At 41.4% G+C, this 72,089-nt stretch overlaps 1 protein-coding gene across 1 annotated transcript; it reads right to left on the bottom strand.

The window, feature by feature from the left end:
- Nucleotides 1-17,648: 17,648 nt before the first annotated feature.
- Nucleotides 17,649-20,855, bottom strand: CUNH3orf80 (chromosome unknown C3orf80 homolog). The gene has a single exon (XM_017851076.1). It carries the CDS (start codon nt 20,185-20,187, stop codon nt 19,444-19,446), a length of 744 nt encoding a protein of 247 aa, XP_017706565.1. The 5' UTR covers nt 20,188-20,855; the 3' UTR covers nt 17,649-19,443.
- Between the last annotated feature and the right edge of the window lie 51,234 nt (nt 20,856-72,089).

Raw genomic sequence — 72,089 nt, forward strand, 5'->3', positions numbered from 1 at the left:
ATTGTATTCCCATTATCTCAAGTAGCAGAACATGTTCCAGATAAATGCTAAACCGTCACAGCTGTAGATCATGCGCCTGCCCTTTTGACCCCTATAGTGGCCATACTAGTTTACATTCCCACCAGCAGTGTAAAAATGTTCCCTTTTCACCACCTGTTTCTTTGTTGGATTACCAATAAATAGCGTGGGATCCCAGAGCTTGGGGCTTTTGCAGCCTCCACAATTGTAGTGGCCCCCTGGTCCTACTTTCCTTCTCAAACTGTCTTTTCCTCAATCCTTTGACTCCACCAGACTTCATCGCCCCCATGACCTGGTGTTGGGTCTGATCACCCCAACACATCTTGAGTTAATTTTTGTATAAGGTGAGAGATGATGATCCAGTTTCCTTCTTCTACATGTGGCTTGCTGGTTATCCCAGCACGATTTGTTGAATAGGGTGTCCATTCCCCACTTTAGGTTTTCGTTTGCTTTGTCGAAGATCAGTTGGCTGTATTTGGCTTTATTTCTGGGTTCTCTATTCTGTTTCATTGGTCTATGTGTCTATTTTCATATCAGTACCATGCTGTTTTGGTGACTATGACCTTATGGTGTAGTTTAAAGTCAAGTAATGTGATGACTCCAGATTTATTCTTTTTGCTTAGTCTTGCTTGGCTATGTGGGGTCCTTTTTTGTTCCATATGAACTTTATGATTGTTTTTTCTAGTTCTGTGAAGAATGATGGTGGTATTTTGATGGGAATTGCATTGAATTTGTAGATTGCTTTTGGCAGTATGGCCATTTTCACAATATTGATTCTACCCATCCATGAACATGGAAAGTATTTCCATTTGTTTGTGTCATCTATGATTTCTTTTAGCAGTGTTTTGTAGTTTTCTTGTAAAAGTCTTTCACCTCTTTGGTTAGGTATATCCCTAAGTATTTTATTTTATTTTTTTGCAGCAGTTGTAAATGGGGTTGTGTTCTTGATTTGATTCTCAGCTTCGTCACTGTTGGTGCATAGCAGTGCTACTGATTTGTGCACATTAATTTTGTATCCTGAAACTTTACTGAATTCATTTATCATATCTAGGAGCTTTTCAGATGAGTCTTTAGGGTTTTCTAGCTATATAATCATAACATCAACAAACAGCAACACTTTGACTTCCTCTTTACTGATTTGGATGCCCCTATTTCTTACTCTTGTCTGATTGCTTACTCTTGTCCAGGCTGGAGTACAGTGGCTTGATCTTGGCTCACTGCAACCTCTGCCTCCTGGGTTCAAGTGATTCTCCTCTCTCAGCCTCCCAAGTAGCTAGGATTACAGGCACATGCCACCACGCCTAGCTAATTTTTGTACTTTTAATAGAGAGAGGGTTTCACCATATTGGCCAGGCTTGTCTTGAACGCCTGACCTCAAGTGATCCACCCACCTCAGCCTCCTAAAGTGCTGAGATTACAGGCGTGGGCCACCGTGCCGGGTCCCAATTCTTCTTTGAATGTCTGATATAATTCAGTTGTGAATCCGTCTGGTCCTGGACTTTTTTTTTGTTGGCAATTTTAAAATTACCATTTCAATCTCACTGCTTGTTATTGGTCTGTTTAGAGTTTCTGTTTCTTCCTGGTTTAATCTAGGAGGCTTGTTTATTTCCAGGAATTTATCCATCTCCTCTAGGTTTTCTAGTTTATGCGCATAAAGGTGTTCATAGTAGCCTTGAATGATCTTTTGTATTTCTGTTGTAATGATTGTAATGTCTCCCTTTTCATTTCTAATTGAGCTTACTTGGATCATCTCTTTTTTCTAGGTTAATCTTTTTTTCTTGGTCTATCGATTTCATTTATCTTTTCAAAGAGCCAGCTTTTTGTTTCATTTGTCTTCTGTATTTTTGTTTGTTTTAATTTCATTTAGCTTCCGCTCTGATCTTTGTTATTTTCTTTTCTTCTGCTGGATTCAGGTTTGGTTTGCTCTTGTTTAGTTCCTTGAGGTGTGACCTTAGATTGTCTATTTGTGTGCTTTTATATTTTTTGATGTAGCCATTTAAGGCTATAAACTTTTCTCTTAGCACCACTTTTGCTGTATCCCAGAGATTTTGATAGGTTGTGTCACTATTATTGTTCAGTTCAAATAATTTTTAATTTCCATCTTGATTTTACTGTTGACCCAATGATCATTCAAGAGCAGGTTATTTAATTTCCATGTATTTGCATGGTTTTGAAGATTCCTTTTGGAGTTGATTTCTAATTTTTTTTCACTGTGATCTGAGAGAGTACTTGATATACTTTCAATTTTCTTAAATTTGTTGAGACTTGTTTTGTTGTCTATCGTATGGTCTATCTTGGAGAAGGTTCCATGTGTTGATGAATAGAATGTATATTCTGCAGTTGTTGGGTAGAATGTTCTGTAAATATCTGCTAAGCCCATTTTTTCTAGGGTATAATTTAAGTTCATTGTTTCTTTGCTGACTTTCTGTCTTGATGACCTATCTAGTGCTGTCAGTGGAGTATTGAATCCCCCCATTATTATTGTGTTGCTGTCTGTCTCATTTCTTAGGTCTAGTAGTAATTGTTTTATAGATTTGGGAGCTCCAGTGTTAGGTGCATGTATATTTAGGATTGTGATATTTTCCTGTTGAACAAGTCCTTTTTATCATTATATAATGACCCTCTTTGTCTTTTTTAACTGCTGTTGCTTTAAAGTTTGTTTTGTCTGACATAAAAAAAAGCTACTCCTGCTCACTTTTGTGTCCATTCACACGGAACATCTTTCTCCATCCCTTTACCTTAAGTTTATGTGAGTCTTTATGTTAGGTGAGTCTCTTGAAGACAGGAGATACTTGGTTGATGAATTCTTTTCCATTCTGCCGTTCTGTATCTTTTAAGTGGAGCATTTAGGTCATTTACTTTCAATGTTATTATTGAGATGTAAGGTACTGTTCTGTTCATCATGCTATTTGTTGCCAAAATACTTTTTTTCTTTTACATTGTGTTGTTTTAAAGGTCCTGTCAGACTTATGTTTTAAGGAGGTTCTATTTTGGTGTGTCTTGAGGAATTTGTTTCAAGACTTAGAGCTGCTTTTAGTAGTTCTGGTAATATTGGCTTGGTAATGGCATATTCTCTCAGCATTTGTTTGTTTGAAAAAGACTGTATCTTTACTTCATTTATAAAGCTTAGTTTCACCAGATACAAAACTCTTGGTTGATAATCATTTTGTCTAAGGAGCCTAAAGATAGAACCCCAATCCCTTCGAGCTTGTAGGGTTTCTGCTGAGAAATCTGCTGTTAATCTGATAGGTTTTCCTGTATAGGTTACCTGGTGCTTTTGCCTCCACAGCTTTTAAAATTATTTACTTCATCTTGACTTTAGATAACCTGATGACTGTGTGACTAGGTGATGATCTTTTTGTGATGAGTGTTCCCAGGTGTTCTTTCAACTTCTTGTATTTGGATGTGTAGTTCTCTAGCAAGGTCAAGGAAATTTTCCTCAATTATTCCCTCAAATATGTTTTCCAAACTTTTAGATTTCTCTTCTTCCTCAGGAACACCAATTATTCTTAGATTTGGTCATTTAACATAATCCCAAATTTCTTGGAGGCTTTGTTTGTTAAATTCTTTTTTCTTTGTCTCTGTTGAATTGGGTTAATTTGAAAGCCTTGTCTTCAAGCTCTGAAGTTCTTTCTTCTACTTGTTCGATTCTATTACTGAGACTTTCTATTGAATTTTGCATTTTTCTAAATGTCTCCTTCATTTCCAGAAGTTGTGATTGTTTTTTATTAATGCTCATTAGATATGAATTCTAAATTTCTTTTCAAAGAATCAATATGTCAGTATGTTCACTTCTTTGCCTTCTACTTTTAAACTTAACTTCCTCATAAAGCAACCTTTTTTGATTACCTGCTCCACCCTGACTCATTCCAATTGCCTGCTACCTGCTGTGCCCTAACTCATTCTCCACCCTGCATGACCAATTTTTCCAGCCAGACCACTCACCCCATCACTCTCTTTAAATTAGCCAGTTGGAATTAGTTTAGCCTGTGTGGTCTAACCCTAACCAATAGGGGAACGACACAGCAGCAGGGGCCACATGCATTAGGGATAAGAACCCTTTCCTCTCCCTTGTCCAAGTATGCGCTCATCATTGCTCCATCCGTAAGGGTGCACCCTTCTATAGAAGTACCTTGCCTTGCTGAGAATTAAAAAGAAAATTTTATATTCAAGTGCTATTTCTTTTGAGGCACAGAAACTTTATTTATAACACTCTCTATTCCTCTGGAGATTTTTTCATCCATATCCTATGATATTTAAACAATTTCTTTGAGTTTATATTCACCTTTTTCTGGTACTTCCTTGAGTAGCTTAATAATTGACCTTTTGAATTCTTATTCTGGCAATTCAGAGATTTCTTCTCAGTTTAGATCCATTGCTGGTGAGCTAGTGTGATCTTTTGGGGGTGTTAAAGAACCTTGTTCTGTCATATTACCAGAATTGTTTTTCTGGTTCCTTCTCATTTGGGTAGACTCTGTCTGAGGGAAGATCTGGGGCTCAAGGGCTGCTGTTCAGATTCTTTCATCCCACAGGGTGCTCCCTGGATGTGAGTACTCAGAGAAGAGGCTTCCTGAGAGCCAAGCTAGATTGAGATACAACAATCTAGCTGCCCAGTGGAGCTACCAGGCTCTGGTATGGTACTGGGGAGTCTCTGCAAAGAGTCCTGTGATGTGATCCATATTCAGGTCTCTCAGCCTTGTATACCAGCACCTGCTCCAGTGGAGGTAGCAGGAGAGTGAAGTGGACTCTGTGAGGGTCCTTTGTTGTGTTGTTGCTTATTGGTTGGTCTCTAGCTAGGAGGTGGTGCTTTCAGCTGCAGTATTATAGGGAGGATACAAGCTTGTCCTAAGGTCACCTGGATAAGTTTCTCAGGCAGTGGGTGGGGCTGTAGGGCTACCAAGAGATTATGTCCTTTGTCTTCAGCTACCAGGGCAGGTAGAGAAAGTCCATCAGGTGGGGATAGGGATAGGCTTGTCTGAGCTCAGACTCTCCTTGGGCAGGGCTTGCTGTGGCTGCTGCGGGGGATGGAGGTGTGGTTCTCAGGCTAATGGAGTTAGTTCCCAGGGGGATTATGGCTGCCTCTGCTGTGTCATGCAGGTCACCAGGGAAGTGGGGGAAAGTCAGCAGTTACAGGCCTCACCCAGCTCCCATGCAGCCTGAAAGGCCGGTCTCACTCATACCCCTCTAATAGCACTGAGTTTATTTCCAGACAGGAGGTGAGCAGAGCTGAGGACTCGCCCCAGGCCCCAGGCTACCCAACTGGGAAAACGAGCGGGCTTTCAGGTTTTGCACCTCTCTGCCCGCTGCAACTTCCGTGCTTTGTCTGCTCTCGTGGTTCACCCTCTTTGCCAGATTCTGTCCAGGAAACTTCACATTCAGTCGAAACTGTTACAAAGTTCAGTTGGAAGTTTCCTTCTCCCTGTGGTCTTTCCCCAATTCCACTGGCAGCCCTCCAGTGGACCCCTGTGAGACAAAGTCAGAAATGGATTTCCCAGGGGCTGAAAGTGCTCACAGGCACTCTCCTGCTGCTTCCTCTACTCCCGTATTTCCCTCAGCTCTCTAAGTTCACCTTAACTCCAGGTAAGATCAACTTCTTCTCCAGTGATCTGTGCCTTCAGGTTCCCAAGTAGGAATGTGTGTTTGGGGGTAGATGACCCCCTTTTCACACTTTTGGACACTCACAATGTTTTGGCTGTCTCTCAGAGCCTGCAGCAGCAATCCACTTCCTTCAAAGGGTCTGTGTATTCCCTTGGCTTTCCTGGTATGTTCCTGCAGTAGCTCTTGGAGCAAAAGTTCACGATGTGAGTTTCCACATGTTGCTCTGTCTGTCCAAGTGGGAGCTGCAAGTTAGTCCTGGCTTCTATTCTCCATTTTCTTTCTAATTCCAACTTTCGTAATTTTAAAAAACAGTAAAATGACTTTTAAAAGCTTAAATGAGATAAATAGCATTTATGGAAAGTAATCTGAAAGTTGTACAGTTACCTATATCGTTTTATAGATAATTCTAGAATAAGGCCTCTAGAATAAAACCTGTTTTGAGATTGGCTCAAAGCATCCAGTGTTAGAGTTTCTGTACTACATTATTTAGACATCTTGAGAAATTGCTTCCCTTGAGGCAAATGTCAATGCTATGCCATTGTTTATACTGAAGATCTCATTTTTGGAAGCCCTGTGAAACATATTTAGTGTTGAGATGGCCACATATGTTATTCTTGACCTTACAGTGCCTTCTTTGTGAGAACCCACAGGAACAGCTTCTCCCAGATCTCAAGTAGTAGGAGGATTGTGCTTCTCTGAAGTATCTGGTCTGTATTTTACTTACTAAATGTCATGAATCCTTTAACTAGTCTGCTGCTGCTTTCATTGTATTTCCTACTTTAAAGCTCAGAACTGAGATATAGTCTTATTTTTTCAACTGCTTTCCCCTTTGCCCTGTTTTTACATCTACTCTTGGGGGGTCTTGTTTTAAGTGTTTTTTTTTTTTTTTTTTTTTGTAAATACCCTTAAAACTGCTTCATTGTAAGTTACAGAATGGCTGGACGAATAAATAGGTAGACAGATGAGATAATTGATGTGTTTGTAATTTGACTTTTTTTAAACTTTTAAGTTCTATCTTCTGGTACCCTATAAAATAAGATTAAGTCTACTTCTACAAGTTAACACTTTAAATATTTAAAGATAATTATTCCCCTTGTTTGTCTCTTCTTCAGGTTAAAAATCAGAAATGTTTATATCAAGGCTGGGTGCGGTTGCTCATGTCTGTAATCCCAGCACTTTGGGAGGCCATGGCGGGCGGATCACTTGAGGTCAGGAGTTTGAAACCAGCCTGGCCAACATGACAAAATCCCATCTCTACTAAAATTATAAAAATTAGCTGGGTATGATGATGGCAGGCGCCTGCTAATTCCCAGTTACTCAGGCAGCTGGCAGGCAGGAGGATCACTTGCAAACCTGGGAGGCAAGAGGTTGCAGTGAGCCCAGATCACACCGCGCTCGCACTCCAGCCTGGGCCCGACACGAGCCGAACTCTGCCTCAAAGAGTAAAAAAAAAAAAAAAAAAAATAAAAAAAAGGCCTTTATATCAGACTCCAGTTCCATGTCTGACAAGGGTTTCAATGTCCATTGTGCCAATTCATTTACCCTCATTACCGAACTTGCCCTCCTCTATCTGCCTTAACCTTATTCTCCCAGCTCTGTTCCTATAGCCTTGATGTCCATTCTCCATCTAGTGAATCTAGAGACCAGAGATTTGCTTAGGCAGACAGACTGCGTACTCCACAGCCCGACTCTAAACCACTATGTAGATGAAGTTCTTGTTTGTTTATTTTATTTTTATTTTTTTGACAGAGTCTCCTTCTGTTGCCCAGGCTGGAGTGCAGGAGCATGACCATAGCTCACTGCTGCCTCGAGCTCCTGGGCTCAGGTGATCCTCCCACCTCATCCTCCTGAATAGTTAGGACCACAGGTGTGTATCATCACACTCAGCTAATTTTTTAATTTTTCATAGAGATGGGGTCTCACTTTGTTGCCCAGGCTGGTCTTGAACTCCTAGGCTTAAGCAGTCCTTGCCTTGCCCTTCCAAAGTGCTGGGATTACAGGCATGAACCACCACACTCAGCCTATATGAAGTCTTAACATTCATATTCTACCACAAAAATATAAACAGAACCTTAATTTAAGAATGTGCTATTTTTGTCCTTACTCTGATATTAGCTACCACTGGGTATTTAGTGATATTATGTTAGGCTCTATGGTTCTCATTTTTATGCTGAACATACAAATCCCCTGATGTTTCTTTTTTTAAATATTGGAAAAGATTTACCAGCTATTTTAAAGAAATGATTTTCAATTTTTAAAGTTAACTGAGCCAGACTGGGAAGGAGGCACACTTGGTACTAATGGCCCATTCGCCAAATGAAATGGAAAAATGAAACAGACAGACAAAAAAACCAAATCAGTATCTGAGTAGTTTTTTGTCAAATATTTCAGATTGTATCCATTTTACCCACTAAACATTTCTATATGCCTACAAATAATTTTGAGTCGTTATTATGGATCCCCAGCACAGCTCCTAAGGTGTTTTTAATAGTGGTTTCTTTAAACAGCAAATGACAGCCACCATGCCTGTAATCTCAGCACTTTAGGAGGCTGCGGTAGGCAGATTGCTTGAGCTCAGGAGTTTGAGACTTCAGCCTGGGCAACATGGTGAAACCCTGTCTCTACAAAAAATACAAAAATTAGCTGGATGTGGTGGCACATGTCTATAGTCCCAGCTACTTGGGAGGCTGAGGTGGGAGGATCACTTGAGCCCTGGGGTTGGGGGGCGGGGGTCGAGGCTGCAGTGAGCCTTGATTGTGCTACTCCACTCCAGCCTAGGTAAAAGAGTGAGACCCTCAGAAAGAAAGAAAAAAAAAAGATATTCTGCAAGGTTAAATTAATTGTGTGTTGAGACATTGAGTGGTTGAGAACAGCAGCTCTGGAGTAAAACAGGCTGGATCAGCTTCCTGGATCTTCTACCTGTCAGCCGTGTGACTTCGGGCACATTACTCAATCCCCTGGGGCCCTACTTTTCTTATCTGTAAAATGGGGTTAATAATCCTCACTTCCTCCTGCTGTGAATTTTAAGTGAAATAATACACGTAAAATGCCTAGCACAGTGCCTGGCATACGTCAGCATTCAGTTAATTATAGTTATTTTTGTTATAGTCATCATGATAGAAATGAAAAGTGTCACCCTCACAGCAAATGTTAAGCTTATATCTAAAGTTGGGTGAATGCCTATATTTTATTTATCGGAAGAAAGGCTAACATGTAAATGCTACCAAATGTTAAATCAGAGCAAGCTAGAATTAATGATATTTAACTTATCAAAGTGAATTGCCAGAGTTCAAACTCAGTAACTATACATTTCAGGAATTCATTAATGAAATTACTAATTATAACTGATTACAGATGTTTACTAAAATAGGTAGCCATAAAAATCTTAGGAGTACTGCAAAGCATAATTGGGAACCTGTAGAAACTCTAACATTCCTCAAGAGACTGATGAAAACAGCTGAAGAAAAGGCAAACGCTGTGGAAGACCTGGCAGGTATCAGAGAGCACCCACAATCACTAGAAGAACCAGAGGAACAAATAAGTGGTGAAACACCCATAGAAATCTTATGAGCACTCCAAAGCACGAAACAGAACCAGCGGAAACTCTTTAAGAATTCTCATGAAAATGCCAGGACCCTTAAAATAAAACCAAAACCCACAGAAGACTGGCAGCTATCAGAGAGCTCCGGTAAACAACAAAAGAACTAGAGAAACAAATAAATGTTGATGATGTCAACAGAAAGTTTAGGAACACTTCAAAGCACAAACCCAGGAGACTGCTGGGGATGACTGGGGAAAATGCAATCAGGAAGAAAACCCGACAGGCATCAAAGGGCTTATGAAAATGCCAAAGCAGACAGTACAGTTAGAGAGTGAAAGCAACAAGAACCCCAGATCTGCCAAGTGGAAATGGTGAAACCTCACAGGGAGCAAGAGATTGTTTAGGATATCTAAAGAAAAGCCAGAAGTGGCGGAACACCCAACAGAAACCAAGGACCTTGGGAAAACTCCACAGCCAATTGCCGACCCAGAGGACAATCAACAAGAAACTTGGGACAGTGTCCAGGGCTCAGTGCAAATCGGCTGGACTTCCTACAACAATCAAGAAATTTCTGAGAACTTCTGTAAAAAAGATTGAACCCGTAGAAGACCTGACAGGCACCAATAGACCAAAACTCCTAAAGAAATAAAGGCCGGTGCAGTTGTTGACGTCTGTAATCCCAGCACTTTGGGAGGCCAAGGTTGGAGGATCACTTGAGTACAGGAGTTTGAGACTAGCCTGAGCAACATAGCAAGACACACACACAGACACACACACACACACACAAACACAAATAATAAAAATAAATAAATAAATAAATAAATAGTTTCAAATAGCTAGAAGGAGGATACTGAATGTCCCCAACACAAAGAAATGATAAATGTTTGAGATGATGGATCTGCTGATTACCCTGGTCTGGTCACTATACATTATAGGTATCAGAACATCACTATGTATCTCACAAATATGTACAATTACTATATGTCAACTAAAACATGTAAAAAAAGGAAAAGATGAAAACAGTCACTTGAACTTAGCATGTTTTCAAGAAACATTTGTAAAAGGAATAAAAGTAAAATAAAGCCCAGTTGGATTCTGTTTCCACTAGAAAAAAAAAAAGGAGGAAACAAGGAGAATATTTTTTCTTTCTTTCTTGAGAGAGAGCCTCCCTCTGTCGCCCAGGCTAGAGTGCACTGGTGTCGGTTCACTGTAACCTCTGCTTTCTGGGTTCGAGGGATTCTCGTGCCTCATCATCCTGAGTACCTGGGATTACAGGCATGCATCATTACACTGGCTAATTTTTGTATTTTTAGTAGAGATGGGGGTTTCACCATGTTGCCCAGGCTGGTCTCGAACTCCTGGCCTCAAGGCCAGGTCTCGAACCACCTGCCTTGGCCTCCAAAAGTGCTGGTAACACAGATGTGAGACACTGCGCCTGACCAAGATTTGACAAGTGTCAAGAACCTCATGACAACTCTTTTGTGGAGATGTGAATCGGCAGAAAATTTTACAGGCATCAAGATACTTTTGAAAATTTCTAAGGTATATCTAGTAGAAGATCTGGCAGACATTCCAATGCTTATAGAAACTTAGAAATTCCAAATTCTAAAAACTTGCTTATAGGAAACCCTTAGTACACATTCAACTATATTAGACAGAACTAGAAAAACAGTTGGCTAAAACACCTATAATAAAAAATACGAAAAATACTACTCAATGGCCGGGTGCAGTGGCTCATGCCTGTAAGCCTACCACTTTGGGAGACTGAGGTAGGAGGATCACTTGAGGTCAGGAGTTTGAGACCAGACTGGCCAACATGGAGAAACCCCATCTCTACTAAAAATACAAAAATTTGCCGGGCATGGTGGCATGTACCTGTAATCCTGGCTCCTTGTGTGGCTGAGGCAGGAGAATTGCTTGAACCTGGGAGGTAGAAGTTGCAGTGAGCCGAGATCACACCACTGCACTCCAGCTTGTGAGACTCTGTCTGGAAAAAAAAAAAATACTACTCAAGAAAGCCAAGCACTAGAAAAAAATATACACAACATACAGAGATTTTATGTTCTATTCTTATGTTCTATTTAGAGTTCAAATTTGATTGTACAAGTGTTCAATCAAAAGAAAATGTGGAAGACCATACAAAGACTATAGCCCTTTTTTAAGGTTAGTCAACTGACCATGAAGCCCTCCTCAAAGCGTTAACAAGAATTCTGGACAGATATACAGCTACAATTAAGCACTAATCAGGCTGCACTTTGGCCCACTTCCTTGTAATCAAAAGTCAGGGTGGCACTAGATACTAATTATTTGCATCCCCATTCTTCCCATAAATAGGATTTCTGACCTTTGAATGATAAAACTCTTGTTTAAGAATTGCTTCAACAGATCCTGAATTCCAAAAGTACAGCTGAGACAACCAGTTTGAAGACCACCACAGAGGAACCAAATAAGCATGAGAATACTGATGCTGTCCCATGACCACATCTTTGTACTCTGACCAATCCATGAGCTCAACACTTTGGCCCATGCCAAAACCAAAATCCTCAGGGAGACAGATTTGAGGTTTTCTCTCATCTCCTCTTCTATTTGGTGGCCCTATGATTAAACCTCTTTCTCTGCTGCAACCAGATGTCTCTGCATGTTAACTTCCTTGTGCATCAGGCAATGAACCTATTATAATTACAATCATACAGAACTTTTTAAAACACCAAAAGAAAACACTGACCCAAGCAAGAGTTATCAGTAACTTATTGAAACCATCAAGAAAAAAGAACAGTGCAGTTGAAGACTTATTGGAATGAAAACACTTATGACAGAACCCAAACGAAAACATCGTTTGGAATTATATAATGGATTTGAAGAAATGTTTGATCCAGTGAACAAAAATAAGAATCGACCAGGAGATCTGTCAAGAAAACTTCTTTTGTAATCCTGGTTAATATGAATCTAAAACGAATGCTTCTGAAACTGGAGACATGGTCAAAGAACATGCAAGATTGAGTTGTCAAAGAACCAGATCTACCCTAAAAAATAAAGATTTTCAAGAATCTAAAACCTTTGCCTAGCCAAACAGATATGTGCAAAGAGAAATTAATATAAAGGAATATAATCTTTTTTTTTTTTTGAGGTGGAGTCTTGCTCTGTCACACAGGTTGGAAGGCAATGGCGCAATCTCCACTCACTGCAACCTTCACCTCCTAACTTCAGGTGATACACCTGCCTCAACCTCCCAAAGTGCTTCGATTACAGGTGTGAGCCACCATGCCTGGCCATAAGCTTAATTTTCAAAAAAGTTGAGTCAGGGAATGTCCCCGTGTCCTAGACCCAAATACAGAACTGATATAAACTGCAAGAGTCTCAGTTGCTTACATCAACAGAAAAGATTCAAATAAATAAAGTTTAAAAGAATATTGTGAAGATGCCTGGCATGGTGGCTCACACCTGTAATCCCAGCACCTTGGGAGGCCATGGCAGATCACTTGAGGTCAGGAGTTCAAGACCAGCCTGGCCAGCATGGTGAAACCCCATCTCTATTAAAAATACAAATATTAGCCAGGTGTGGTGGTATATGCTTGTAGTCCCAGCTACTCAGGAGGCTGAGGCAGGAGAATCACTTGAACCCAGAAGGCGGAGGTTGCAGTGAGCCGAGATAGCGCCACTGCACTCCAGCCTGGGCAACAGAGCAAGACTGTTTCAAAAAACAAAAAAAGAATATTGGGAAGTGTTTCCAAGAGAAAAACTCAGAAGATGGAGCTATGAAACAAAAGACAGTGAGTGTAACATAGCGAGGGGTTAGGGGGCGGTGCGGAGGGGTTAATGGGATGGGAGAAGGTAAAACTGGTATAAATCTTCAGGCATCTGATGGTTTGGCTAGTTTAACAGGGATTATACATGTGGAAAAGAATGATAAACCAATGAAGAATTCGCAAACAAAAATTTAAATCTACAAATGGAAAAAAGCTATTTGTAAGACCTAGAAAATAATCAAAATTAATTTTATCCTGTGGTATCTTTGGTCAATACAGAGGAAAAACTTCACACAAACCAAAATGAAACAGGAGTAACCTGGAAGGTTCTAATCCTCTGTCTGATGAAACTAAGATAGGCAACAAAGAGGCAGAAAATAAAACTATTTCTCATTCTTCAGATAAGGTCCTAATGCAATGGGGATTAGATGCATTATAACTTCAAGATCATATTTGCAAGCAGGAATAAAATAAATGTAAAGGTAGAGATATTTTCTAGTCTACCTAGTAAAACAGAGATACCATATGCAGAGGAAGTTTAAGAGGAGCCCATGAAAAAAATCCGTAAGAATGTTATAAAAGGTAGAGCAATCAATTGTAAATCGAGTTACCTTTGAGGTCCAGAGACTCAAGTGAGGTCTTTCCTACACAGACAGAGGTTAAGATCTTTTAACTAGTACAACAAATAGAATGTCTGCGAGCAAGGATAGGAAGAAAACAGGTGATCATTACTCACAAAAAGTGACACACACACAGGATACCACAAGGATGCCTGTGAGAAAAAAATCCAGTAGAAAGATGTAGTAGTCTATGAAGAAAGAATATGCTTGAGGTTTGGAAGCCAAAATAAGATCCCTGTCATTACTAAAATGCAAGGGTCTAATTATTTGTCCTAATATAGCAGAGAACACATCTTTGGGGAAAGATGGGGAGAAAAGTGCTGATAAGCCCTCTAGGAAAATCCAGGTGAGAAAGCAGAAGATAAAGAGGTAGTAGTGCATCTGGATCTATTACATTTGAGATTTAGAACAATCCTAGCTGGACACATGAAAAGATTTGATTGTCCGGCATCACACAGAAAGGCTCCACAGAGAATAACAAATAAAAAAAGTTTACAGTCTTTCAGTAGATAAAGAGGAAAAACCACACCTGCGTCAACATGGAAAAGCTACAGAAGTCAGATGCAAAGAGAAAACAAAGGAAGCACTTTGGAAAATACCATTTTACTAAAAGAAGAAATTGTGCAAAAGGTGAAGCCATAACCAGAGAGAGAAGAAAGCACAGCAGAATAACACGGAGTTCTAAGAGATGTGTTTCTGAGGAAACATCTACTGAAAATCTAAAGCAGGATAAGAACAATCACACAAAAAGGAAATAAGAACAGCAAGATATCAGACAAGACACTCAGCTAAGAAGCTGAAGAGGAGATAAAAATAATACTGTCTGGTTTGGTGACAAACATAAGTATCTCCACCATCGTGTAATTTTTGCCATAAAATTAATAAAAGTGGGCTGGGTGTGGTGGCTTATGCCTGCAATCCCAGCATTTTCAAAGGCCGAGGCGGGAGGATTTCTTGAGCCCACGAATTTGAGACCAGCCTGGGCAGCATAGTGAGACCTTGTCTCAACGAAAAAAGTTAAAAATTAGCCAGGCATGGTTGTGCACTCCTGTACCCAGTTACCAGGAGGCTGAGAAGAGAGGATCACTTGAGCCTGGGAGGTTGAGGCTGCAGTGAGCTGTGATCACACCACTGCACTCCAGTGTGGGTGACAGAACAAGATATTGTCTCAAAAAAATAAATAAATTTAAAAAGTGAGTTATGTAAATAAAAATGAATAAATAATAAAATTAGGTTCTACATGTAATTAAGTATGACAAAAGTATTGGTTTTACTTGATATTTGGTTATTTTTACAGGCAAAATTTTACAAAGGAATACTGTAACTTTTCTGGTATTACCCATGTGGAAGAAAGAATGGCTTAATTGTTTGCCATTAGCTGTTGCTGATTCATTTCTTGGTTGACAAAATACCTTTCCTTAGTCTACCAGTTATTAGCCTTTCATCAATGCATGAAAAGAGAATGAAAAAGTAAATCATAAACTACTGAGGTCAGATATGAACTTGCCAAATATTCTATTATTGATCAGTTTAGGAAACTTACACTTTTGAAGAGATGGTTAATACTTGTTGCTCAAAGTAAAACTCAACATACATCATTATTTCTCTCAAGCTGAAAACCCAAATTAATTACAATTCATAAAATTTTTAATAAAAGTCAGATCAGAATATTGTATAAATCTAGACATCATATTCATGTTTATATGAGTTTCAGCTTTGAATTGTTTCCTTTATTAATTCCACTTGAGAGAAACTGTATACAAAAAGTACAACATTAAGGTACTTAGCATATTGCCTTTCAAATTGTTAACTGAGTCCATTTCCTTAATATTCCCTCTGGCCTTTACAATTGAATCTTGTTGTCCTTATAGAGTACATTTCATGCCCTTTGACATAACTGCCAATGCCATTTTCCATGGTTGAAGCACACTCACGTTTGCAGAATGTGGCAATTAATGACCTCTTAAAACTATCATTCTATCTCAAGAAGACATTTTCCCCTTGGTTATGATATTGAACACCCATAACAAATTGCTTCTAAGCAACTGATGATTACACACACACACACACACACACACACACACACACACACTACCGTCATCCCTAGGTATCCAAAGAGATTGGTTTTAGGACCCCCTGCAAAGGTCAAAATCAACTCCCTGATATAAAATCATGTAGTATTTGCATATAACCTATGTGTATCCTCCCATATACTTTTCATCTCCTCTAGATGACTTATAACACTTAATACAATATAAATGTTATATAGTTGTTATAATGTATTGTTTAATTTGCATTTTAAAAGCTGTATTTCTTAAAATATTTTCAAAAAATTAAAAAAAAATATTTTCTACCTGCAGTTGGTTGCATCTGCAGATGCAGAACCCACAGATACAGGAGAGCCAACTGTATATATACAATATACATATTTACATATCTAACACCTAAATTTAGAAAATCAATCATTTTTTTTTTGCATTCCAGATGGATTACAATATGCAGGACCATTATTCCCCTACTCAAGAGAAGTCAGTGAAAATAAAATGTGCTTAAAATGTTTTAGTATTCGAATTACTTTGTAACTGAAAACCAGGAGCAAATGTTCACTTAGTACTGGAAAACACTGCACGCCCAGGTGGGTTAAGATATATATGCCACAGGCTGGGCATGGTGGCTCACTTCTATAATCCCAGAACTTTGGGAGAACAAGGCAGGCAGATCACTTGAGCCCAGGAGAATGAGACTAACCTGGGCAACATGGCAAAACCCCATCTCTACAAAAAAATACAAAAATTAGCTGGGTGTGGTGGTGTGCACCTATAGTCCCAGCCACGCAGGAGGCTGAGGCAAGAGGATCCCTTGAGCCCAGAAGGTCAAGGCTGCAGTGAGTGATGATCATGCCACTGCACTTCAGCCTGGGCAACAAAGTGAGCTCTTCTCTCAAAAAAAAAAAAAAAAAAAAAGAAGATATAATACCATAAAATTAGTGTTCCATATTAACTCCATTAATATTTCATGCCATAAGTTAATAGTATATTATTCTACATATAGTTAAAGAACACAATGGTCTATCCTCCACTTTTACTACGGAATATTAAAAAGAAGTAAAATCATTTATTTGTGAGTTTGTTTTTTAGGTAACAGGATAACCAGTTTCTATATTAATAAACACATGCAATTATATATAATAGGTTCTGTCTATATAATAAATAATTTCCAAGTGAAATCTATAAAACTTAACACCCAGATACTGCCCTGCTTTAAAAATGTTTCTATCCAGGCAATCCAGCGTTATGAACACACAGGTTCTGTGTGTGTTAATATGGTCTGTTATATGTGTATGTATTACCATGAGACATGTTCATTTATCATTAATAAAATACTATTTTAAAGACTTTTTTCCACAAAATTATGCCTGAACAAAATTGTCCTTGGTAAATCAATGGATTGCAAGAAAAAAAAATCCCACAGTACAGTCAAACTCATTTCTATTGAACTGAGGGATGTGAATAAAAGCTTTTGGGTTGGGCAGGTAAAAAACAAGTGAAAACTTGTCATTTTAAAATTCAGTAGAACCTCATTGTGTGATTGGTATCAAGTGTAATTACCACTTTATAGACATTCTAGATTTTAGGGAGAGAAATGTTCCATAGTTGATAAAAGAGAAATATACTTGATCCATATTGTAAGTATTTTTCATAGGATTTTGTTGAATTTCTTTAAGATGTTATGGTAACAACATATAGACTGCTTCATATACTGGCACAGGTATTATTTGGATATTTAGGTTGATGTTGCAGATACAGGTAACATTTGTGAAATGTGTAAAACAGTGTAACTTCAAAGAATAAGTTATTTTTAAAAATACGGCAACTTTCCAGTTTGAATGGTAAGTAATATTGATAGCCACTTATAACAAAAATATATGGTATTTGAGTAATATTAATATGTGATTATCTATATAATGTAATTAAATTTTGTACCATTCTCAGCTGATATAGCCTCAACTCCTGATACTTTTGTCAATTCGCAGCTCAAATTGCTTTAAATGACAAATAGACATATTTCATATTTTGATACACTACCATATAGCCATGCATCTGATAAAATTTGCACAGAGAAAAGATACACTTCAAATGATTTTTCTTTAGTCACAAGGTCATTAGTTTTTAGAAGTTTAAAGTAAATCATCCTCTTTTATTACAATCCAGACATTTAAAATTTCTCAGAACAGACTTTTCAACCAGCCTTTAGAAGTTTAATCAAATAATTTTCTTCTAATACAAGTCAGATATTTTAAGATTTTTCAGGAGTGGCAGACTTCTTCAATCAGAAGAACAATGTTCTAAAAACATGTATGAGATCCATGTGTGTAATCATTCTTGATATAACAACATTCACCTTTTCCCAAGCAGAGAAACCTTTTGTATTTCCTTCTCCTTTCAGGAGAATGACAAACTGTATTAACACTATTATAAACAATGTGTATATAGTACATAGACAATATGCATATGTACATTACACACAATGTATTAAAATACGTTATATTATCTTTTACTTTTAAAGGGCATGTCACAGAACAGGAAACTGATACAATGACACTTGTTTCTTAAAAGAAGCTGACTGAATCCTTCTGTAGCACATTACCACACAATTAATGGCTTTAAACAAAGTTACAAGTCACAAGTTCTTATGTTTTGGATCATGTTGTGGAACGTATTCCAAATGAAAAATGGAGGAGAAAGTGCACAACATCATATGCTTCATGGTATGGCATATACATGTCAATTAGTTTTACATATAATTATGTGATGAATGATACAATTAAGAGCTATACTACATAATGCATACAGTTATTATTATAAAAAGTTATATATTATGCCACAGTACTAAAAATAAAATATATTCTTCTCAAATAGTGAAAATAAGATATCCTTCATGTTTTTTAGGTCACATATGCTTCCTCGTTTGACCATACCTCTGTTTTTCTTTTTTAATGAAATAATTTCATGAATTATTAAACAATAATGACAGAGTATGGGCAATTTCCTGACCATTAATGGCCTACAAAAAGTGATAAGATGATTACCTTGTCATGAATTTGCTGAAATACCCTCCTGTTGCATTCAATGCATGGTAAAAATATCAGAATAAAAGACAAATAAATATACCTTCTCAGTTATTGAACAATCAAAAGTCCAGCCGAATGGATACACATGGTTGTTGTGCCCTGAGTAGGTACAGTAACTAACCTTGTATCACAGGTGTCCCCCATAGCCCACTCCCCGCACTCCACCTAATTGTAAAACACTAGTTGTGACTATTTGCTCGATCAGAAAGACACTGAGGGATTTTTGGGGGGTTTGCCGCACGGGAGCGATTCCATTATACCCAAGTGGCGCTCTCCCACACCCACGTGCAGCAGTCCCCGGTCGCGGCTGGTCCTCAACGGCTCCTCGCCCTCTGCCCGCCCTGGGAGACCGTGACCTGTCCAGGTGGCAGGTAGGGAAAGGAGAGGAACTGCACTCATTTCTCCTCAGCTCTAAAGAAGACCGCCCTTCTCTCGACGCACCAAAGGGCTCACGTGTTCTCTTTGACTCGGGAAGCAGGCACTTACGAGTGAACCACAATACGAGGCAAGGCAGAGGGCGGGGACGTCCTTCGAAGGTGCGCTCGAGGGTCGCCTGCTGCAGCCGCACCCGCCACACGTGCCCCACGTTTCTTTGAACTGAATGAAACGCAGAGAAACATAAGATCCCGGGAGAACGCGAGGGAGACGAGTGACCCCAACCCGGTTGCGGGGTGCCAGGCAGTTAGGCCAGGGTGCCAGATAAGGTCTGAGGCAGTTGGCGGCGGCACCCCGGCCGTTGCGTGCCACCCGTAGCCCCCAGCCCTGCACCAGCCGCCGATCCCCGAGCGCTCAGATAAGGGGGAAGCGGCCCTCGCCGCCGTCGGGCTCCGCGGCGATCCCGCCTCGCGGGCGGCCGAGCACTGACACTGGCAGCACTACCTCCCCGGGGCTGAGCTGCTGCAGCCGCATGGACTCCTCGTAGGTGGGCAGATACTTGACCTCCTCGTAGCTGGGCAGCTGCAGGAAGACCGGCGACACTACACGCAGCTCGTGCTCTGAGGCGCAGGAGGGGTCCGAGCGCCGGCCGCCTCCCCGGCCCCGGCCGCCGCCGCCACTGTCCAGCAGTGAGTCCTGCGAGCCGGCTGCCGCCTCGTCGCGTAGCAGAGCGGGCGAGTCGTCGTCGTCGTCGGGCGGCACCGCGCCCCTCAGCGATCCGGCCCCCCCGGGAGGCCCGGGCCGCTGTCCCGGGCGCGCCTGGCCGCGCGGGTACCTGCGTGGACTGGGGCAGATGATGCGCTGCAGGAAATAGCCGATGGCGAAGAGCACCAGCAGGATGAGCAGCCCGGAGAGCTTGCGGACGAACCAGCCCACGTTGTCCAGGAAGGCGTGCAGCGGTAGCTTGCAGCAGCGTACCGCCGTGGCGTTGGTCGCGTCGCAGCAGCGCTCCCGCTCGCCGCACGCCAGCTCCGCGCAGCCCCCGCCGCCCCGCGAGGGCGCCACCAGCGCCAGCGCCAGCAGTAGCAGCAGCGGCAGCAGAGGCGGCGGTGCTGGAGCCACCGACAGGCCCTCGGCCGTGACCCCAGGTCCCCACATGGCCCGCACAGACCTCTGCTAACGTCCGGGACGGGAGGCTGGGGAGTCCGTCCGCCCGCGCGTCCGTCGGCCCCTCCCCGGCGCTCCGCTCGGGTCCCGCGCGCGCCGCCTCCCGCGCCTCAGCTACCTGCGGCCGGAGCAGTCTTCACTTGGCCACGCTTGGGCGGGAGGAGGAGCCCGCGGCGCGCCTAGGCTGCGGGAGGCGGCTGCTACTCGCGGCTGCTGCCGGAGCTTCTGACCTTAACCTCGCGCGCCCAACCGCCTGGGCCGGGTGCAAGGCGTCCAGAGCCTCCCTAAATGGCAGAGGCAGCCCGCGCGGGGCTGCCGTGGGCATCTTGGCCCCCGCTGCCCGCGTTTTTCCTCCCCCGCCTTGTCGCTCCCTGGGACTAGAAGGGTTAACGCTCTGCTCTCAGCCCGGGAGCCCCTTGATCTTGATTAATTCAGCCTTCGCGCTTAGGCCCGCCAGACGGGCGGGGGGCTCTCGCCTGCGTGGGTGTCTCCGTTTTAAGTGATTGGATTTCCCCAGGAATGTTATTTAAATTGACTTGCGACTGGGATTCGCTTACCATCTTTCTTGTGATCTTCCAATTAAAAATAGATGATGACCGTTAATGGCCAGTCAGTCCCCTCTGCTGTCCCAGAGTTTGGGGTGGGGGGCGGGGACCGGCGGATAATTCTGCTTGCAGGCAGGTCCAGGGAACTGGGAACTCGCGATTCCCAGGAAACCTCCAGAACAGGTAGAGAATTTCTCATAGAGGGGCAGGTCAGGGCACCACAGAGGTAGCCCCAGAGGGACAGGGAAGCACTCTGTCAAGGTGACCTTAGTTAATCAAGGAGAAATGAGGGAAGCGTATTTTCCCAGTGGCTCATCCGACAAGCCCCACTGAGTCCGAAGCACAGAGCAAAAATTTGGGTTGCGGGGTGAAAGGAGCCCCCCCCCCCGAGCATAAATAACATATCCGTGAAATGTCTAAGGAGGTTGCAAGTGATTGGCAACGTTCTTGAGCATTGATTTGCGCCCAAAGGGTCTATTTCAAGATTATTATTGTTCTCAAAGTTTGACTTTAAAGGAAGTTTGTGCTCCCACTCAGCATGGAACAGCGTTTACCTTGCCTTGGTGTCACCATTCTCTGGGGAAGCCCGTTAGCGCACACAGCACACATAAAGGGTGGCAGTTTCCGCGGTCCCTGACTGGCAGGCACATCTACATGGTGCAGTTAGGCTCTACCCCCATGGTGGATAGAGCCACACCACGGGGAAGCCAGGAGATTGCCACTTTTATTAAGGCAGACTGCAGTAGACAATCATTCCCTCACCCCTTAAACACGAGGACCCCTTGAAGAGAAACCAAAGGGAAAATTCCATAGTCACGGAGAGGAAAAAAAAAAAGTAAAAGCAAAGGAAAAATACACAGACAAGATTCAACCGTGGATCAGATAAAAGCAAAGATTTCTCCCTGAGTAAGTCATCGTGTATCTCTGTAACAAAGTGATGATGGAACAAGAAGGTTGGCAATGGTGGTTTGATTGAGACAGGTCATCTCTCAGCCTAAATGAAACATTTTAAATATATGTGCTGCTGTGAACACCTTACTTTGCCTCACACTCCAAAATGATCCTTTCTACTCAAGAGAAGCTTCTAAGTGTTAGACAAGATATAATACATAAAGCTTGCTTGAGCACAGGTCCCTTTTTTGCAAGCTCTTCAAAAGCCACGTTTCTCTGTTATGATCTCTTTGTAGGGAGGCATATTACCTATTTTGCAAAGGCATATTACCTGTTTTGCAATGGATTTCAAATTGTAAAATAATGGGATGAAAATGATTCATTTTAATACAGTGATTTATTTTATTTAATTTTTTTTTAAGACAGAGTCTTAGACTCTGTCACTTGGGCTTGAGTGCAGTGGCACAGTCTCAGCTCACTGCAACCTCTGCCTCCTGGGTTCAAGTGATTCTCCTGCCTCAGCCTCCTGAGCAGCTGGGATTACAGGCGTGCACCACCACACCTGGCAACTTCTTGTATTTTCATTAGAGACAGGTTTTTGCCATGTTGGCCAGGCTGGTTTTGAACTCCTGACCTCAAGTGTCCATTTGCTTCAGCCTCCTAAAGTGCTGGGAATACAGGCGTGAGTCACCACACCTGGCCAGAAAATTGTATTCTTTCATTCACCCATTCTTTTGCTAAATTTACATTGAACATTTTCTATGTTTAGGGAACTCTGCTAGATGCTCGTTGTAACAGAAAAATACTGACTCCTCCCCAGCATGGAGTAAACCCAGGCCTGCACTCCCAGCTTCAACTAAATGGAGTAAAGGAGAGATTGCACAGAAGGCAACAAATGGCAGTTTCCTCTTCTATCATGACTTGTTCTTACTTTCCCAAAGGAAAAATAAAATTAATGAATTTCAAACAATTTCAGGAATGAAGGCAGTTCATAGCTTGAGATGGGCCTTGAATATGAAATGGAAAAAATATAAACCCTCTTTGGGTTTTGATTATCTGAGTTTTTGGGATTTCTACCAGTAGTAGCAAGAGCAGTGGCAAAAGTAAAGGGGGTTATATGGCTGATGATACATTAGAGAAAGTCCCCTGCTTATTATTATTTTGAAATTACTAGGAGCATTTAAATGGTTTTATTTCTATCTACCTTTCAATAGTTAGAATTTGCAGAATATTAGATAGGACATAGTAGAAGAACAACATAGATTATACATAGCATCATCCATTAAAGACCTTCTATAGAAACTGGCACCTCTTTATTTCTTCTCTGATCTCTCAGTTTCACTTAATTCATTTCTATTTGCAATGTAACTTATTGTGTACAATCTTTCAAAGGAAAGAATAGAAACCTTATAACTTTAAAAGCCCCAGGAAAGACACAATCTTCATTACTCAGCATTCTTATTATTTTCTTCAGATTCAACACACAAATAAATGTGGTAGATTGAGCTGCCCGAAAGTCAGATTCAAGCCACTTAGTGAGGAAGACAGAATTTAATGGTATGTTTCAGAGAATTACCACAGTGCAAAAATTAAAACCTCATTTTGTCAAAAAAAGTTGCACAAAATGTGTTAAGTGAGAACAAGAGAGAGTGAGAGGAAAAAACCCAACACGTGGTGGGAGGAGACTCACCTTTTTCCAAAAAGTATGGTCTTGATAAAGATTAAGAACTTAAACTTCGTTACCATACTGTAGAGCTTGAATGATAGTTTTTGAACATTTTCTCTTCCTGATTTATTTGCATTCACACCAAAGAATGCCAAATTAGCCAGACTTTTCAACTTTTTAGAACAGAAGAAGGTAAACAGAGCACAGCAAAACTGGCTGCTATTTTACCTGTGTCTCTGGGAGCTGTCTTGATAGCTTGAGAAAGACTTAGTGGCTCCATCATGCAACCTTCTGTTCTTAACACATGACACAGGCCCAGAAGGAAGTTTTTCTCTGATGTCTGCTGACTGTGGTTTGTGTCTTCAAGCCTGAGAAGTGATGGCTCTGCCCTTTTCATGGCCCTTCTTTGAAACGTCTAGGCATGGGTAGTTGGGACCTTGTAAACTGTCTAGTCCTTAAGGATTCCTTCTTCAGGATGTGCAATACCTGAATACTACCTTAGTACTAAATTATTATAATTGATTTCTTAACCTCCTCATTGTATGATTTCCCTCCACTTGCACATGTCTTCCCTGAGCAACATTAAATTAAGAGTTTTATTATAAATAGCATATGTTTGCATGAATATACCTACCTAGAAATGATGTAAGATCTGAGATAATCTGCTTTGGAGCTCTTTCCAGATCGTATTTCTTTCATCACTCATTCAATGAATATTTAACGAGGGCCCACTTTGAGCTAGGCATTCTGCTCCACTTTGAGGATACTGTGAAATCAAACCGTTCTTTGTCCTCAGGGAGCTTATTAGGGGAGGGGGAAAAGAGCAACAGTCAAACAGTCAAAATAATGAACTGATCATTCCAATGATCAATGCACACACTGGAGGAGTGCAGGATGCTCTGAGTTTTTGCACTGGACATGATCTGGATTGGGTTAGGGCAGTGGTGTTGGCTGGAAAGACGTCCGTAAGAAAGACCTCCTTAAAAAGGTTAACAAGGGGAAGCAGAAAGGGGTCCTCTGGGCAGAGAAATCATCATGGACACGAGTCTCTGAGGTAAGAAGACACTTCACATGTCATCTCTTATGATTGAGGCAAAACTTGTATAATTTCTATACCAACAATTTTGACTCTGCTCCTAGATTAGCTTTATGTAGAGTCAAGCCGCCTCTGCTGCCATCCAACTTTAAACCGAACCTGATTCTCTGCAGTGGTCTCACAGGCTGTATGGTTGTACTTATCTGTGTATTTGGTCCTGCCTGGTTTCCCCTTGGAGACCAGGAAAGTTCTAGTGACATTTCTTGTTCTTTCCACCTCCACATCCCTGACTCGGAGTGGAGTTCAGATTTCCCCTTTCAACTTTATGAGCTGGTAGCTGGCTGACAAAAGGCTTCTGCAAGCCAAATGCTTGAAGTAGGAGAAAAGTCCACGTGGAATGCTTTGTATCTTTTGTCCAAATTAGGAGCAAAAGGAAAGATCTTTCTCGCAAGCTTGAAGTTAGAAACAAAAGGTTGAGTAATTCCAGGCCTTTATAAAAATAATATCTACGTTTATATTCGGCCTTTTAGCTTTTCAGAGAACTTCCATATGCATTGTTTTTTTTCCTCCTTACTACATTTCTGTGAGATAGGTTGAAGTTATTATTATCCCTTTTTACCAATGAAGATAGGCTAAAACAGCGAAATCAAAGGGCAAATTAGTGGTGGTGCTAACACTGGAATCCAAGGCTTATTACTCCAAATCTAGTTAAAAACAGTGGGCTGGCATCTTACTCCCTTACTGATTTCAGCTGGACAGTCCAAAAGGATCACTGTGGCGGGAGTCACCTGATTTCCCTTTGACAACTCCTGATGCATCATGAGGCTAATTCTAAGGAAAATAACTGGGAGTTAACCTGGACTGTATTCTGGACCACAAATACAAAATTCTTCTGAGGAAATAAAACTTTTATTTCTGCCATTTTGTGGCCACTTTTGGTAAACCGTTAATAATGGTCTAGGTGATAATGTGACAGGCCAGCTATTTTTGTATGCATTTCTGCAAACAAAAAATAAATTTCCCTCCTTCATTACATTTGATATTTACCCATGAACTATGTTATCTAATGCTCATCAATATAAAATAAGAAATGCTTGGCAAAATAAGGACGTATTGAGTTCTAAAACACAAATATGCAGTATTATTTGTCAATAATTTAAACTTCTATATTTAAATTCTTGCTTTATAATAATTATCAGTTAATTTCTTGTGGCAACCTTGTAGAAGAGATTGATAACTTTCACATTATTGCTGATGACATAAAAACTAAACCATCAATGTTATGAGAAATATTTAGTGAGGCCATGAAGATCTGAAATTAGAATTCCAGTTATGTCAGCTGAATGAATTTCTTTCTCACTCATTCTTTTAAAATGGTCAGATTTTCAAATTAGAATATATTTGTTAGTGCGCTGTTGTACCAGCCAAACACTTGCATTGGCAGAAAAATCACATAGCATGAAATTATTTCATAAAATGAATAATTTTTTAAGGTGAAACATTTTTATGCTCCATTATTTTAATCTGAAACTAGTAATGTACTCTTTGTCTCCCTTTCATTACAAAGAAAAATTGCTCGCCAATAGTTCTTTCTGAATATGTTCTGTAAACCTGGATGGAGTGGGAGATGACCATTCCTGCTCACCAGACCAGACTTTATACTTATAGGGCAACAGGCTAATGGCATTGACTCTGTGCTTGCTGTTAGTCCCTGGGCAGCAGGGCTGTGGTCCATCTACCCAGCATCCTGCTTCAAACATTGAATGAAATGGGATAACCATCATCCAAGACACATGCCTTAAAAGCTTTTGAATATACCCTAAATATCCAAATTCTGCTTAACCATTTTCATTGTAGATTTATCTAACTATGAATTTCAAAGGGCCCTTTGGGGTATAAGCCTAGTCTTTACTTTCACCTTTCTTTCCTACTATCTTCCTTTCTGCACCCTTCGCTTCAATAAATGACTTCTTGATATGGCTGCTTAAGATGCCTGCTTTAGAGATGTTCTCCCTTCTCATTTGCTGTGCCCTCCACCAGGAATTATCTTTTCCCGTCTCTGTTGGTCAAAACTACGCAAAATACAGCTCCAGTGACAGCTCCTCTCCAACATCTACCATCTACTGTTTGTGGCAATTCTCTTTTTTAAAATTTTATTTCAATGGAGATGTAGTCTCACTGTGTAGTCCAGGAGGGTCTCAAACTCCTGAGCTCAAGTGATCCTTCCACCTTGGCCTCCCAAAGTGCTGAGATAACAGGCATGAGCCACCTTGCCTGGCCGCAAATCTCATTTACTACCTTGTATTTCAGGTAGTTATGTACACATCTTGGCCTTAGGACGTTTAGAAATAAGCTTATGGTGGTAGGCTTTGTGTGTGTGTCTCTGCAGCACACTGGCTTTCTGTCTCTTTGAATACTAGATGTTGGTAGGCTCTCTTAAAGGGTTCACCTGGACCTGTGTTGCCTTCTACCCATTGCTATGTTGTTATTTGGGTGCAATGTCTCACTGTCTGCCTGGGTTCCCTTAGAAATTCGTAACACAGCGCTCTCAAATGTTTCTGTAAGCACATTTCCTGAGCCCTTACTTGCTGTTAGAATGTTCTTCTTACCTCCCGCAGCAAGATTTATCTCGCTGAACTCAAGTCACAAGACATGCAACGTTCACCATTCTGTCTAACAGGCATCACTTACATGTATGGGACTCAGCAGGGACAAAATGAATGCAGCACACCTGTGGAAGAGCTTACAGGATTCCAGAATACCATAGCCACATCATCCAGGAGCCTCTACCAACTTATACATACTAGATGCTGAATATACTTTGTAGAATTAATTTACCTAAGTTTATGAATATATTTATGTTTTCAATATATACTCCTTTTTTGAGTAACAATTCCATGGTTTTGCTACTTGCTGGATCAATCATTTTACTTATGTATTCTTTCAAGCATAAAGAGGATTTCCCCCTTGTTATAGTGACTTGGGATTTAGAGAACTGGCCTTTAATTTACCCTGATTTGCCTTCTGAGGTCCATATGTTCCAGCTACTTGAAGAATGTCTACCTTTTTTTTTTTTTTTTTTTTTTTTTTGACAGGGTCTCACTCTGTTGCCCAGGCTGGAATGCAATGGTGCGATCTCTGCTCACTGCAACCTCTACCTCCTGGGCTCAGGCAACCCTCCCACCTCAGCCTCCTGAGTAGCTGGGACTGTAGGCACGTGCCACCACATCCTGTTATTTATTTATTTATTTTTGTAAAGACAGGGTTTCACCATGTTGCCCAGCTTGTCTGTTCCTGAGCTCAAGCAATCCACCCATTTTGGCCTCCCAAATTGCTGGGATTATAGGAGTGAACCATTTCGCCTGGCCAGAATTTCCACTTTTGTAGTGTTAGTGTGTGAGCCAGTATTGGATGTTTTTGCTTTTGGATTTCGTTCTCAACCTTTTACAGCTCTGCCCTGTATCACAGGAGGGCTGATCCCTGGAGGGTGCATTTCCCTGTTGGTGAAATTCTGGCAGAGTTCAGTCAGTGGGAGATTGGAAGGCAGATAAAGGGTGAAGCCAGGGTGGGGACACTGGCAGCTCCTCCACGGTTCCTATTGAGGCCTGCTGTGGCTCCAGCTGCTGTCAGTCAACTCCCCTGCCTCACCAGGCTCCCATAAGATGGCCTCCTCCTTCCTACTATTACCAGTCTCCAGGCTGCCTCACCATTTTCTGGGAGATTCTTAGTACTTCCTGCATAAACAGTTTCTTATATGAAATTTCTGTCTGTTTAAAAATTCAGAATGGGTCATTTTCCTGGTTGGACCCTTGATTGGTGCAGTTTGCCTGAACCACTTTCACCAGCGTTAGCATGCAAAGATAACAAATTATGTGATTCCGCTGATCCTACTGATTGAGCAGAGTAGTGTTAATCCCCTCTAAAGCTTAAGACTGGTCCCTTTTCTCCCAACCATTGATGTGGAAAGGTGACTCTAACTGCTGGTGACGGTAATCGGTGTTAGTACCAGCCATGTGATCTTGGACAATTAATCACTGGGTCTGTGTTTTCTTGTCTGTGAAATAAAGGGTATAATAATTCCTACCTGCCATTGTGAGGATTAAATGAATGAATACTTATAAAGTGCTTAGAACATTGGCACATAGTGAGCTATGTGTAAGTGTTATCTATAATTGTTATTTAACCACAATGAGTGCATTATCTTTTCTTGCCTGCTAGTTTGATTATGAAAATGGTGAAGTAAAAGCTAATTTTTCTTAGGGTTATCATGACTTAATTAGATTTGTAACTTGTCTTCGTGAGTCAGCCAAAGACAAATGGAACCTATTAACTTCGTAAAATTTGATATTTGGCTCTCAGCTTTATCATTGGCAATATTGTAAGAGTTAACCACATGAAGTTATTATTGCATTTGTGGAAAATGGTGGTAGGCATTATGTCTGCTATGAAATTCTCCCTTTTGAATGATTTCTTTTAGAAATTCAGGCCAAAAAAGGCATGTTTTCTTTAGAGACATGTTAAAGCTTTCTTCTTTTTCATCACAGTAATTTTGTAAGTGGTCTTGAATCCCTCTTTGCTTTGGTTGCCAGGGAGCTCAGAACTAAATTTAAAGTTTGGTTTTAATATCTGGGCTGGTTCCTCCTTTTTTTTTTTACATTTATGTCTCTACTGTCATATGGCCTTAGTTTTCTAATTGAAAATTTAGTTTTTGTTTGATTCCCTCTTTAGATTTTGCCATTTATATTCATGTTGTAAGTTATGGCACAATTCTTTGTGGAACAAGATGTAGTAGAAATAAATAACACTAAATTTGTAGAGTTTTTAGAATGTGTTGTGAGTTTTCCATCAATATGTTATTCTGTGTCACCAAATTCCTTTTGGAATATATAGTCATTTCCTGCATAATGATTTTCAGAGAGCTAGGGACTGCATATATGATGGTGGTCCCATAAGATTATAACACAATATTTTTACTGTATCTTTTCTGTATTTAGATAGCTACAAATTTTCAAATTTAGGTACCCTACTAATAGCATTGCCTACAGTTTCAGTACGATAACATGCTGAATAGGTTTGTAGCCTAGGAGCAATAAACTATACCATACAGCGTAGATGTGTAGTAGGCGATACTACCTAGATTTGTGTAAGTACACTCTATGATGTTTGCACGATGATGACATCACCTAAAGACACGTTTCTCAGAACTTATCCCTGTTGTTAAGCAATGCATGGTTGTAATCTCAATGTAAAAAGTAACATTCTTAGCTATATTTTTTCATCATGGTATGTATTGGGAAGTCCATGTGGTTTGGTCATATGCCTCAGTCATTTTTATTTCAGAATGAATTATATTCTGAAATAATATAGTTGTTATTGTTATTCGGGAAAGTAGTTTTGTGGTCAGGTAAGTTTGGGAAATACCCAGTAAGCTTCATTGCTTCAAGATTTTTCAGGACTGGGAGCCGTGGCTCATGCCTTTAATCCCAGCACTTTGGGAAGCCAAGGAGGGTCACTTGAGGTCAGGAGTTTGAGACCAGTCTGGCCAACATGGTGAAACTCTGTCTGTACTAAAAATACAAAAATTAGCTGGGCATGGTGGCACATGCCTGTAGTCCCAGCTACTCGGGAGGCTGAGGCAGGAGAATTGCTTGAACCTGGAAGGCAGAGGTTGCAGTGAGCCGAGATCACGCCACTGCACTCCAGCCTGGGTGACAGAGAGAGACTCTGTCTCAAAACAAAACAAAACAAAACAAAAAATTTTTTGGAGTCTTTAATTTGTTCAGGTAAACAGTCGGCCCTACGTATCCCTGGGTTCTGCATCTGCTGATTCAACTGACTGCTGATAAAAAAATATTTTGGAAAAAAAACCCCAAACCCAAACCAATTGAAAACAGATACAAAAGTAAGAAAACACGAATTTTAAAAGACTATTTATGGCATTTATATTATATTAGGTATTATAAGTAATCTAGAGATGATTTCAAGTATGCAGGAGGATGTGCATAGGTTAAATGCAAACACAATGCCATTTTATATAAGGGACTTGAGCATGGGCAAATTTTTGAACCTATTCCCCTGTGGATACTGCAGAACAACTGTATTGTTATTCTCTAAAAGAAAGCAATATAAGGTAGCAATTTTCCAACTTAATATGACCAAGGCACTCCCCTCAAATTCCCGCAATTTTTTTTCTCTCCAATTTTTTTTTCCTAACTGAAACTCCAGTTAATATTTTAAGGAACTAGGGTTCTCAAGTATAGGCCAATTTCCCATAGACGTGGTTTTGCCTACATTGGCAAGTGCCACTTTTCAATAAGTCCATACGAAAATCTGAAAGGGCTGTTCACCATTAATTAAAAGCATTCCTTAGAATCAGAAATCTTGAAGCTGCCTTAATATTGGAAAAAAAGTCTTATTGTAATAATAAATGAAGATTATTTGGAAACAAATATACATTTTTAGTGCTGGATCTTCACTGTTTTTGCTTAAAGTCTACTCGTCTGGGCAGAAATATAAAATCAAGGACCATGTTACTAATGTGACATTTAAGCTGTCAATATCATGGAGCCACGCTTTAGCTTTAGACAGAGTCAGATTAGAAATGAGTCTAAGAGTTAAAGAGATCAAGCTGTGAATAGAAGAATTTTTTAAATGACATGCTTGAGAAATGAAAGACATTACTTTGAACCCCCTTTACTATATATATATATAATTATATATATATATATATATTTCGTGAAACACAAAGCATAATTTTATTAAGATTGACAAGGCCAATCTATAATTAAAGCAGTTCAGAAAGACATTTTAACAAAGATTTACTTTTTCTTAAAGTGGAACACAATGGATACTGCTAAGTGGAGCCATCTAATAATAAAGCATTCTGGCTGCCTGCCTTTGGTTCCAGTGAGCACAGTGGGGCTGGCTCCAGAATTCTAGATTCCTCTATTTATGCGGACATTTTTTTCCAGAGAGTCGATACCTTCCAGCTCAGTTTTCCTATCCTAATCAAAATCAAAACAGTTAACATTCGTTTCACACTTAACATTTACCAAATTTGCATATGTGTCATCTTGTTTGTTATAACAAGATGGATCAGGAAAGTGTTAGTAGAGATAATTATGCTTGGTTGGTTAGGAGTTCAAGCCATGGAGTCAGACAGACCCTGGGTTTAAAGCCAGTTCTACCATTAACTCTGTAACTTTGGGCAGGTCACCTAATCACTCCAAGCCTCAGCTTCCTCTTCTATAAAATGGGAGCAATAATATAATCTAATTTATAAAATTTTTGTAGGATTAAATGAGATAATCCAAAGTGCTTGGAGCATAGTAAATGCTCAATAAACACATAACTATTATTATTTTAAACTATAGAAAAATTTGCTAAACAAATTGCAGAACTAATTCTATTTATCTGTTGCAACACTGAGAAAAAAATAAAATCTGATAAACATTTTTGGAACATGGCTGGTTGTAATGGCTCATGCCTGTAATCCCAGCACTTTGGGAGGCTGAGGCAGGAGGATTACTTGAGCCCAGGAGTTCAAGATCAGTCTGGGACACATAATGAGACCCTGTCTCTACAAAAATTAAAAAAACTAAAACAAAAACTTACCTGGACATGGTGGTACATGCCTGTAGTCCTGGCTACTTGAGAGACTGAAGCAGGAAGGTCATTTGAGCCCAGAAGTTTGAGGCTACAATGAACTAAGATTGCACCACTGCACTCCAACCTGGGTGACAGTGAGACCTCATCTCTTAACAATTGTTTTTTTCTTTTTTTGGAACATGATAGCAAATACGAAAAGGAAATGTTTGTGGAAATAGAAGATGATAATGAACAGAGGCAATAGTCTAACATTTATAAAAGTAGAAACATGGCAAACCATTAGAGCATTTTGAAGTTAAATTATAAATAAGTTAGTTGATAACTAACACCATACATTCTTTAATGAATTTAGAAGAAAATTAGATTCAAGAAGGGTGACTTGTTCAAGGTTGCAGAAACAGGAAGAGCTAGGATATGAACTCAGATCTCCTTATTCCCAGTGAGGAAATCAAACAGTGCTAAGCTGGGGACAGCTGCCTGCCTGATGAGTATGCTGCTGACCCTGCCTAACAAGGTCCTGGCATGAGTTCTACCATGACATCAAGATAAAGGGTGTGGGGGTGGGCCAAAGAGCAGGAGTATCAGAATTGGACAGATAAGAGTGCAAATCCAAATGGTGTCACTTTTTAGCTCTGTGAAATTGGGATAATAATTCAGAATCGTTGTAAAATTTAGTGAGATGATGCTTACAAAGTGACTGGGTAGATTGGTTATGGTTGAGAAGTCCAGTGGTGGGTAGGGGGCACCTCTTCTACGCTAATCTAGGCAGAACAGGTTTGGAATGGCCCCAGTCCTCACCCCATAGGGTGGAGACTTAGACACAATGGATTTTATTTCCTTTACCCAGATATAAATAAGGAAATAGAAAGGCTTTCTCATCCCCATTATTTTTTAACAACCTTGTTTATAAACTTTATCTACATAATCCAAAATAAAATATTAAAGCTCCTTAATAGGCTCTTAGAAGTAGCATTTTGGCAAGCGCTTCTGAACGTGTTTACTGCATCTTGGGTTTGTAGTTACAGTAAGTCAATATGTACTTTTAGATATAATTTGAAGTTTACACTTTAATATTAGATACATAAAAGAACCTCAGAAAATGACATACTCAAATAATGCTCCATCAACATTTGATATTAACTACCATCAATTGGGAGTAACATAAGCATTTAGGTGTTACAAAAATATCTTGAATTTTGTGAGCTGAGGAACATTGAGGGCAAGGAACAGAGCAGGAAGGGGAGAAGGGGACCATGGAAAATGTCAGCTGAAGCCTGAGGAAGGAGTCAGGACAGGAAAAGACACTGAGGACTGTGGGTCATTGTAATATAAGGTATGCATAACAGATCTTATGGTCTACAGAATAGAATAGGTGCAAGCATCTGAACACACATATAAATATAAAAACAAAATTGAGTCGGTAATTTGATTTTTGCTGGCTCTCTGGCAATAACCATATTTCCCTGCCTCTTGCCTCTGCTCTCTTCCTCTGGTGTAAGTTAGGGGCATCTCATATACATCTCATCTCACATGCTCTTACAATGTAACCTTAACATGCCTCAACAGAGCTAGGGTTTATGCTCCCTCTCATTGAGCCAAAAGAATGTAGCAGAAGTGACTCCAGTTGACTTTCAAAGCTAGGTCATAAAAGGCAATATGGCGTCCACCTGGCTCTCTCTCAGAACAGCTGCCCTTGGAACCATGTTGTGAGGAAGCTCAGGCCACATGGCGAGGCTTCATGTGGATGTTCCAGTTGACAGCTCCAGCTGGGCCCCCAGCCAGTCACCAGCTCCAATCACCTGATTGTGAATGAATGAGCCTTTAGAGGATTCCTGCCCCCTGCCTTTGATTCTTTCAGCCAATGTCTGAGACTTTAAGTAGAGTCAAGCCAGCCTTGCTATGCCCCATTTGAACCCTTGACCCATAGGAACTGTGGGAAATAATAAATGATTTTTGTTGTTTTAAAAGTCTCTTAAGTTTTGGGGTGATTTACTACACAACCACAGTAATACAGAGCAAATTCTTTTCCCAGTTATTTCTGAGAATCCCTGGGGGCATCACAAATGCATCTCATAAATGACCTTCTCATGCTGTTCAGCTTTGTTTCCTGTGGGATGGACACTGCTCAAGAAGTCATGCAAAGTGCAATGCATGCAAGGGTGACCGGGATGATTAGAACTAGGGCAGGCTTGCTTGGGAAACTTCACATGTAGCTGGAGAATTTTGATTAGTTATTTGGAATAAGCTGGAGAGTAGCTGTAAGACCATTACCTGAAAGAGAAATAACATATGACACTATTTGGAGGTTTAAGTATGTGTACATAAGTATGTGTACTTATTGCATACATAGTCAGTTGCATGCTGGGTATGAAGTTGGGGGATTCAGCTCCAGGGGGAGGGTGGAGGAGTTCCATTTAGGGGTACAAACAGCAGGCAACATGACCCTTTCAAGTGCTGCCCATTTGGTCATAGACTCTCAGCCTTCATACCCACAGTCACCATCTTTTCAGGGACTCTAGAGAATGTGGTTTGGAATGCAGGAGGAGTCAGGAGATCTTGTATATACTTTGGCCACTGGGAAATGTCTGCTTCTGTACTGGACTGGTTCAAAGGAAGAACATTTAGAATTGTGTTTGGCTGCAAGTAACATAAAACCTGAAGAAATGGTGGCTAAAACAAATAAGAACTTTTATTTTTTTCTCATGTAAAAGAAGTCCAGAGGGAGGCAGCAGGGAGCTGGTATATGGTTCTGTGATGTCATCTTGTTACCTCATGGTTACAATACATCAGCTCCCTTTCCAGACATCACATTTGAACTTTAGACAGGAGGAAGAAGGAAAGGCAAAATATAAAAAGGTACATGCCAATTTTTTTTTAAAAGTGTATTCTCACTGTGTCCACCATTGCCTTAAGGAGCTTTCCTAGAAGCTCTACCTAAACAATTCTATCTATACCATACTGGCTAGGGGATGAGAGTCATGTACGCTTCCCTAGTTGCAAGATATCTGGGATATGTAGTTTAGTAGGTGGGCACATTTTGCCTAAACCAAACAGTGGATCTTCTGTCAAAAAAGAAGCCATGGAGTTTGGACCATTCTGAGAGTGGTTCCTGATTTTAACAAGGGGGGCTGATTTTAGCGAGGCTACGTGGTATGCTATTAATAGAAAAAACACAGGCTTTGGAATCAGAAAGAAAAATACCAATTACTTGGTGTGTGATATTGGGTCAAAGACTCACTTCCTTTGTGCCTCATTTCCCCTGGTTTTAAAGATTACATTACATTAAATTTTTTAAAAAAAGACACAAAATGACCAGCACAGCACTTGGACATAGGATACTTGCAAGACAATTAGTTCCTCTTTTTGCAAAGGATCTTAGCTAGGACATGCAGAGTCCAGAACAATTAGACTCTCCCAAGTCCTCTAGGCCCTTCTGCATAAGCAGGAAGTAAACTCCCTATCCCTGTCCTCAGCCAGAATGAAGGCCCCAAGGAATCTAAACCCCTTAATGCCAGGAGAGACAAATGGAACTCCTGCGGCAGGTTTGTGGACTTTGGAGACACTGACCCTTCTGAAACCCTTCTCCTGAAGAAGTCTAGGAACTGCGTAGGAGTATTGGAGGTGCCTTTATAAACAGCTCTGTATGAAGAGGTGATTAACTTAGATGGTTGGCATCTCTCCGTAGTCATAAGATGTGGGTTTTATGAAATATAGGGTAAGAGATTTCAATTGGTGACAGTCTTAAAGGCCTTGATGACTTAATATGAAAATGAAAGAAGTTGACATTATGATATGATTAGATGGGTGCTTAAGGGTGAGAAGAGAGACGGAGAGAGGAACAGAGACCATCACAGATGGCATTTCCCCAGGCTAGGCACATGAGGGCTCAGAGCTGTGGCTGTGGAATTATTTAGTTAAGGTAATGCTAATTCCTAGTACAGATAGACTCTCCAAAATCTCAGTGGATTTGTACAACAGAAGTTTAGTTCTCACTCTTGTAAAGTTCAAAAAAGGTCCAGATTGGGGCAGTTTTCCTCCAAGTGATTTGGAAACCCAAGCACCTTTCATCTCCTGGGTCCTTCATCATCAATGATAGGCAATGACAGGGAAAGAACATGGATGATCCTGCATGGGTGGTTTTGTGGGCCAGTCCTGGAAGTAATGCTCATTCATTGTATTAACTAGAAATCAATCACATGGTTACATCTCTTTCTGCAAGAAAGGCTGGGAAATGCAATCCAGCTGTGTACCCGGGAAGGCTGGAGAAATGGGTTTTGTGAATATCTAGCTGGTGTCTACCATGGAGATGAGAAAAAAGTCCAAGTCAAAACTGTAGCCTTTGAATAACAAAACCTTAGGCCCCAAATAGGATTTTAAAGTCATTTAGTTCATCCTCCTTATTTTGAACTTAGTTCCATTTCAAATAAAGGCAACAGGCTTTGCACATACTGTGCTAGGGTTTGTGGGCAACCCAAAGAGGAGCTCCATCCTGCCTCATCCCTGTCTTTCCTCTGAGGAAGACAATGCCACGTGGGAGGGGGCAGAACAGGAGCCAGATGTGTGTGATGAAATGTAAGGTGCAACAGAGGATTACTAAATGACAGGGGATGTTTCAGAGGTGTTTCACTTCAATGTTAGTGGAATATGTAAGTGTGAAGATGGTACTATAAAGCTGGTAACAATCAGTAAACATTAGCTTTAGCCAAGTGGTTCTTGAAGTGTGATCCCTGGACCAGCCACATCAGGCTCATTTGGCAACTCGTTGGAATTGCAAATTCTCAGGCCCACCCCAGATCTACTGAGTGAGAAACTCCAGGGCAGAGTCCAGCAATTGTGTTTTAGTAAGCCCTCTGGTGTTCTAATCTATGGAGTTTGCAAAACTCTGCCTCAGAGTACGTCAGCTTTGCAGATATATATATATATATATATATATATGTATTTTAGATGTTCAGGCCTTTGAGACACACTAAACTGTAAAGGTTTCCACTGTTCTTCCATGTTTATTCCAATGTTGTAAGATTATTTTATCATAAATATCACATAATATCTGAAACCTAAAGAAACTATATAAAGTTATATAGATTGTATTTTCAACAGTTATCCAAACTGTTATGTATCATTAGTTTAATATTCTTTGGAATTGTAAGGGCATTTTGATCTAAAGGTCAGTTAGTGCTTAATTGCCTTTTTGGTCATTAATGGTGTTGTACACTGGAGCTTTTATAAGTCATGGCTCATAGATTTCTCGCTGTACTCNCCCTCTGGTGTTCTAATCTATGGAGTTTGCAAAACTCTGCCTCAGAGTACGTCAGCTTTGCAGATATATATATATATATATATATATATGTATTTTAGATGTTCAGGCCTTTGAGACACACTAAACTGTAAAGGTTTCCACTGTTCTTCCATGTTTATTCCAATGTTGTAAGATTATTTTATCATAAATATCACATAATATCTGAAACCTAAAGAAACTATATAAAGTTATATAGATTGTATTTTCAACAGTTATCCAAACTGTTATGTATCATTAGTTTAATATTCTTTGGAATTGTAAGGGCATTTTGATCTAAAGGTCAGTTAGTGCTTAATTGCCTTTTTGGTCATTAATGGTGTTGTACACTGGAGCTTTTATAAGTCATGGCTCATAGATTTCTCGCTGTACTCAATAGCAGTGATACAAGGGAAACAACCAACCATCCATCACCGTCCAATCACTGAAGTCAGAAGGGCCCATTTCTTCACTGGTTTCACTGCATATCGCACCCTGACCCCCATTTATTACCATAGCAGGTATCGGAGGGTGGTGACATGAGGGGCAATGAGGCTTCAGGAGCCGGTGCTAACAGTGATACAAGATTAGGGGAAGTGTCAGCTCTTCTGAGAGGCAAGAATTTGCTCAGAAGTATGATGACCTTGCTTCTAAATCTCAGTTCTGCCACCACTGACTCTATGAGACCCTTTTGATTTTCATTTCTGTGACATAAAAGACCTGGGTTTTGTCTGTGGGTTTTAACTTCTTTGGAGCCATGGTCCCCTTCAGAATCTCTGGAAGCTGGGACTACTCTCCCCCGAATATGTACGTGTGCATATATACCCCCAGTCCACCGCCCTGGAATAGATGGTCTCTATGAGCCATTCCAGCCCTGACCTCATTGAAAGTTCTTATGCTTCTAGGAAACACTATGGAAAGGAAAAGTTCATCACTTATATTCTGGAAATAAATGTTGCCACCATCCTTCATGAGCCCGTGAGTGTGTAAGTTTCATGCTGTAAAAAACACCTTCAATCTAGTTTAATCTAATTAAATCTAGTTAATGAAGTCACTCTGATCTGTCACGTTGGTCTCAAGGTAGGGAAGTGGGCAATTCATTCCCAGCGTTCAGGTAGGAAAAAAGGCAAAGGGCTCACACTTTTTTTATAAAGTAGAAAGAAAAGTTTTACATTTTCTTTAAGTTTTCATTTGTTATTTTCAACAGGGTTAGGAAGCAGCCAATCACAACTCAAGCTATTGGGTAGTAATTATCCTTCATCCGCTAATTTCTAGGCAGGAGAAATATGATTAAAATGAATTTCCGCACAGCTGTTGATTAGGCTTAATGGCAGAGTCATCATCATAAAACTAATAATCAGAGCAGAGCTAACATTTGGAAAGTTATTGTTGAGTAACTGGAAGGCTCTAAAAGCCAAAAACAATGTCCAACTAACTAGAAAATTACCACCGCCCCCACATACTTTCCTGTCTACACTTCAATATCAATTAAACTCAGCAAACTAAAACCAGTTAATTACATCAATTTTGAGGTCAACTTTCAACAACTCAAACCTCCATGATAAACAAACCACAATATTGAAAGCTTTTTTGAGAAATCAATAAACAAACAGCCATCATTCTAGGAAAAGCTGCAACACAGTTAACAACACATCAATAAATTATAAACAAACTTTGTACTTTGATTAGCTCAAACCCCCTGTTGCCTCCCCCTGCCCCGAATACGCATTCCCATTCCATTCAGGCCAGTGTGCCTGTGGCCCATGGATGCTGCAGTTGGGCAGCTATTGGAGGTCTCTGCTAAGCAGCTCTTTGCAATTGCAAAGCTCCCACTGGAAAACAGAGATTAATGAGCTCACAAATGGAACAGCACATAATTTCAGATCTTGGTGATGATAACAAGGAGCTCTTTAGGATTCTCCTTGTTTGATAACAGAATCACTTTCTTTTTTTCATTTGTCATCCAGAAGTCTAAAGTCAGTGGCAGTAATGGAAAATTGGGCTAATGTGGAGATATTCCAAACAGAACAAGAACAAATGGGATTCTTGGCTTGTCTCTCATTGGAATCCTGACTGAAGACCACTGGACAAGGTCTGTCAAGACTCTAACTGCGATCCATTGGAAGTCATTGGAGAGCCAAAGGTGAGTGAAAATGAATGTATACTAGGGAGGTGTGGTAAGATGGCCAATGGTAAAGACAGTTGCAACTCTAGGGCATTTATGTTTGGAGTATTACCATCCTTTGTTGTTTTCTCTCTATTTTTGCCTCCTCTTACTTTTTTTTTCTTTTTATTCATTTACATTTCTTAGAACTCTCTTTCATTGTCCTGGCTGGAAGCACTGGATTCCTTCTATCAAATGAACTAAAATATTTTCCAGGATGTCAGGTCAATCTGGGCAAACTTTCTCAACATAACCATCCCTACATTCCAGTATCCCTCTTTTTCATTTTTCCTTTAAAAATAAACATGCATTTTTTCTCAAAAGTGACTGAGCTCTGTACTCCAGGCAACCACTGTTTTAGAGCATCCAGATGCTTTGACACATGATTTTATATTTTAATAGAAGAAGGCTGAATATGGATTACAAAATCATCTGTCTCCTTTTCCATCGCAAGGATGCGACAACTCAATCTCAATTCCCCAACAAATAGCAGTCTTCTCACGTGGGTAAAACTCCACAATGTTAAAGTCATTGCTTTGCAAAGACATTCTCATAAGATTCTATTTCCAGGAAAACTCAAAATTTCTAGTGCTACGAGTGTTGGTCACTTTGACAGAGGAGAGATGGTCAAATATTTGAAGTTTTCGTCAAGAATTAAGGAGTTATCTACCTCCCCCCCACCCCCCCAGGATTACTTTGAGGAAAAGGAATGAAATGTAGAGGCTCTAACTGTGAGGAGTTGGAGGACAAAGACTCCACTGGCAGAAGCATGAACTAAAGGGAAAAGATGATGAGAATTATGGCAGGGCACTGAATTCGCAGGGAAGGAGTTCTCTTGAACAATATTGGTCAGTGTTTGTCCTCAACTCTGCACACAAAGCTGTAGGCCTTGTTGCCTACTTTCTGGGTTACAATTGAAGCCAACAACTCTAGTTCCCCAGGACCAGAATGGGCCCCTCCTACTCATGGTTCTAGGAGGATGATGCACAATTCCTACTCACGCCCTCTTTGGAGAGGGCTCAGCTTCCCTGCTTGGGATGGGATTCCTGGCAGTGTGCCAGGAGATATTCCTGGAGAATTTCACGAGGTCTAAACTAGGGAAAAGTTTCACTTCCCATCCCCTTGTAGTTTCTTCTCAACCCCCTATGTTCTCATTCTCATATTTTAAGACATGTCTATTAATGGCATGATATAGAATGGATTGAGGTAGATTAAGAAAAAGTTGCAATAATGTTGAGATGTTAAGATTAGTGTTTCTGCTATAAGTCTTGTAGAATCACTGGAAGTTTTGAAGTGCCAAAGGATGTCCAGAGACCTCAGAACGACTTACTAAATCTTTGCGTTTCTTCATCTTTTTATTTCAGTATCTGGGTAGTCTCATTTTGACTTCACTGAATTTCTCAAATTTTGCCTGCTGTAGCCCAAATTAGACTCTGCTTCTCCTTCTCTTGCCATCACCAGGAAAAGGGTGGGAAGGGGTAATGCTGAAGTTGAGGTGTATTAGTCCATTCTCACATTGATATAAAGGACTACCTGCAAGGTGGGCTGATCACTTGAGGTCAGGAGTTTGAGACCAGCCTGGCCAACATGGCAAAACCCCATCTTTACTGAAAATACAAAAAAAAAAAAAAAAAAAAGTAGCTGGACATGGTGGTGGGTACCTGTAATCTCAGCTACTTGGAAGATTGAGACATTAGGATTGCGTGAACTGGGGAGCGGGCAGAGGTTGCAGTGAGCCAAGATCATGCTACCGCACTCCAGCCTAAGCAACAGAGCAAGACTCCATCTCAAAAAATAAAAAAATTAAAAACAAAAAAAAGAAAGAAAAAAAGGACTACCTGAGACTGGGTAATTTATAAAGGAAAAAGATTTAATTGACTCACAGTTTCACAGGCTATACAGGAAGCATGGCTGGGGAGGCCTCAGAAAACTTATAATCATGGCAGAAGGCAAAGAGGAAAGAGGCACATCTTATGTGGCAGGAGCAGGAGGAAGAGAGCAAAGGGGGAAGTGCTGCACACTTTTAAGGAAGCAGATCTCATGAGAACTCACCATTTTCATAAGAACAGCAAGGGGGAAGTACTCCCCGGATATGGTTTGGCTGTGTCCCCACCCAAATCTCATCTTGAATTGTAGCTTTCATAATTCCCATGTGTTGTAGGAGGGACCAGGTGGGAGATAATTGAATCATGGGGGCGATTTCCCCTATGCTGCTCTTGTGGTAGTGAATAACTCTCACAAGATCTGATGATTTTATAAGGGGAAACTCCTTTCTCTTGGCTCTCATTCTCTCTCTGGCCTGCTGCCATGGAAGATGTTCCTTTCACCTTCCACCACGATTGTGAGGCCTCCCCAGACACATGGAATTGTGAATCCATTAAACCACTTTTTCTTTATAATTTACCCAGTCTTGGGTATGTGTTTATCAACAGTGTGAAAATGGACTAATACAGTCCCCATGATGCAATCACATCCTGGCAGGACCCTCCTCCAACATTGAGGATTACAATTTGACACGAGATTTGGGTGGGACACAAAGTTGACCCATATCATTAGCAGAGAAATTGCAGGAATTTACTTTGATTGAGTGTGAGAAGATGACTCCACATCATTCTCTGCATGAGTTGGCATCATACAATTAAGAGAGTCTGATAGACTGATCAGATCTTATAACCTAGACCAAGGAGGCCATTATATCATTCATCACAAGTCTGCAGGCAGGCCCTGGTCAAGGTTGGCCTAGGGAGGAGAAAAAGAAAAGAGGAAGCAAGTCGTGATGGGTCAATACCACCTTCTCTTTCTCAGCCTTCCACACCCTAGCCTCTGCTGTTATTCTCAGCTGATGATCTCACTTTCCAGGTTTTTAGGAAAACAGAAGCCAGACGTACAAGTCTACGGAGGTAGGGCCTCTCTTCTCTATAGTTTGAGTCTCTCCTCCCACCAAAGGCCAACCCTCCACTTCACCTTCTCAAGGATCTTTTCCCTTTGTTTCTCCTCTCACTTTGAAATCTTCAGCATTTCTCCCCCCCTTTTTTTTTTTTTTAGATAGAGTCTCACTCTGTCCCCTAGGCTGGAGTGCAATGGTGCTATCTCAGCTCACTGCAACCTCCACCTCCTGGGTTCAAGTGATTCTCCTGCCTCAGCCTCCCGAGTAGCTGGGACTACAGGTGAGTGCCACCACACCCGGCTAATTTTTATGCTTTTAGTAGAGACCGGGTTTCAGTATGTTGGCCACACTGGTATCAAACTCCTGACCTCATGATGCACCCGCCTCAGCCCCCAAAAGAGCTGGGATTACAGGCATGAGCCCCCACACCCAGCCAGCATCTCCCACTTTACTCAATTACTGTCATCACTAGATAGACATGTCCTTAAAAACACAGAATAACCCCCCCTCAACCCATATGTTTCTCCTGATGCTTTCCCATTTCTCTTTTTTCAAATGCCAGCATCAGGATATGGGTAGGAATGGCAGTAGGGTGATCCAGAGAAGGTAGCAAGGGAAGAAAATATAACTCTATTATGAGAACAGTTTAGACTTCTCCCTGCACAGGAAGGCGGAGTGGTGATGGGTACTTGTAGGTAAATGTGAGCAGAGTGTGAGGATGAGTGTTCATTCTAATAAGCATTTAGTGAGCACCTACTCTCTGACAGATACTCTGCCAAGTGCAGGGAACGTAAGGATGGCTAGCATTTTGTCTCTTCCCTGTGAGTGCAGAAGTGTGAGCCTAGAAAAGAGAGGAGGAGAGGAAGAAGGAAGAGAGAAGAAGGAAGGAAGTCAAGTCAGCAAGAGAAGCTAACTGTCCCCATCGCCAATCTCACCTCCATCCCAGTAACACAGATTCCTGGGGCTTGCTAAAAATGATGGCTAGGATCATGGCCTCTAATATAACATCTTCTTTAGAAAGCCCTGAATGGCTTGAACTTAGGAGGTCGAGGCTGCAGTGAGCTGTGATTGTGTCACTGCACTCCAGCCTGGACAACAGAGCAAAAACCCTGTCTCAAAAATAAAAATAAAATAGAAAGCCCCTGAGATTTATTGAGACCTTGTTCTTCACAACTCTGCTTTCAGCTTCCTATCCTTATATTCTTGAGCACACTAGGCCTTTTACCCAGCCCAGGAGCAGCAGCAGTAGGGCTGGGATCAAGATGGTAGTCGAGTATTAGTACAATTTTCCAAGAGCCATAACCTTAACCTAGTAGCTAGGCTCCAGATGTTTCTGTCAATGCACAGGTCTTTTAGGGAGCCTCCTATAGACTCAAACACATAACTCTTCTGGTTTAAGTGTCAATATGCTTTAGTTTTTTGTTGTTTGTTTGTTTTTTGAGACAGAGCCTCACTGTGTCACTCAGGCTGAAGTGCAGTGGTATGATCTCGGCTCACTGCAACATCCACCTCCCGGGTTCAAGCGATTCTCCTGTTTCAGCCTCCTGAGTAGCTGGGACTATAGGCACATGCCACCATACCCGGCTAATTTTTGTATTTTTAGTAGAGACAGGGTTTCACCATATTTGTCAGGCTGGCCTCAAACTCCTGATCTTAGGTGATCTGCCTGCCTTGGCCTCCCAAAGTGCTGGGATTACAGGCATGAGCCATCATGTCCGACCAATATGCTTTAGTTATAATGGTCACTTAAAAACTAAGAAAATTGTTTCTCACTCTGTGTTCATGCTGTAAGATTGAGGTGACCTTGAGAAGGCAAAGCATTTCCTCTTAACACCTTTCATGTTCTGTATCATTTAAAGATAGTGCTGGGCTACATGCAAGAGGAAGTGGCACTGGCAGTGGCTGAAATAAGTAAGGAGGTTATTTATCTCATGCATCAAAGAATTCCAAGGTAGGCCATAGGGCGGATACTGCAGGTCGTGGTGACCCCAAAGATCCAGGTCCCTTCTCTCTTCCTGTTCTACCACATTCAGATAAGTGCTTGGCACTTGTCTGCTTGCTTATAATACAGCAGCTGAAGATCCAGGCAGGGCATCTATATTACAGACAGGAAGGAAAAAAGGGGGCACAGGGCAAGAGGCTAAAGTGCCCACCAGCCAAGTCAGTCTCCTCTAAAAAGCTTTCCTGGGATCTCTACGCAGTGGATTCCACTTATATCTCACTGATCAGAACTGGGGCACATAAGCCTCTTACTGTAAGGGAATCTGCAGAGGTATTTTAGTTTTCTAGCCTTTTTATGTGATGAAGACAAGGGAAAATTGAGCACTGGATGGCTTTTGGGTAGCTCACAGTGGGTGCCAAACACCCCATGGAGCTTTCTCCCTGAAGCAGGAGTTTTCAGCCTGAATGTCCATTAGTATCTCTGTGGGCTTTCAAAATTAAAGCCCGGGAGTCCTCAGACCAATGAAATTAGAATCTGCAGGTGGAATATAATGTCAGTAATTTTACTTTTTTAGAGACAGAGTCTTACTCTATTGCTCAGAATGGAGGGCAGTGGTGTAATCATAGCTCACTGTAATGCAGGCCTCCTGGCTCAAGTGGTCCTCCTGCCTCAGCCTTACAAGTACCTGGAACTACAAGTGCATGCCACCATGCCTGGCTAATTTTAAAGTTTTCTGTAGAGATGGAGGACTTGCTATATTGCCTAGGCTGGTCTTGAACTCCTGGTCTCACACAATCCTCCTGCCTCAGCCTCCCAAAGTGCTGGGATTACAGGCGTGAGTCACTGTGCCTGGGCTACATCAGTAAAGTTTTAAAATCCTCAAGTGATTCCAATGTGCAGCCAAGATCTGAAGCCATTATTCTGCAGGCTGCCCTGAGTGTTAATTTTAATGATTCTCATTAGGAACACGTGATAGACTATAAAATGTTAGAGGTTGGACAGGACCTTCATCATCATAGAACAAGATTTGCTCAAGGTTAAATTTGTAGTCAATGAAGAGTTTGGGGTGGCATAGCCCGATCCTCCACCCCACCCCTGCAAATAATAATAGCCCCTGCTCAAGTTTCCGATTATATCCAGTCAAATGCAATGTGAAATATGTGGCTGTTTGGAAGAATTAAACCTTGATCCAATTAGTACTGAAGGTTGAGGAGAGCAGGTAGCCTTGGACTGTAGCTGTCTCTCCTACACTCCAGTAATGATGCTCAGCTTGAAATCCAATTTGGGATGAGTGTGTAATTTAAATGTTTATTTAATTCAGAGCCACTTCTCTGTAAATAGGATGCTCAGGGGCTTGAATTACCAAAGCTCTCTCTACCCAAGGCTCCCTTACTAATCTGCTCCTGACATTATTCACTGTGTGTGCAGCTGCCAAAAAGCCCAATGCTAAATGCCCTCATTTAGCTGGAGGTTTTGTCTTCTGAAGCCAAACAGCTGGTCTGTCGAAGTCCCTGGTGGTGTTGATTAACATGGGGTTTTCCAGACTTTTGCATTGATGACAGCCTACAGATTATCCATCCAAACTGAAGCTTAGGGAGGTGGAGTGACTTGCCGAAGGTCACCGAGACTATTTGTTACAGCACCAGGATAATAACATCAGTCTTTAGGTTAACTCGACTGGAGGTTGTGTGTGTGTGTGTGTGTGTGTCTGTGATGTGGTTAGGCTTTGTGTTCCTACCCAAATCTCATCTTGAATTGTAATCCCCATAATCCCCACAATCCCTATAATCACCAAGTGTCAAGGGAGAGAGCAGGTGGAGGTGATTGAATCATGGGGCAATTTCCCCCATGCTGTTCTCATGATAGTGAGTGAATTCTCATGAGATATGATACTTTTATAAAGGGCTTTTCCCCTTTGCTCAGTTCTTCTCCTTCCTGCTGACTTGCAAAGGTGCCTTGCTTCCCCTTTGCCTTCTGCCACAATTGTAAGTTTCCTGAGGCCTCCCAGCCATATGGAACTGTGAGTCAATTAAACCTCTTTCCTTTTATAAATTACCCAGTCTTGGGTAGTTCTTTATAGCAGTATGAAAATGGCCTAATACAGTGTGTGTGTGTGTGTGTGTGTGTGTGTGTGTGTGTGTGTGTGTGTGTGGGTTTTGTGTTTTTTTAGAAAGGGTCTTGCTCTGTTGCCTATGCTGGTGTTCAGTGGCACAATAATAGTTCATGGCAACCTCAAACTCCTGGGCTCAACCCATCCTTGTGCCTTAGCCTCTGGATTGGCAAGGACTATAGGCATGTACCACCATGCCTGGCTAATTTTTTTAATTTTAGTAGAGACAAAGTTTTGCTGTGTTGCCCAGGCTGGACTTGAATTTCTGGACTGAAGCCATCCTCCTGCCCCAGCCTCCTGAAGTGCTGGAATTACAGATATGAGCCACTGTACCCAGCCTTGATGGGAAGTTTTTACAAAGCAGAAACATAACAACTTTGACTAGAGATACACTGGTGCATAGTTATTGCCCTCCAAATTTTCAGCATAAACCTTTAAATAATTCAGAACCCCAAACACGCCCATCTTGTAGGAATAACTCAGCTAGCAGAGGGAAAAGCAAATAATTCTATGCTTTTCCTGAATTGGCTGCCTGCCTGCACTGTTCAATTACACCAAAAACCCCTGTCAGCACCTAGCACATGCCTGGCCCACATGGGTTCATTCTAGACGGTTGTTGGTCTGAACTGATCCCTGCACGGGCTTTGCTTTGCCACCCATTATTTAGAACGCCTCTGCAGGACGACATTATTACCAGCTATTACATTTAGAGCAAAGCAACAAGAAATCAACTATCTTTGGGATTTATGTGAAAAAGACTCATGGTAGCTGGAAGTCATACATAGACTGATGAGTGTTTTACGGTAATGTGCTCTCAAAGTTCAATTTCTTAAGTTCTCTAGGTGACGCAAAATGATTGATTTTGAAAATGAATGCTGAAGAAATAAATTGATTCCTTTGAAGTAAGCAGACCATTAATTCTTGACCTTAAAATCTCTAAAATGTTTTAAAAGGAGTTGACTTAGCAGTTACCACATTTTATAGAATTAACTCTTTTTCTCTTCTTTTGTTATATTATCTTGCTGGGGCCCATCCACAAGCTTCATAGCTCCTGGAAAAATAGGATAGAGCCTGCTATTAGCCATATGTTTCTTAATGCCTTACTTTAAACACACATGTAGTCAATGCTTGAAGGTATAGTGGGGGGCATTAAATCCATGGAAAAGCTCAAAGCCACATTCTAGGCTACTTTAGGAAATGGCTGGTTATTTTGGCTGTGGCTCTAATTTGATCTATTACTGAGGCTGACTGTCTTACAGCAATCCCTGGGGCAGTGTGATTTCGCCCACCAGGGCACAAGCTCCTCATTTGGTTGTGTCTATCCAGACTGAGAGAGAGGCTCCACTTTACTCTTTGTGGAAACTTCCCCCAAGCTGCCACGGTGGAAGCTCTGGTGAACGGGCTTAAACTTCATTCATTTGTTTATTTCTTCATTCACTTATACCTTTATTTAGTCAATATTTATTGGTTATCTAGTATATGTTAGCAGGCCTGCCCCTAACATTTGGAGAGCAATTGGAGGCCCACATACTATATGTCTAAATTTTAAGTTATAAATCAAACTAATGAACTGTTCCATCATATACTGTCATAAAGACCTGGAAGGCCAGGTTCAAATGCACAATCCTAGAGCTCCCTGGAGTTCTGCATTGAAACTCGATGGTGTGTGGAGAGCTCCCCCATCCCCTGCCCTCGGCCTCCATGTGGGAACTGCGCTCCCTTTTCTTCCCTCTCCCCACTCTCCCTGTCTGCCCAGCATTCTGAGGATCCTCACTTGCATATACTGCCCCATGGCCACATTTCGGGCCTTGGGGCCTCACAATGGTGTGTGATCTGCCCTAGGGAAGATAGGAGGCCCACAAATCCTCCCTGGAAGTGGGTTTAGGGCCATGTGGTCAGGGACTTACTGGTTCCTGGGTACCTATAATGCCATCTAGAAGAGGAGACAATGGGTTCTGGGTGGGTACTTCCTTTGGCCCTGTAGAACCCTTATCCCATGGGGAGGGCACAGCTGCAAGGGCCCAGAGCAGACCCTCTGGGCATTGGTTCAGGCCCCAGGGCAGGGGCTTGGCTGCCCACCGTCTGAGTATGGTGCTGTTTGCCAAGTGCTGCAAGGTGACAGTGAGCAAGACTCCTGATACTCTAACCTCACTGAGAGAGAAAAAAATAAATGGATAGGCAGGCGAGGTGGCTCAGGCCTGTAATCCCAGCACTTTGGGAGGCCAAGGCAGGCAGATTGCTTGAGCTCAGGAGTTTGAGACGAGGCTGGGCAACATGGTGAAACCCTGTCTCTACAAAAAAATACAAAAAAATTAACCCGACATGGTGGTACGTGCCTGTAGTCCCAGCTGCTCTGGAGACTGAGTTGAGAGGATTTCTTGAGCACAGGAGGTCAAGATTGTACCACTGCACTCCAGTCTGAATGATAGAGTGAGACTCTGTCTCAAAAAAGAAAAAAAAAAAAAGAATCAAGATGAGTATGATAAGGGTTTGGAGGCATTCGACCACATGATGAGATACAAGTGATGGATGAATGCTACTTTAGAGTGACTAGGGAAAGGCCTCTTGGAGGTGACGATGTCTTCGCTGAGACCTAACTATACGGAGGCACTGTCCAAGCACAGGGAGCCCAGGGGCTGCAATGGCCCAGAGGCAGATTTGAGGAACCGGGTGGTAGGGAGCCCCTGGTACTGGGTTGGGGCTTGGGGGCAGTGAAAAATGGGCTGTGTTTGTAGTGGCCAGTAGGAGCTAAGTGATACAGGGCCTAGAGGAAAGAGAAATGGCCTGAAACTTCCCAACTGGCTGTCTCTGAGCAAAGGACATCCCTTGGCCTTAGCAGCCTCACCTATAAAATTGAGATGCTTCATAACTATCTTGCGCCCTTCAGAGGGCTGCAGAGGACTAGATGAGATGCTGCTGCTTCTGATATTGGATATGGAGTAACTAAGCAGTGATATGCAGCAATGAGCTACCGTGGACTGTGCCAGGGACTGCTGCTGGGAATGGCTCTGGAGTGTCTTGGTGCAGCTCTAAAGTAGGATTCTTTCTAGGGCATACTCACTCCCCAACCCCCACTCTCAGATGGGCTTTGAAGCCCTTCTCATGGCCTCTGTCTCTCCAGGGAGATAGCTCTCTGCCGATAGAGCAGAAAATGTCTGGGAGGCTGTGGAGCCAATACAGTCTGGACAAAGCAGCTCCTCTGCAGCCCTGTCTCCCCTGTCAATAAGGAAAGCCTAACCTACCCCAGACTGTGCCCTGGCCAAGAGCTGGAGCAATGACTAAGAGTCAGTCCCAGGGGCTCCAAACCAAGACATCAATGGCCCACTTGGCACAGAAGCAACGTTAGCTCATCAAACACCAACTTGCCAGCACCTGCAGTGGGACTTTTCACCCAACCACTCCCGGTTAAGACTGCTGCTTAGTGAGAGGAACCAGAGGCCACATTGCATGGTGTTTCTTTTTTAGGTCAGTGTCTACACTGTGCCTTGTGAGTTGTCTGTTATCCTCATATAGATTGTAAGCTCAAACATTCCCAAAAGATCTTTTTGACATCTCTACAAGGTCCCAGGTTAAGGAATCTCTTCAGAGATTGTGTAACAGTAATGACTTCCACAATGGTGGTAGCTACCAGCTGTTACCCACTTTCTATTTGTCAGGGCCCACACTGAGCACTTGAATCTCACAACTACCCTATGAAGGCAGCACCATTATTATCTCATTTTACAGATGAGGAAAACAAATATTAAAGGGATTCAGTAGCTTCCTTAGGGTCATACATTTGAGATTTGGACCTAGGCTTGTTTGACTCCAAAGTGATACTCTATTTTTTTGTTTTTTTCAACTTTTATTTTAGGTTCAAGGGTACATATGCAGGTTTGTTACATAGGTAAACTCATGTCACAGGGGTTCGTTGTACAAATTATTTCTTCACCCAGGTACCAAGCCTAGTAGTATCAATAGTTATTTTTTCTGATCCTCTCTCTCTTCCCCGCCTCCATCCTCAAGTAGGCCCCAGTGTCTGTTGTTCCCCTCTATATGTCCATGTGTCCCCATCTTTTAGCTCCCATTTCTAAGTGACAGCATGTGATATTTGGTCTTCTCTTCCTGAGTTAGTTTGCTAAGGATAATGGTGTCCCGCTCCATCCATGTTCCTGTGAAGGACATGATCTCTTTATTTTTTATGGCTGTGTAGTATTCCATGTTGTATATGTACCACATTTTCTTTATCCAGTCTGCCATTGATAGCCATTTAGGTTAATTCTGTGTCTTTGCTATTGTGAATAGTGCTGCCATGAACATTCATGTGCGTGTGTCTTTACGGCAGAAGAATTTATATTCCTTTGGGTATATACCCAGTAGTGGGATTACTGGGTGAAATGGTAGTTCTATTTTTAGCTCAAAGTGACACTCTTAATCACAGTGCTGTAACATCATCATCAGCAGCAGCAGCAGCATCCTAATACATTTTTGGCAGAGTTTTGCATACATTAAATCATTTAATCCTCATAACCCTAAAGGTAGTTATTATTATCATTATCCCATTTTACAGATGAGGAAATGGGTACAGAGATTTTTAAATAACTGAAGTCTCATTGCTCATAGGTAGATAGTTTTGTGAATAAACACCTATCACCCAGAGAGGTCAGCTGAGGCTTAGTGAGATGAAGCATCTTATCTAAGATCACATGACCAGTTAGTGGCAAGGCAGGGACTGAACCTGAAGTTTGCCTGACTCTCAATGTAAGCCTCTTAGAAATCTGCACTGAGTCTCCAACATGAGGACTCCCTGCCCCATATTTCAGTGCCTGGAGCAAAAAAACCTGGGTGGGGGTGCAAGAATTATTTTCACAGGGGTCCTTCCTGCGTGCATGTGCCATGTGTGACTCAAGCACTTTGGGAAACTGAAGATTCAAGGATCGTTGTCCAAATCCTCCTGTGGTGGATGTTTTGACAAGTATCACTGAAGGACAGATGATGGAAGAAGAAAGGAAAGCACAGGAGCTGAATAATCCAGAAACTGGATAATTAAAATTGACTCTATTTGAGAACTACCTGGCAAAGGCCTCTTGCTGGCTACAATATCAGAATTCAGAGTTGAACCCAAAAGTTAAATGGCTACTTTCAACACAATTACAGTGATTGGGCAAACCCATCTTTCTTTAAAAAACAAAAAGTTTTTCCAAAGGGAAGGGACAAACCTACCATTCCTTTCCCAGCAAATCTGAACAATTTAGATGGTACAATGGAAGAATTTAGCCTGTTGATGATAATAATGATGATGATGGTAATGTTTCACTTAAACTTAAAGAAAGAATCATGATGAAAGGCATGGGGTTAAATGAAGAGCATTTGCTTACTTCCTTAATGCCGTAGGTTTAGATGAAGCATGTATGATATGTCAAGTCCTTGAGTTAGGCAGTAAAAGCCCAGAACTTGTGTGAATGTGGTTTATTTTCCAGTGGGGAAGCAGAGACATCAACCAAGTATCACAAGTAACTTTCAGAATATTAAGTAGGTGCAAAGATAGTCTTCTTGACAAATGGTCTGGAACAACTGAATATCCACATGCAAAAAAAAAAAAAAAAAAGAATCTAGACACAGATCTTCACAAAACTTAACTCAAAATGTATCATAGATCTAAATGTAAAATGTAAAACTGTCAAACTGGAAGTTAACATAGAAGAAAACCTAGATGATGTTGGGTTTGGTGATGACTTAGATACAAGAGGTGATTAGAAGTAAGCAAGGGCTGTGAGAAGCAGGGTAAAATATTTGAATTTGGGCCTAAAAGTAAAACCAGAAGTGCAGAGCTGTGTTATCAGCAGGATCAATCACGTGCAAAGGCAAAGCAGGTGAGGTTTTGGGTGATTGGGTTCCCTCCTTTACTCTTTCCTCAGTTCCCCCTGCTCCCAATGTCTGACATTCCACCATTAATGGCAATCACTTTATTCCTCCCACAATTCCCTGCAGATGTGCGGAAAATAGTCTGGTACTCCCGGGGAGGGCTGCCAATACTGAAGAGATTACAGACTAGGGGATTTGAGAGCAGGCCCTATGGTGCATGTAGAAAGCAGGGTGGCACTGGGTGTCTAAGGATGGGTCTGGAGGGGAAGCTGGAATAGCAGTGGGGGACGCAGGGCTCTGGGTCTGTTGTATTCCCTCGGGTGGCTCTTGACTGACAGCTGCACTAATTGTAGATTACACTGCTGATACATTACCCATATGGCTGAATTGATAATGTTTTGACAGCAAAATGTTTTATGACTAAAGACTCCCAAGGTGAAGGAAACCAATTATGAAACATGATGGAGAATCTCATAGAAGCACACACAAGTACTCTCTTTGTGGGCACGAATATGTGTGGGTCATGAGCTTGGCCCTGCTTCCAGCACTTTGTAAAACCCCCCACTAGCCCCTATCTCATCCTGGCTCTGACCTGCCTCTTTCCAGGGATCTCTTGGCCAAGTTTCTCTTCCTGCCTGCCCCTCAAAACCCCCTGCTCTGTTCTAAAACCACTGACAATCCTGTCTAAAGGACTTTATTTGCAATAAACCCATTTTTGCCCAAAATGCATACATTCCTGTGTGTTTAACAGCTAATAGTGGCACTAAAGTGTCAATTGTTCATTCACTCATTGGTTCTAATAAATGGCATTCATCAAATGCCCATGATATCCACTAAAGCTAAACATGCCCATATCCTATGACCCATCAATTTCACTCCTAGTTTTATACCCAAGAGAACTGAGTGCATGTGTTTACAGAAGCACACGTATGTGAAGGCAGACAGCAGCTTTATTCATAATTGCCAAAAATTGGAAACAAACCCAAATGACTGTCAAGATGAATGGATACACAAATTTTAATATATCCATATAATGGAATACCCCTCAGCAATTAAAAGGAACAAACTATGGGTCCATGCAACAACATGGAGGAATCTCAAAGACATTATGTTGAGCAAAATAAGCCAGATAGTAAAGTCTACATACAATATAAATCCATGTCTAAGATGTTCAAAAGCAGGTGAAACAAATCTATGGTGTCAAAAGTCAGAATGCTGGTTGCCTCTGAGGGAGGGGGCTATTGACTGGGAAAGGCATGAGCAAGCTGGGTTATTGAGTCTGGAGAAGCCATTTGGAGTGATGTAATTTTTCTAACTCTTGACCTGGCTGATTTGTTTACATGGGTGTACCCATATGTAAAAATTCATCAAGCTGTACACTAAGATCTGTACACTTTATGCTAGGTAAGCTATACCTCAGTTTTAAAAAGTGTTAGCTTGCAGTGAGCTGAGATCTGGCCACTGCACTCTCAGTCCGGGCGACAGGAGATGACTCCGCCTAAAAAAAAAAAAAAAAAAAAAAAAAAAAAAGAGAAGGCGGGCGCGGTGGCTCAAGCCGTAATCCCAGCAACTTTGGGAGCCGAGAAGGGCGGATCACGAGGTCAGGAGATCCGAACCCATCCTGGCTACACCGGTGGAAAACCCCGTCTCCTACTAAATATACAAAAAAAAAACCTAGCCGGGCGAGGAGGCGCGCGCCTGTAGTCCCAGCTACCCCCGGAGGCTGAGGCAGGAGAATGGCGTAAACCCGGGAGCGAGTTGCAGTGAGCTGAAGATCGGCCACTGCACTCCAGTCCGGGGCGACAGAGCGAGACTCCGCCTCAAGAAAAAAAAAATAATAATAATAGTAATGAAATAAAAAGTGTTCACCACCAGGCCTGAGTCCAGCTGTTCCAGGCCTGAGTCCAGCTGTTCCAGGCCACCACTGTGGAGAAGAGTCAGTGGTCCAGATGAGGGTCTGGGCAGCCCTCCCTCAGGGCCCTAAGGAAAATGAGCAGTCGTTGGGCAAGAGCACTAACTGCGGCTCAGGGTACTCCAGGGAAAGAGAAAAGACTGTTAAGGTAGAAAGGAGGTGTGTCTGGTGGTCACTGCTGAGGGCTGCAAGAAGGCTAATCCAGTGTGGACCACAGCAGGGTCTCAGAGAGGCAGGAAAGAACCTCCCTCATCAGTGCCAGTGGCTCAGAAGCTGGAAGAACTGCACAGCTGTGGCCAGGCCAGGAGGCAGTGATCTAGGGAATGGAGACCCGGGGGTCTTCTTACCAGGAAGTGAACATGTGGAGGAGCAAAAAGAGAGATATACTGTGGATAAAGCAGCTCCTTTCTATTTTTGAATGTATACAGACATTATTTCATTTAAGTCTCACAACTCTGTGACACAGCCTGTATTAGCCCCACTTTACAAACAGAAAACTCAAAACTGAGTTCATAAGATACCTTGAAGGCCTGCAGCCAGTCAGTGCCGCATTCAAACCCAGGGCTTGGGTCCCAGAACCTGCACCCCAGCCACTACACTGTCTGCCAGATGACGAGTGTGAGGACAGCTTATTCAACCCATGGCGTCACACATAAACTGCCTGTTTTTCCAATGTCTGTCCCCATCTATGCTCTGCTCCTGAATCAAAGGCTTCCTTAATGTCACCCCCGTCTGACTCTGTAACTGCATAATTTCCGTTATTAAAATGAGATAATCCAGTTATTAAAACTCAGCCTCATTTGTTTTAAAACTCCAACTTCGTATACTTTTTAAAGTGTCATTTTTATTTTAATTGGCATATAATTGTACATTTCCATGATGTTTCGATACATATATACTTTGTATAATGATCAAATCAGAGAAATTAGCATATTCATCACCTCAAACACTTGTGATTCAAATCTTTCTTCCTTTCCCAAGCTCAGGCTCACCTGCGGTTCTAGAGATCTGGAGCTGGGAGGTGATATGGGCCGCTCCCTTTGCTGTTCCCCACCCATTCCCCATACTTCTGTAGAGGAGGGAAGCTGTCTCCTTAAGCAAGAGCCTGCATTGGTTGAGGTTTGGTTTCTGATGGTTGTTACCACTGATCCATTTCCCTTGTTGAAGCCCCTCACTCTCATGGCGCATTCGTGGCTTTCGTGGTACCTGTGAGAACATCTGACCTTTACCTGGGGCCTCTTCCTATGCTCCTCAATCTAGTAACCCTTCAGCCCCAGTCTCCTCTTCCTTCCTTAGACTCCAATGCTGGGACTCATGGCTTGGATCAGATCCGTCTTTTATATCTCTGAGGCCTGGGAACTTGAGGGATATTGTCTTAGTTCTGGTTGCTATAACAAACTGCCATAGGCTGGGTGGCTTACACAACAAGCATTTATTTCTCACAATTCTGGAGCCTGGGAAGTCCAAGATCAAGGTCCTGGCAGACCACATGTCTGGTGAAGGCCTTCTTTCTGGTTTGGAGATGGTCATCTTCTTACTTTGTCCTCACACGGCAGAGAGCAGAGAGAGAGAGAGGAAGCTTTCATTTCTATTTGTAAGCGTCCTGATCTCATTCGTGAGGACTCCACCTTCATGACCTGATTACCTCCTAACGGTCCCACTTCCTAACACCCTCACACTAGGGGTTAGGATTTCAACATAGGAAATGAAGGGGTCAGGGGACGGGACACAAACATTCAGTCCATAACAGGTATCCTTGCCCCTCTCTCCCAACACCATCCACCATGCTACCTCTCTCTGGTACACTTTGCCTGATTTGCAAGCACTTGGACAGGCAGGGAGTCCAGTGGCCAGTCAAACAACTGGGAAGAAGATGTCAGTCTTCCCTTCTGGAAAAAAATCTGAACTGTATGAGCAAGTCTTCTTGAGACATCCTTCCTCAACTTCAATTTTTAACAAAGGAGTCCCTAAGGAACTGTAACAAAAGAGCACCAATTCCCTTTCCCTCCCAGAGTGGGGAGAAAAAATGACTGATCTTCATGAACACTACCTGCTCATCAGAGGCAACCTCCTCCTCCTCACTCACTTTTTTGTTTTTGTTTTTGAGACAGAGTCTTGCTCTCTTGCCCAGGCTGGAGTGTAGTGGCACGATCTTGGCTCACTGCAACCGCTGCCTCCCAGGTTCAAGTGATTCTCCTGCCTCAGGCTCCTGAGTAGCTGGGACTACAGGTGGCTGCCACCATGCCCAGCTAATTTTTGTATTTTTAGTAGAGACGGGTTTTGCTATGTTGGCCAAGCTGGTTTCGCACTCCTGACCTCAAGTGATTGGCCTGCCTCAGCCTCCCAAAGTGCTGGGATTACAGGCATGAGCCACTGTGCCCAGCCCTCCTCCTCACTTCCAATCTTCCTTTAGTATCTCCAGAATGAAAGCCCCAAGCCAGTTTATCCACTAGGAGTGTCTTCTGCCTAGAAGGGTGCCTTCTTTGAAGTAAGTGCTGAAGAATTTAGTAATTTTATTATCAGCAATGTCTCCACCTGAGGTGTTATCTCTGAACTGTTGGGTAACCTCTAGGGCAAGTAAATAGTTCAGTCCAAACTCTCACCAACTCAGTTACAAGTTTGCCCCCTGAAAGGCCTTTATTGGGAAGCCCACATTCCTGCATGAGGTAGTGAGGCAGTTTGCCTCTTTTTAATACATTATTCATCATGTTACATTGCTTAGGAAAGGTCAGATTCACGAGGTTTGTCATGGCATACAAATACTTACAGAACCCCTAGGAATGGTGGCTGCACAAAGCCACTCATGTAGGGGTGATGGTGCTTATTGATGGGGATCTGCAGGATGGGGATTGATTTTTCTCACTTGTCTCTTGGGGCTTATGGAGTGCTCATGAATACTATTGCCACATAACAAAGCTTAGTGTCATAAAACATTGGCCATTTGATTATGCCCCCAAGTGCTGTAGCTCAAGAATGTGAAACAGACACAATGGGGATGGATTTTCTCCTCACAAGTTTGGGGCCTCAGCTGGGAAGACTGAAACACAGAGGGCAAACTGAGGCTCCGACTCCCATGTCTCTGATGCCTGGGCTGGGGGGCTTGAAGACTGTCACTGCCAGCTGGAGCATCTGCATGTCTCTTCTTCACTAGATTACACCTCCTTACAACATGGCAGCCTCAGAGAAGCTGGACTTCTTTCGTGGCAGCTTAGAGTTCCAAGAGTGTGTCACTGTCTTCCTGAATCACAGGCCTTCCCAGACTCCAGCGGGGAGAATATGACTTGGGAGCTATTGTTATGATGGCCATTGTTGGAAAACACCCTGCCATGGGAGCCCATGCCCCTTTCCAGCCTCGAACATCTCAGATTCCAACAGAGCCAGGTGAAAGGACACTGTGGAATTATTGTTTTATTCTAGAGAGTGAACAATTATTTCAGGTGTCTAAAGATGTCAAGAGCAGGAGTGGTTGTCCTGTCCTATTTTCAAGAGTACAATGCTCACAGAGAGAAGCATTTCTTATGGGCCACTTGTTGCAGTGCCACTAAGCTGTACCTCAGGGATAAAGCTGTCTCAGGATCCAGGGCAAAATTCAAATTTTGTGACTCCCACCCAAAAGGGTAAAGACACCTCAGGGCATCATCATCATCCTTATTTTTAATTTTTATGTTAAAGAAATGGAGTCTCAGATATGTTGTCCAGGCTGGAGTGTAGTGGCTATTCACAGGCATGATCATAGTGCACTACAGCCTCAAACTCCTGGGCTCAAGCGATCCTCCCACCTTCAGTGTCCTGAGTAGCTGGGACTACAGGTATGTGCCACTGCACCCAGCAGGACATTATTTTGAATCTCCCCAAGTGAGACAGCAAATGTTTGAATCTCTCTGGCCCATTTGGATGTGGTAACCAGGATGGGCCATCCATTAAGGTTCATGGGGTTGGTGTTAGAGAATAGAGCTTCTCCCTCTGAATCATGGAGTTGCCAAAACTAGAAAGTGAAGTTCAGCCAGAGGAGAAATGAGGTCCAAGCAACCACATGGAGGTTCAGAGAAGGAAGCAGAACTAGATGTAGAAGTTGTGATTGAGTCAGGCATTTGGGAGATTAAGAATTAGTTTGGGAGGAAATGGAGGAAGGATCTTGTGCTATGCTGTGCTGTTCAATATGGTAGCCAGTAGCCATGTGTGGCTATTTACAATTAAATAGCTACAATGAAATACAATTAAAAAGTCAGTTTCTCAATCACACTAGTCACATTTCAAGTGCTAAATAGCTACATGTGTCTAGTATATGCTGTATTAGTTGGCATAGATTATAGAACATTTACATCATCACAAAAAGTTCTACTGGACAGTGCTGACTCTATAACAATTGCCTAGAGCAGACAGCTTTTTTCATGAACCAGCCTTAGCATGATGGGGGATGGGAAGGAGGTGAAAGGTGGGGAGGTGGATAGCAGAATGTAAGCGGTCAAGAGTGGATTTGACTTTCCAAAACAACCCAGAGTCATCTGGAGCCAAGGAGTTTTGGGATAAGACAATCGGATCAGACACATGGCTCCGTCTCAGAACTATCTTGACACGTCTCTCTCTCTGCCTGCCCTTTGCCTGCCTCAAATTTGATATTCAAGCTATCATACTACCTGGATCTGGGAAGCCCCTCCATGTTTTGGATTTCTGCATGCTGGATTTGTCCTTTCTCCCCTGGCCCCAAATCCTTCCCTATTTATTTTCACCTCTAATAACCTCTGATCTTTCCTTTGTGCTCAACATTTCTTAACCTGAAATCTGTAGGGTAAGCCCTGCTCTAACCACAGGCCTGAGGTAATCAATGAAAACAATAGTATTGCCCATATATAGAGACTAAGATCTGTGCCTGTAAGCACTCCCTACCCTTCCCCTTGTATTCAGTCTTAGTGGCTCCAGACCCCTCCTTGTTAATGAGAAATCACTAGGATCCCTGTGACATGGTCTGCCTCCCTACCCAGGTTCTCAGAGGTAGCTAGCCACATGCAATCAGATGCATTAAGTAGCTGCCTTGTCAACATGCAGCAGCCAAGAAAAGTCCTTTCTAATCATGCTTTCTGTGGACTTTGAGATTCAAGTTCCATTAGGTACTCCAATGATCCCAGCAATGTGATAACATTTCTATAGCAACCACCTCAGGTTCATGCAAGCCAAGCACTCAGGCAACTTGGTTCCACCTCTGAGGCATGAGTGGACTGCTTATCTCCTGACTTTTAAACACCTATCAGCTGTCCCCACACTTGTTTAAATTTGTCCATTTGTTACTAGCCAAAGAGGAGAACTGAGCTTGGGAAGTCATGGAGAACAGCCGTAATGCATAACTCAGTTTATCCTGGTTGCAAAATTAATTTAGGTGAACATAAGTCTACATGGCATTTAAAAGACTGCACACTCTAGGAGATTTCCCGTCTTAGTGGGATGCATACATGAAATTTTGCCTCAGCATCTGATCTGTAGTCCCTGCTCTAGTCACATGGGCCTCTGCTCATATTTACCTGCTGTCTGGCTTTCAGATCTGTGAGTGCTTGACTTTCCTTTAAACTATAGACTAGCTATCTAGATTTCTGATCTCCTGTGTTAGCTGGCCTTTAATAACAGCATGCTCTTTTATGCTTGCATATTTGTATCTCTGCACTGTTGCATGTGGTGGTGGCTCTAATAATATATATTTGCTTACTTTTTTTTTTTTTCATTGCTAACATTTCCCTGGAGTAGCCCTGTTCCCTAAAACCCATCACCCAGGATAATAGCCACAGACTATGATCCACATAGATATTTTGGACAATTTTCAATAACAGGCTGACAAATGTTAATCTCAAAAGTTGGTTAACATTTCAGAATACCAGGTAAATTCTGCATTACTGCAAACACAAGGTAATTAGTTTTCCTTCAGCTTAGGTTAGCTGAATCAATCTCGAAGAACAACAACAAAAAAAAAACACAAAGACCATTCACACTTTAAAGGGTCCCCCTCAGCTGTCCTTTACCCTCAACCAACAGGCTCCTATGGACATGGCATCTCCAGCATTCTCAGAGCATCTGTAGGAAGAGACGGAGTTATTTATGAACACTGTGCATGATTACATGATTGTTACAATAACTCATGTGAAGTCATCAAATGGATGCTTAAGCCTTGCTAAATATATCGGACGGAAACTTTTAAACATTTGAAACACGATTATGCAATTGGCTTTTCAGGTTCACATTCTGAAAAGGCATGTATTTAAAGATAAGGGGAGTTTCTTTCTGGCTTGGAAACTTCCCATCTCTGGCTCTGAAACCATTTTAGAAGCAAGATGACTCGGCAAGTTGGAACCAAACAAAAGAGATGAGAAATATTCTGCTGTGAGCAAGTATTTCCTTTTAAGTTATGAAGAAAGGCGTTTTCCTCAATACTTATACAAGATTTCACGTGGTATTTTCCCTTCCCAGATTAGGTTATTTCTTCTGCTAACAAGTTGGATAATGTCCCAAAACAATCTAAATTACTTAACTCCACTAAATTTTGAAAAATGCTGTAACAAAATCTCATCAACACCTTAGCTACTGTCAAAGTTCCCAGATTCTAGTCTTGTGTATGCCATTTAACCCATGTGAATTAGATATAGTAGTCAAGGTAAGTTCAAACACATATGTCTTATTAACATATGTGTATAAGAATAATCATGATGATAGTTTTAATCTAATACTATTTTCTTTGTCATGACAAGAACTGGTTAATGTGCAAAATAATAAACATGACTTCACACTTGCTGCAAAAAATAGTGAAAATCTGCATCAATCCAGAACCACACACCAAAAGATAGGCTGAGTTGCTCTTCCTAATATGATACATTTTTAAAACATACATCCTGAATCACTGAAATGTATGAAACCAATGATTACATTTGCTGGTCTGGAAAAATTCAGGACAATGATCTGATGTAATAATAATAATAATAATAAAGCATTTATTTTAAAATGAACAAGTTTTTCAGACCAGAATTTTAAGTAGTGACATTTCTCAGGCAGCAGTAATGTTATTGCCATGGATTTTCCAGAGAACATTTCACTTCACTGTTATTTATAACTTAGCTGAGCCTCTTTCTATTATTTATATTTAAATGTAGAAAGAAATCTTTTCCTGTTCCTATTTCTTTGGATTTTTCTTTTCAACACCCACACAAATCCATGAGTCATAAATGAGACTATGAAAATGAATGGTCCCCATCACAGAAGAACACTCTTTGGCTACCCACGTGCATTTAGATATAGTCGTCAAGGTAGGTTCAAACTGCAAATGAAACAATGTCATGTGAATTCTACTCAGAAAAAAACCAGAAAATAGGAAGTTGGCATATTGTCTTTATATTCTAATTTAACACAATAGATTTTTTATACAAACACATCCTTTTCTGAACTCTCACAAAAATACTGTAAAATATGTATAAGTAGTAGAATGGGATGGTAAGAATTCAGCTTCTAATCTTAGCTCTCCACTTCCTGATTAGGTGAAGAGCTAACTGTGGCCATCTGCAAAACAGACAATACTGTCTGTCTAGCCTCCCCAACAGTGTTTCTAAGAAGGTCTAATGCATAAAATATTTAAGAGTGTTTTGTAAACTATAACAAACCATCACAATTTTAAGATATGTTTATTACCGTTTCTTTAGCTAAATTAATTGTATGGACAGAAGAATGACTAGGCAGTGGAATGAACTGACAGGCAGATTATAAATTCGTCTGCTGCTGCAAACATATTTAATGTTAAACTTAGTCCCCAAGGATCTCATAATGAATTTGGTCCTGTAATACAAAGAGACATAATTGATCACCATAAGTCAAGTCCAATTCAACCTGAATGATCCAATGATGAGTAAGTCCAATATAGAGATCTTATTGCTTTTTGCAGTTGAACTCAGTTTTACTTTTATCCAAGAGTGAGCTGTCCCTGCAAAACTCCATCTCAGTTATTTTGCATATGAGTATGTACCAAATCTTACAAATGTTATTCATCACTCTTTGTAATAGTGTCTCTGTTTGAGAGATGAAGACATTGGAAAAACATTTTTTTTTGAGATAAGGTCTTGCTCTGTTGCCCAGGCTGGAGTGCAGTGGCCTGATCATGGATCACAGCAGCCTCCATCCCTAGTAGATGGGAATACAGTCACATGCTACCACACTTGGCTTTTTTTTTTTTTTTCTTGTAGCGATGGGATCTCACTGTGTTGCCCAGGTTGGTCTTGAACTCCTGGATTCAAGCAATCTTCCTACCTTGGCCTCCCAAAATGCAGAGATTACAGACATCAGCCACCATGCCCAGCCTTGAAATCTTAGAATAGCTTTATTATTATATAATTATAATAGCATATGCTTACAACTCTGACCAAAGTTTTATTGATTAAACAGAGTTGTAATTGTACGCCATTACTATTGTATTTGGACAAAAATTGTTAGAGTATTTGAATTGCATTTTAAAACTTTTTAGCTGAGCTAGTTTACCAAACGTACCAAACGGTGTAAAACATGAAAAAATTCAAAGAATAATAATATAAATGGCAAACATTCCAACAATATTAAAGAATATATAATGAAAAGTTAGTCTCTCTAGCAGGGCAAACACTCAAGTCACCCAACTCACTTCCCTCCAAGAACATACTCTTACCAGTCTGGTGTGTCTATGCTTTTAGATTCTTATGCATATATAAGCATTTATATATATATTTTTAAAAAACAAAATACACAGGGTAGCGTAATATACTTGCTATTCCACATTTTAAAAAATTTAACAATAAATCTGGGAGGTAGTTCTACATCAACTTATTTCATATTTGGACATATAACAATTTGTTTAACCAGTTCCCTACTTATGAGCAATATTTTGCTGTTACCAACAAGGGTAAAATCCTTGTACATACATCTGCACATATTTTAAAAGGAAAGAACAAATTGATACTCTAAGACTTATTGAAATACAAATATATCACAAATAAAATAGAAAAAAGAGATTACCCATAATTTCTTCAAGTTTGAAAAAATCCTCTGAATTACTTTTTAACCAGATGAGAAAAACAGAATGGAATGCTATAGCTTAAGTAAATTTGACCCTATGCTGATTAACATTTGGATGTTGCATATGATCACCCAAAAGTAAACTATTCTGCAGCCAATTTCAAGTGACACTCTAGTGTTTAGACAATAGTGAACTTCCCATAAAAAATAAACAAAGCAAAGTTACCTTCAGCAAGTAGAGGAGTTGTATGTAAGAAGATGATATTCAGCTTAGCTACATTAAAAAAAATTGGAGAATTTTGCTATTTGAACTTGGTTTGAGGAGTTGTTTGTGGCAAGTCTCAGGACGTAAAATAATTTCACAAAAATGGTGCCATGCAGGTCATTTTCTTTGAGACTTCCACGGAAGGAAAATGTAACCCTCCAAATGAGACGGGGAGATTGTCTTTCCTGGAGGCCCTGCTCTCAACTCTGCATGTCAGGCCACTTTGGTGGTGCCCTGGCTAGCATGAGCTGGTTTGGAGATAAAACCATCCCATGTGCCCATACGATGGAGACCTTCCAGAGCATTGTCACTGCACTCAAATCTACTCTACACCAGTCCCTGAGATCCAGGAGAAGATGGGACGGCAAATGCTTTCCTTTACCTATGGCTTCATTTGTGCCTCAGTTTCCCCTGCATTTTCTCCTTCGTTCACCTAATATCAGTCTTTTTCTTTAATGGATATATTGTTTATCTAGCTTTTTAGGAAGAGATACATTTGCTTAAAAATAGATTGTCTTTATTATTATTCCAGTTAATTCCAGGATGATGTCAAGAGCAATCCTCTTTGCTAGTGGCTGTGAGAAATCCTGTGTCTGGTCCTGCTGTGTGACTTACCAATGTCCTCCTCATCTGAAAAACTGGCCTGCCAGAGTTTTTGGAAGGAGCAGACATGCAATGTGGTTTAAAATGCATGTAAGCGACTCAAATTTATGGATCACTGTAAAAATGTCAGCCATCCTAGTGATTATTTATCTTATCTCTGTTGCTTTTATGGCTACATAGGTCCTGAGGCCTGATGGGAAGGAAGTTCTCTAAAGATGAATCGCACTTAACGCCTCTCATTTTCTCTGCAGTCAAACCAGTGTGATTGCATAATGATCCTAACTCCTTTCATTGGCTTAATGGCTACATTTACTTCCATGGATGGAGACTTGGGGGATGAACGTTTTTTATGGCTCTTTCCCTTTGGCCATATTTCCAAGTTGTAATCCCTCTTTGGGTTTTGTTAGAATTCTCTCAAGGAAGATTTTTAATGTCCTTGCTTGCCAATGTCCTGTTGGCAGGAGGACACATCAAGAGCCAGCCAGTACTAAAACTCTGCTGCCAGGAAATGAGGCAGCAGTTAACAGGCTGGAGGAGCGGAGCCGCATTCAAGCTGCATCCTGCTCTGCGCCTGACAGGCTTTGCTCCTTCTGCCGACTTAAACAATATATTGTTTTCTTCTGATATAGAAGTGAATAAGTGCTTGTAAATAATTCAAACAATCCAGAGATGTATAATTTAGGAATTCAAAGTCATCTATTATTCCTTTCTCATAACTACCGTTAACAGTTTGTGGATTATTTCTCTGGATTTCTATGTGTATACTAAGATACGCTTTCATTTTCTAAAGTGGAAATTAGAGTAGACACAAAGTTCTGCACCTTGCTTTTACCCTTAATATTACATATGAGACATTTTCCTCAACTTTAAATGTATCTCGTTCTTGCCAAAAGCTGCACAGTATTGTATGGATGTAGCACACATTCATTAGAATCTTACTACAGAATATTCAGGTTGTTTTCAATATTTCAGTATCATAAAAAGGAATAAAATAAACATTTTTGTTCATATTTGTTTGCGATCTTGACCAAGTGTTTTGGTTGGATAAGTTCTGAGACATTGCTGTATACTCTTAAATAATGTTAAAATTTTAACTGCAAAATAAGACAAAATAAGCTGTATTCTGTTATTAGAGTAAGAACTGTTGCATGAAGAAAATTTGGAAAATTAAATTTCCCAAGTGGAAATTTAATTGCCTTTGTAACAGTGGGATCTTTAAGAAGTGGTTAGGCCCTGAGGGTGCTGCCATCATCAATGTATTAATGCCTTTACCTTGGGAGTGTGTCCCTCATAAAAGGATGTGTTTGACTCCCTTTTGTCTCTCTCTGCCCTCTCCCTCTTTCTGCCCTTTTACCGTGTTATGAGGCTGCAAGATTTTTGTGGTGCTGGAATTTTGATATTAGATTTCCCAGCCTCCAGAAGTGTGGGTCAACAAATTTCTGTTTATTATAAATTACCCAGTCTTAGGAATCCTGTTACGGATTCACAAAATAAACTAAGACAGGTATACAGGTGTTCACCACTCTCTTCTGTTCACTTTTCTATAAATGTTAAAACTATCCAATTAAAAAGTTGAAAAAAAATTAAAAAACAAGATAATTACCCAAAACCATAGTAAGTCCTCACTTAATGTCATGGATAGGTTCTAGAAAAGCATGACTTTAAGCAAAATGATGTATAATAAAACAATTTTTTCCCTCATCAATTTTATAACAAATCACATTGAGTGAAACAATGTTATTCTAGGACTGCTGTATGTCACTTTGCTTAAAGTCACAGTTTCCAAGGACCTATAAGGACGTTGAGAATTTACTGTATCTTGCTTTAATTTGCATTTCTTTCATGAACAAGGTTGAATACTCTTTCTCATTTTCACTTACTAATTCCCATTTTAATTATGCGACTGATCTGATATGACCCTTTACTCATCAGTGGGGTCTTAATTGTTTCATATATAAGCTCTTTGTAGATATTGATATTAAAATCCTGAACCTCATCATTGCAAATATCTTTTTCTCAAACTATTTTCCTATAGTATTGGAGAGCCTGGCTGTAGGCTGGCCCGCTTTTCTCTGTTCTCCTCCCTGAGTGATCTTACCTGGTCCCATAGCTTCATGGATCATCTATACGCTAATGATTTCCAATTTTAGATCTGTAACTATGACTTCTCTTGTGACTTCCAGCAACATCCCAAAGGTAATGACCACCTAGTGCCCCAACATTGGTTTCCAAATATCCTTGCCAAGTAAAATGAACTAGGGCTCCATGGACAAATGGTTGATTTCATGGCAGACACAGGAAAAGTAAAAAACAAACCTAGAACATCTTGTTGTATCAGAAAGTAAGGAAGAGTTCAAAGAATAATGAAAATTTGTCAAAGGGACACAGAAGCCAGCTTGAAGTGGCTTTCAGTGGCCAAATTTAGAACAATTTGAGCATCAAAACAAACAATAAATGATAGTAATAGGGTAAAATAAGAATCCACAAGTCCACATGATACAAATCAGAAGTTGGCTTTTCCTACAAAGGGTTGGATAATAAATATTTTAGTCTTGATAAGCCGTACAGCCTCTATCACAACTATTCAACTCTGCCATTGTAACACAAAAGCAGCCATAGACAATAGGTGAGTGCGTGGCTGTGTTCCAATAAAACTTTATTTGCAAAAACAGGCAGAAGGCCAGATTTGGCCCATGCATCATAGTTTGCCTATCCCTGCATCAAATAAACAAATGAATAAATAAACAGAGGAGAGAAAGCTCTTAATCATAGCAGAATGCCAACTAACAAACCAAGAGGAGCGTTGGGGTTTAAAAAGTCACAATGTGGTAACCATCATAGCAATTATTAATTCAGGTAGAAACATCAACAGATGCTAAAAAATAGTGTATAAAAGAAGGATGAGCCAAGGTGGTGCCATTGCACTCCAGCCTGGGCAACAGAGACTTTGCGAGGAACCATGAGCAGCAGAAGCAGTGGTTCCAAATCAGCATCCAGTGAAGGTTATACATGGGATTGCAGTGGAGGCTGCAGTCTTAGCAGCTACAGAAGGGGGTTCTTTGGGCTGCAATGTGGCTTGGGTGTTGCAAGGCTGGCTTCATGGGCAGTGGTCTCTACAGTCACAACTGCCCTGCACTTAGAAGGGCTCCACACTTGGTTTAATGCTCTGCTTTGCTGTCTTAAAATTCTTAATAAATTTGAACAAGAGACCTGAAAATTATGTTAACTCATCCTGGGGTATTGGTCTGACTGTAGTTTTGGCTGTTGGTCCTGACTGAGGAATCTAAACCCAGTCCTTCAGCCCTTCTAGAGACTTGGGGAGTTACCTAATACCACCGGTGTGCCACGGCAAATGTTTAACAGCCAGTAGCTTCTTTGAGGATAAAAACAAATACAAACCATTTGACTTGAAGTGTTTGCTGATTCCTGTGGTGCAAATATGCTCACCACTGCTGAGCTCAAGCTACCAGTGTAATGTCAGTCAACATGAAACTGGAAAGAAAAATACAACAGCACATTGCTATATGGTATTTCCACCACCCAGACACAATACATGTCATAGCCTCGAGGGTATAGATGCCAATAAAATCTAGAAAGATACTTAAGAAGTGATGAGTTTTGAGCATTTATTATCTTTGATTTTGATATAATTTATTTAATTGTAAGTTTACTTTTTATTTATTTATTTTTTGAGATAGAGTCTTACTCTGTTACCCAGGCTGGAGTGCAGTGGCACAATCTCGGCTCACAACAACTTTCGCCTCCCAGTTTCAAGTGATAATCCTGTCTCAGCCTCCCAAGTAGCTGGGATTACAGGTGCTCACCACCATGCATGCCTTTTCTTTTTTGGTATGTTTAGTAGAGACGTGGTTTCACCATGTTGGCCAGGCTGGTTTTGAACTCCTGACCTCAAGTGATCCACCTGCTTCAGTCTCCCAAAATACTAGGATTACAGGTGTGAGCCACCACATCTGGCCTAATTGTAAGTTTATAAATTTAATTTTTAACAATGGCCGTGTTTAACAACTAGCTTACAGAATTCTTAAAAATTTCACAATTGACTCTTATGAGCCAGTACAAACCAGCCCCAGCACATGACTCCTTTCTCCTTTTAATGAATTACTTTTCAGTTTAAGTCAGCCAGCATTAGCTTCTGCTGCTTGCAGTGAAAAACCCTGAGCGACAGGAGCAAGAATTATCAAGGTGTGTGCAAGGTATAGCCAATTATCCAGTGTTGCCTCCCATTTCCTGTTTTAATTATCTCACTAGAAACAGGAAATAGGAGGCAACACAGGAGACTGACATGAACTATGAAATCCCATAATTCCTGGCCTGCTGATGATCCCATGGAGATAGGGTCTGCTGAGAAAGACAGAGTGGGAGTTATCACAGAGTAAAGGTGGTCCCAATGCCGGGTATTACCTGGTTATGTGTTAAATTCCGGGGTTCACATTCTAACTGCTTCAGAACCTTGAAGACAGGAGAGGTCAGTTCTGAGTGGGGCAGTCTAGAAAAGCCTAACAAAAGAGATTAGATTTGAGTTGGCTTTGGAAGAGTGATAGGATTCGATAAAAATTTGGCTTCCATTTATAAATGTGGGAACATCTTGGAACCTAGCTGCCCTAAAAAAGCATACGCTTGTTAACTAATAAGCATTTTTTTGGTCATAGAAACCTCAGGAATATAAAAATGTGGGCGAGGAAACTTGGAAAACTCCAAATTTGTTCTTTCTCATGAAGTCCCTGTTACATCAGCCAAATAATCTCAGCTAAAAGTTCTTGATACCCAATAATAAATTCTCTTTATGTGTCAGTCCTAAGAGACAGAGTCTGTTACCATTCCCATTTTACAGATGAGGAAGTTGACGCACAGAGGTTAATAATGCATCCCGAGTTGCACAGTTAGAAAGTAGTGGAGCTGAGATTTGGCAGACTGGCTCCGTAGCTTATGCCCTTATCCTGTATGTTCCACCAGTTTTCCAAATGTTGGTTTTCTCATCTATAAAATGGGAATAATAATACCTGCCTACTCTAGCTCACAGTTGTGTAAGGATCAGACGAGATAAGACATATGAAAGTGCCTCAAGAAGGCCATGAACAGACTAAAGACATGGTCATAGTCATCCATGTTTAAACGCAAATGGAAGGAAATGCAGCAATTTCTTGTTATTCTGTTTACAGCTCTCATTTTGCCTCCTGACATCTGGATGATGGACTTCTTGCAAGCGTATGTTTCTTCCCAACTGTGGCATGGAAAATTTTTTTCACACACCACATGCCAACTCAAACTTTAACTTGCTAACATCATGATGTCTCCCATTTGAAATGGCCTCCTTTGGAAACATTATCTCCTTTGGATAAGTGTGTAGTCTTTCTGATGACCTCCCTCTTTAAAATATACCTGGGATAAAGTCGGGGATGGTGGCTCATGCCTGTAATCCCAGAACTTTGGGAGGCTGAGGTGGGCGGATCATGAGGTCAGGAGATCGAGACCATCCTGGTCAACATGGTGAAACCCCGTCTCTACTAAAAATATAAAAATATAAAAGTATAAAATTAGCTGGTCATGGTGGTGGGTGCCTGTAATCCCGGCTACTCGAGAGGCTGAGGCAGGAGAATTCCTTGAACCAGGGAGTCAGAAGTTGCAGTGAGCTGAGATCATGCCATTGCACTTCAGCCTAGAGACAGAGCAAGACTCTGTCTCAAAAATAAAATTAAATGTACCTGGGATTTGTTTGATCAGGTACGGTAAGGTGACTGGCTCGGAGACAATTGCCTTGAAAGAATAGCTTATTACACTTCCCCAGAGGAGGAGGGATGCCATGTCACGCAGGGCCAAGTGGGGAAGCACCAGGGTTGGTAAAGGGGCAGGAGTGAGATAAAAGCATGGGCCAGAGTCTTTATTGTGTTTTTTGCACACAATAAATATATATGCTGGGAGGATATGCTGAGCACATTTAGGACTGGATAGTAGGCTGAGGCTGGCAGATCACCTGAGGTCAGGAGTTTGAGACCAGCCCAGCCAACATGGTGAAACCCCCTCTCTACTAAAAATACAAAAAAATTAGCCAGGTGTGGTGGCGGACACCTGTAGTCCCAGCTACTTGGGAGGCTGAGGCAGGAGAATTGCTTGAACCCAGAAGGCGGATGTTGCAGTGAGCCGAGACTGCACCATTGCACTCCAGCCTGGGCAACAAGAGTGAAACTCTGTCTCAAAAAATAATAATAATAGTAAACAAATAAAATAAAAACAAATAATATGGTTTCCTTCCCCCAACTCCTCTACAAGATGATATCTGGGAATATAGATGATTCTAGATTCATGAGTGTTCTCTACACCCTTAGTGGTCTGTTGCTGATTGTCTGCTCTGGACAGGCCCCTAAGCAGATGCATACACAGATCCCTGAGTGGATGCATGGACAAGCTCCTGAGCTGATGCAGGGTCAGATCCCAGAAAGAAGATGCATGGACAGGCCCCTAAGCTGATGCCCTAAGCTGATGCAGGGTCAGATCCCTGAGCAGATGGATGGACAGATCCCTGAGCAGATGCATGGACAGGCCCCTAAGCTGATACACAGTCAGATCCCTGAACAGAGGCATATTCAGATCCCTGAGCAGATGCATGGATAGGCCCCTAAGCTGATGCAGGGTCAGATCCCAGAGCAGATGCATGGATAGACCCCTAAACTGATACACAGTCAGATCTCTGAACAGATGCATATACAGACGCCTGAGCAGACGCATGGACAGGCCCCTAAGCTGATGCATGCAGAGGGGCAGCTGGCCCCACTGGGTCTTCTAGAGCATCTGCTGGCACACATTTGAAGTCTCCAGACCAGCCATTTGCCTCTGGCTGTGGAGGCCCCAAATGTGGTGGCTTTGTCTGAATTCCAGCCTCTATCAGAGACTATGGAAAATCTCTATGCTCTGCGTCAATCAAGTGTGCTAAGCAGAGATGATGGAGAAAGAATATATTGGTTTGATATTTCAGAGTATTATTTGCCTTTGGGTCCCCCATCAGGGGTGTGTGTGTACTCAAAGGCAGGCATATGCAGTCAGAAAGGGTGAACTGGGTTTACTTCATGAGGATCAAATGACTTGTTGCCTCGATTTGCAAAAGGAAGGTACCAACATGGATATTAGTTGTGAAAAGACATCATCTAAACCTTCTGGAGAGATGACTGCCAAAAAGAACAAGAAGATACATTACCTGAGATGGTTTTTAATGGAGCAAGGTATTAATTTGGTCCAACTGAAGTTCTCAAAGTCAAAATGAAATTATAGCCGGGCCACATTGATTGGCCCCTAGCCAAATCCACACCTCTGAAGGAACCTTGCTGTTCCAGAAGACGCCAATTTGCTAAGGTCACCTGTTTCAGTAGAAAGCAGGAAAAGGATGTGGTAGCAGCATATCAGAACCTCATCTTATGAGCTTCAGGTTTAAATCCCTGATAGGGAAGAAAGTATATTTATTGTTCTTGCAGCTGTAACATATTTTAAAAGAAATAAATGGAAAGGAAATGATTTATCTTCTGTTTACAGCTTGTGAAATGAACGTCTGTTTTTACTGACCTCCTCAGCTTTCATTCCCTCTCCATTTCCTCTTGAACCCTCACCCTCCGTTGAGCACATCCTCAGAGACACTGGAAATGGAGGTGTCCAATTCTTCCTGGCCAAGGTGGCGGCAGCAGGGGCAGTGTAGGCAGACTCTCCTTTATCCGTGCTGTAGATAAAAATACTGCAGGGAAAGGGATGCAGAGAACTGGGGTGGGAGTATAATTTCAAAGATGGTGGTCAAGAAGGGCCTCACTGAGATTTAGGATTTACCTGAGGCTCTTCCCCAAAATAAATGCTGCTTTACCCACAATCTTCCTCATCTCAGTCGGTTTCACCACCCTTTCAGTTATGTTAGTGAAAAAGTAAACAAATAAAAATGAACAACATGGAATAATCAATCCCATTCTCTCACATCCCACATCGAATCAGTCATCATCACATCCTGTTTACGTTCTAAATAGATTCAGCATCAGACCATCCCTTCCCTGCACATCTATCAGACTGATCAAAGCCCCCACTTCTAAATGGTCTCTCTGCTCCTGCCCTTACATCCTGTCATCTATTCTCAGCACCACAGCC

The sequence above is a fragment of the Rhinopithecus bieti genome, unplaced genomic scaffold (genome assembly GCF_001698545.2).
Source record: "Rhinopithecus bieti isolate Rb0 unplaced genomic scaffold, ASM169854v2 scaffold_55, whole genome shotgun sequence".
In the NCBI taxonomy this organism is placed as follows: Eukaryota; Metazoa; Chordata; class Mammalia; order Primates; family Cercopithecidae; genus Rhinopithecus; species Rhinopithecus bieti.

Coding starts and splice junctions, on each gene's coding strand:
- CUNH3orf80 (XM_017851076.1), bottom strand. CDS start 20,187: ATGTGGGGACCTGGGGTCACGGCCGAGGGCCTGTCGGTGGCTCCAGCA.